The following is a 72,089-nucleotide window of genomic DNA, read 5'->3' as shown; positions in this document are numbered from 1 at the left end:
GGGAAATAGAAAATTTGAATGCCTCGTTACACTCGAAGTTCGAGGCTGATTCCTCGAGGATGAGTATTTAACTGGCTGGTGTATGCTTTGGTCATGTAACGAACTGGAAGAGCTCTGTGTGGAGAATGTTCCGAGAGGGAGTTAGACATAGAGAGTTGCCTCAAGGGTGCCATATGTGAGGCTGAGGGTGGTAATACTTATTGAGAAGGAATTAGAAACTTTTGGCAGATGAATTGGGAAGCAAGTGATTGTGAAACTCATAGTGAGAAAGTTAATCAGTTAAGGAATAACCATGGATTGTAAAGGATATCATCTGGAGAATGTTAGTGAGAATGAATGGAAACTAAGTTGACCAGTGGGAAAATTATGTGGGTATGTAAAGAAAGATTTGGGGGTACTTCAAGGTCGGACCACAGATGGGATTGGTATAAGGAATGTTGTAAAAGATGGTTTTGGCTGACAGAAAATCTATTGAAGCAATCGAAGGAATTTGACCTTGGAGTAGTCAGAGTGTTATACAGCGGGGATTGTTAGCATCGTCGGTGAAGAATATAAAGTTTGATGTTGGGTACAAGATAGGACAATGTCTCCAGGAGTTGATCTATGACCTGGAAATCAAGGAAAGAGACATTTCAGGAATTTTGTTTTGTACTGAGTATAGTGTGAGGAGTTGGTAACAAAGATTCTAGATTGGTTCAAGCTACGACAGCACAGGTAAGTTCTTTAAGTAGAGAATACAGGAATGGTTTAGGCAAGTCCCCTTCAAGTTCACGAGCAGTATATGTGAATTACTTCCAGACGGAAATGGAGAGCAAATGACTATTAAGCTGAAGACGTTAGTACCCAGGAGGCAGGGTCACAGGTAAGGTTCTACGGGATGTCAGTTTTGGTTTCGTTAGGAATACTCAAGTAGAGCTACAAGAAGAAAGGACAGGTATGAGAAGATTTGATCTGAAGCCACAAAGAAGCTAATGAAGAATATCTGAAGAATAGAAAGCATAACAGGACTGGTAAGCGCGTCATCTATTGCATAAGTATTTCCGGAGACAACTACATCAGAAACGAGGAGAACAGTAAAACTTGAGGTTAGACAGAATGAGTGGTGTCAAATCAGAAAAATTCAGAAGACAAGGTAAGAATGGATTGGTATCTGGCGATGCTGGAATATGTGTGTGATATGGTTAAGTATAGAGTGATAGCATAAAGAACCTGATCTATGGTAGGATATGGAAATGGGGGAGTGTATCATGATTTGGGCACGCCCAAGAATAAATTGACGCGAGGATGGATCGAACCTTGCGGGAGACGAAAGAATGAACACGGTTGTTATACTTGGAGCGTTAAGTTGACAGTTATGGATATCATAAGATGCTTGACTATTGGGTATTAGTAAGAAAGATAACGTTGAGACCTAGATGTGGTGAAAAGTAACAGATGGATGATCAGTGTTTGAAGTCCTCGATTGAGCGAGGGGAAATTTAGTTGGAGGCGGAACTCCTAACTGAGAGGCGTGTGTCAGTCAGGGAATAACGCCATAGATTGTAATGGGGTGGACAAGGCAACGACTGAGTTCGGCGCAACGTTAGTAATTAATGATTAGCTGGGGAGTGTCATTGAACTATGGAATCCGAAGTGGCGGCTTTGGTTGAAGCGGGGAAGAACCCTGCCAAGGTTGTACAAGTTAGGATACTAGGAATGGGTGAAGGGTCCAATTAGATTTGGTTCATGAATGAGAATTATGAATGGATATCATCCCACCTCCTAGGGTACGTTGTACCGGGAGGGTTGAGCGGGTGACAGAATCTAGTGTTTTCCTTTTGGACCCTGACGGGTTAAGTGATGTGGCAGTGTATGATGGGTATAGTCCACTTTAGACCCTAAGCAAGGTATCCAGACATGAAAAGTTTTAACTCAGTTGATGGAGTTAATGTGGTTGGGTCTAGTGAACTAGTTTCAGGGTAGAACGTTGATGATACTGAATTGAGACCCTATGGTATTTTAAATTTTGGAATGGATCTAGAGAACGAAAAGAAAAGAGAGGGAATTTGGAATTATTAGTTGATTGCGAGTGGAATAGCAGTCTGAAAGTTTATCAGATATCTTAAAGAATTGAGTGCTGAGTAGGCGAATACTTGAGGTATTAAGGGAAGTGTAATCCCTGATGAGTTAGTCGTGGTAGCAGTTGCTGGTGTCATGTTAATGTAACATGACATAGGACATGGTAAGAGGTGAAGGTTAGTGAATACTACGATTTGGCATTGGTTCAGAGAGAAAGCCAGACAGGTTGTTGGAATTCTTAAGGCAGGAGTGTCTGCCTATTTGAAAAGATAAAGAGCTTGTGAATTGTTAAATTATGGGGAAATAATGTTCCGAAGGGAAAGATTTGTAACTCTACGTAATATCAGACAAGGATTTGTATGGTGTTCCGAGAAAGAAGGGAGAATTCTTACTCCTGATTCACCATAAAATTCTGAAGTTTTACCAAGGGTTAGGCCAGCGGGGCTTACTAATTGATCCCACCTAGTAGAGGTGATGACTTTTGAGTATCTCTGGAATCAGGATTAAGACAATGAATTGGTCATTGTAATCTAGGCAGACCCTGAGGCTTCAGCAGGGTTGCGGTGTAAACGAGGGGATAACGAGAGTATGTATATTAGACAAGATCTTGTGGGGCAAGATTGTTACGCCTGAAAGAGTGTTGTTGGGAACTAAAGTAAGGCGGTGGACCTTGGAAATTATGGTCAGGATTGCGGGTTGCTGACTAATGTGTTTGGGTAAATTTCGAGGACGAAATTTTTATGAGAAGGGGATAGTTGTAACGACCCAAAATCGCTAATAAGGCTTAAGGGCCTTGATTAGTGTGCCAGGAGGTAATGTTGGGATTTATGTGCGATTTTATGAGTTAAATGCATGATTATGATTTAAAGCATGTTATATGACTAATTGAACATTCGAGATGCATGATTACGTGGTCAGTACGCATGTTAGGTGAAATAATTATGCATGTGGACCCCGTTTGCATGATAGGGGTAAATTGGTAATTTTAGCCCACTGAGGGCATATATGTGATAATTGTATTCTATGAATTGTACCACGTGAGTGTGGTGTTATTATTGTGATGCACGTGCCGAGCCGGTCCTAGAGAGCAAATTAACTTAAAAGTCACAGCGGGATTTCTATACCCGGCTCAGGAGGAGCCTAGGGGTACCTTGGGAATTCTATGGTTAAGTTGAGATTTAGCGGGTAATGGTTATTGGTGATTGAGTAACCTGGGTAACCATTAGTTACTGCTGTGAGTAACAAGTTTAGTTGGAAATTGGTAGAATTGAAATATTAGTGAAAGGACTAGAGTGCCCTTGAGGACTTAGTTGGGAAAGGATTATTTGGAGGGGTAGCATGGTCATTTGGCAAGGGGTTTAGACAATTTTCAGCTGGGATTATAGGGTACACGGTTTGGGCATTTGGGTTATGTAACGCCCTACTTCCTTAGAGCCATTACTAAGTGAGTTTTTAAAAGAAAACAGTGCGCAAAGAACTCGCTAACCGAGGTTTTGAAACAAAAGTGTGAATAATTAAAATTTAAGGCTGTAATCTTTGAAAATGCGTCGTTTCATTAAAACTTCTAGTAATAAACGTTTGGGATCCCAAAATAAAGTTTGAAAGCTATTTATATCTTGAAATAAGTTTACAGTTGATAAATCATAAAATCATAGATTATTACAGCCATTTTCGTATAAAACCCCAACCAAAGCAGTCGCGCAGGCCAAACATGTACGCGTCACTTCACGCTCTCCGTACTCATGGTTGGTTGACTCAGTCATTGCCCTTACCTGCAACACAGAGCACCCGTGAGCCGAAGCCCAGCAAGAAAACTCATGCAGAACATAACATATGCAATTTATACAATTTATCATAACAGATAATCCACATACAAACAAGTCAACCATTAGACTAAGCAAACACGGCCATGCTGCCCCCGAAGCCTTACCGAAACCTGGGGTCTCAGTCCTCACCGTAGGGATATCACATGTATCCCCTGGGTCCTACCCTCACCATAAGCATCCCATGTGCTAGGTGTTACTTCCGGCCCCGCTGCCGTACCCGGCCTACGCCGTTCTCGGCCCTTGCCGTTCAATTCATCATAATCACACATAGCATAAATCAAGCAACATTCAAACAAATGCTAATTCAATTAAATCTGCACCCTAACATGTAATGCAGTATAGGGCCACGCCCTGCAATCATCTCATCATGCAACATGCAATATGGGGCCGTGCCCCGCAATCACACTATGGGCCCACGCCCCATCCTACGGGTGTTATAGTTTTCTTACCTTTCCCTTCAATAACTTAGATCACCTGACTCCTTGAGCATGATCCCACTCGTGCCTTAGCGCACACCTAGGCACAAAAATAGGTCAAAGTCAACACCGAACCCGAAGTCTGAAAACCTAGCCTCAGGACCAATCCCGAGCCTCCCGGGAAGTCCTAGATCCACAAAACAAGGTGGCGGGGTCGAACCCCGAACCCTAGGTCAAAATTCCTCACAAATAGCCCAAAAACCCCATTCTGGGCGCAGGGTAGCGCTACAGCGCTCAAAAGAGAGCGCTATAGTGCTACAAGCAGAATCAGCACCACCCCAGAAAGAAGGCCTAGCGCTATAGCGCCCAAAGACTAGCGCTGTAGCGCTAGTTGCAGGCAGCCAAAACCAAAAATCACATTTCTACGATTTCTTCCAACCAATCTCAACCCAAACTTCCCCAAATATTTACCAAACTCATAATCAAGCTTATAAACATCTCACACTCATCCCAAGCATCCCAAGAACTCAAAACCCAAGCACATTCAACCCAAATCTCAAAATCTACCATGAACAACCCTAAACCAGAAATTCAAGCAAATCACAAAGATAAAGTCTTAGAAATCATACCATTGCTGCAAATTTCGACCTTGATTCAACCCTAGGCCTCCTTAGCTTGCTCTCCCTCAAAGCTTGCCCAGAAATCCCCTAAGATTCCCATCAATCCAGCTTAGATACACAGCCCAAACCAGTCAAAACCCAAAACTGAAAACTCTAATACTTACCTCAAACATTGATGTGTTCTTGCCAAATCTTCAAGTCTAACCCAAGATCCTCGATGCTCAGCCTATCCTTGCTCTCCACTAAGCTTTGTCCCAAGAAATGTGAAGAGAAAAGGTGCTAGAACTCCAAACCGATCCCTTCAAAAACCCATCTGTTTTTCTCTCTTTCTTTCTTTCTTTTTTTTCCTTTCTTTCTTTTCAGCCTATACTCTTTTCTAAAAAATCCACTAAGTGTATAAAGCCTCATTTAACCTATCTCAAAGCCAAATGACAAAAATTCCCTTCCCATTAATTCTAAATCCTTTTGTCCAAGTAGGGCCATTTTAGTCATTTTACCCAATTCCCGCTAATCTTCAAGCGTCTCTAATATTTTCCCGTTGCTTCCCAACACCTGATAAACCACCAATTAAATATTCCCCATCATCAAAATAAATCTCAATCTATATCTCTGAATTCCTGTTCATACCCCCAGGCTCGCCCCGAGCCGGGTATAAATTCCCGCTAAGACTTTCTGCTAGCCTGCTCACTGGGATCGCCTCGAGTCACAAATCACAGAAACATCCACATCACGGTGTGGTCTCAACAATCATCACATATCAATACAGTTATGCCCAACATGGCCAAAATTACAATTATGCCCTTCTAACACGATCCGGGCCTTCATGCATACTAATATACATAGTCATGCATCTCAGATAAACAAATAGTCATATAACATGCTTAAAATCATAATCATGCATTTAATTCATAACTATCACACATAAATCCCATCATGCCCTCTTGGCACGCTAATCAAGGCCCTTAAGCCTTATTAGCGAAATTGGGTCGTTACAGGTTATATGATGGCTTTGTTAAAAATAAAGAGAAGGAAAGTTAGGGCAATGAGAAGAAGAAGAAGAAGAAGAGAAAAATGGGCTGAAGTGGGAGTTTAGGAGGAGATCAAGGAAACTTTTAGGGTGGATTCTCCACTTGAGGTAAGGATCTTATGCATATTTAAGTTTGATTTCTGTTTTGACTTGTGAATCTAAAGCTTGAGTTAGTTTTTTTGAGTTTTGGTTTGAGTTGCTGAAATTTGAAATCAAGGAGTGGATTTTTGGGTGTGATGGTGTTTTGCTCTTGATTCTAGTATCTATAGGTTGTTAGATGGTTCATATGAGGTTTTGATTTGATTTTGGGGTTGAGGTATTTGTTTGGGGTGATTTGGAGAGGTTGAAGCTCGGGAAAAACGCATGGGAAAACCCAGAAAATCTAGGTTCGCGATGGAGCGTCGCGGCCCCGTTCTTGGGCGCCGCGGCGCGAGGATGCTTCAGGATGGGGGCCAAGCCGCTGGGTGCCGCGGCCCTAGGCCATTTTGGCAGGCAAAAATTCTGGGTTTAGGGCTTTTGCCCGGGGACTCGAGGGATGGTTCCAATGTATTGTTTTAAGGATTTAGAGGTCCCGAGAGTGCTGGATTGGTCCCGGGATGTGGTTTTGGGTTGGTTAGTATTAAAAAGTGTTTTATGTGTGTTGTGACTAGGATTTGGGAGAGGCTCGTGCTAGAGGACCGTGCTTGTGGCCTTGGTGCATCGGAAAGCTCGGGATACAGGTAAGAAAACTATAACACCCGTAGGATAGGGCATGGGCCCATAGTGTGATTGCAGGGCACGACCCTATATTGCATTATATGTTAGGGTGTAGACTTTATTGAATTGATATATATGTTCAATTGTTATTTGAGATAGACTATCTGTGATTATAGTAGAATGATACGGCGCGGAACCGAGAACGGCAATGGAGCCGAGAACGGCGAAAGGCCGAGAACGGTAGTGGGGCCGGAAGTAGCACTTAGCACCTGGGATGCTTATAGTCAAGGTCAGACCCAGTGGTTAAATGTGATCTCCTTACGGTAAGGACCGAGACCCCAGGCTTTGGTAAGGTTTCTGGGGCGACATGGCCGTGTTTGCTTAGTCTAATGGTTGACTTATTTACCTGTGGACTATCTGGTATGATTAACTGTATAATTTGCATATGTTATGTACTGCATGATTTTTCTTGCTGGGCTTCGGCTCACGGGTGCTCTGTGTTGCAGGTAAGGGCAAAGATTGAGTCAACCAGCCATGAGTACGGAGAGCGTGAAGCGACGCGTACATGTTTGGCCTGCCCGACTGCTTTGGTTAGGGGTTTATTCGAAAATGGCTGTAATAATCTATGATTTTTAGAACTGATCAACTGTAAACTTATTTCAAGATGTAAATAGTTTTCAAACCTTATTTTGGGATCCCAAATGTTTAATACTAGAAGTTTTTATTGAAACAACGCATTTTCAAAGATTACGGCCTTAACTTTTAATTAGTCACACTTTCGTTTCAAAATCTCGGTTAGCGAGTTAATTGCACAAAGTTTTCTTTTAAAACTCACTTGGTAACGGCTCTAAGGAAGTAGGGCGTTACACAAAGTACTTGCGGGAGCTGTTTGGGCCATAGTCCTTTGGCCTCGTCTAACCTCTACTTCAGGCTTGCGTTAAGGGTTTTGTTTACAGCCTCGACTTGCCCATTGGCCTGCGGATATGCTATTGAGAATAAGCTCTTAGTGATACCATATTTTTCACAGAAGTCAGTGAAGAGATTGTTGTCGAACTGTGTCTTGTTGTCTGACACGATCTTTTTAGGAAGCCCAAACCGACATATAATACGCTTCAGCATGAAGTCCAAGACTCTTTTTGAAGTGATGGTTGCCAGAGGCTCGACTTCTACCCACTTCATGAAATAGTCAATCTCCACCACCGCGTAACGAACTCCTCCCTTTCCCATAGGTAGGGAGCCTATTAGGTCGATTCCCTATACGGCAAATGGCCATGGGGATGAAATCATCGCTAGCTCGACTGGAGTAGCTCGGGCAATCATAGAGAAACGCTGGCCTTTGTCGTATTTCTAAACATATGAGATTGAGTCTTTCGTTAAAGTGGCCAAAAAATAGCCCTGCCACAATATTTTCAGTGCTAGGTTTTGCCCCCCCAACATGATCTCCACAAAAGCCTTCGTGAATTTTTCGTAAAATGGTTTTGGCTTCCTTGGGTAGAACACATCGAATGACCACGTCAATACAAGGTTCCATCTATTATTATGTACCGCGGAGCTTGGTAAAGTATTTTTCTTGCATCTTTTCTGTCGTCAGGTAACTTTCCCGTTGTGAGGTATTCCATTATGGGAGTCATCTAGGTCGGTCTTACATCGATCATTTCGACCACTATCATTCCTTCTGTCACACTCAGGTTTTCCAAGAACTCCATCGACACTACATTCAACGTTTCAGCTTCTTTTGTGGTGGCAAGTTGTACCAAAGCATCAACATTAGAATTCTGTTCGCAGGGTATCTGTTCAACTAAACTGTACTCAAATTCAGAAAATTCTCCCTTTACCTTAGCTAGGTAAACCGCCATCTAGGTACCTCGAGCTTGATATTCTCCCAATACCTGATTGACCAAGAGCTGAGAATCACTATAGCATTGGATAGCTTTTGCTTTGACCTCCCTTGCCACTCTTAGCCCTTCTAGTAAGGCGTCATATTCGGCTTCGGTATTGGATGTCTCAAATCCGAATCTCAGAGTTGTATGAAATTGATGCCCTTCTGGTGAGATTAAGATGATCCCAGCTCCTGCTCCGTTCTCGTTTGATGATTCATCCCCGAATATTTTCCATAATTCCTGCACAGGTTCCTTCTAGAGCTCCTCTTGAAATCTGGTGCATTCAACCATAAAATCAGCAAGGGCCTGACTTTTGATTGAGATCTTTGGCACGTACAATATCTCAAACTGGCTAAGTTCGATGGCCTATTTCAAAAGATGTCTCGATGTTTCAGCTTTTTACAAAACCTGTCTTAAAGGTTAGTTGGTCATGACGTTGATAGAATGGGATTGGAAAGATGGTCAGAACTTTCTAGAAGCCAATATCAGACAGAATGTCAGTTTCTCTATAAGTTGGTATCGTGACTCGGCTCCGAGAAGTCTCTTGCTTATATAATATACTTGTTTTTTAGCATGTTTTTCTTCTCAAACTAACACGGCACTGCCTACATTCTCTATCATAGACAGATAAAGGAATAGAGGTTCTGTAGACATAGGCTTAGATAACACTGGGGGCTCGGCCAGGTACATTTTTAGCTCGAGGAATGCCTGTTCGCACTCCTCAGTCCACTCAAATTTTTTGTTTCCTCTGAGCAAGTTGTAAAATGGCAGACACTTGTCAGTGGATTTTGAAATGAAATGATTCAAAGCCGCCACCCTTCCATTTAGGCTTTGAAATTCTTTACGCAACGTAGGCAAGGGCATTTCTAACAACGATCTGATTTTCTTGGGGTTCGTCTCTATCCCACTTGTGTTGACTATGAACCCCAAGAATTTTCCAGATGCCACTCCGAAGGATTCAACTTCATGTCATACCTCCTTAATATTCCAAAACATTCTTCTAGATCAGACACATGGTTATTGGTAGTCTTTGATTTGACAAGCATGTCATTGACATACACTTCCATACTTCTCCCAATCTGATTAGTGAACGTCTTGTTGGCCAAACATTGATATGTAGCCCCAGCATTCTTCAACCTGAAGGGCATAACTTTATAACAATATACGTTATGATCGGTCATCAAACTAGTATGTTCGTGATCCATAGGATTCATGGCAATCTGGTTATATCCAGAATATGCGTCCATGAAGGACATGAGCTTGTGACCTGCCGTGGCATCTACCAACTGATCAATCCTTATCAGTGGGAAACAATCCTTGGCACAAGCTTTATTCAGATCAAAGAAGTCGATATAGGTCCTCCATTTCCCATTTTTCTTCGGAACCAGCACGGGATTGGCGACCCAGATCGGGTATTTTTCCTCGCGGATAAACTCGCATTTTAATAGTCGAGCTACTTCTTCCTCAAGAGCTTCATCTCAGACCATTCCCAAGCGTCTCCATTTTTGGGATTTCGCAGGCACATTCTTGTCCAAATTTAAGGTGTGCATGATTACATTCAGACTTATTCCCACCATATCTTCATGTGACCAAGCGAAAATGTCCAGATTCTCCTGTAAGAAATTGACCAGCTCCTTCTTCCTTCTATCGCCAAGATTATTCCCAATCTTTACAACTCTTGAAGCTTCTTTGGGATCAATGTTTACTTCCTCGAACTCCTCTATGGCTTGGAGTTCTGACCTGTCTTCGCCTATCCGTGGGTCAATGTCATCGCGTTGGGATACGCACTATCCTCTTTTTTGTAAGGTTCTTCCGTCCTGCAAGTAACTTCTACTTCCTAGGACTCCTCACGCCCGTCATTTATGACCATTGCTTGTTGCTTGGGTTGTGATTTTCCCTTCATATAAATGCTATAGCATTCTCTGGCAGGGAGCTAATCACCTCTGATGGGGCATATTCTCGTGGCTGAGGGGAATTTTATTGCTAGGTGGCGGATAGACGTTATGGCTTCAAACACCATATGCGCAGGTCGGCCCAAAATTACATTGTACGCAGCTAGACAATTGATTACCACAAACTCAAGTAACTTGGAAATAGTTCGCGAGTCTTCTCCCAAGGTCACCACCAATCTGATCGTCCCGATGGCTGCTGACCCGTCACCAATAAACTCGTACAAAGTCATTGAGGTCGTCTTCAAATCAGTTACAAGTAACCCTATCTTTTCCAACCTAGACCTAAAAAGTAAATTCATAGAACTTCCGTTATCTACTAGTGTTCTCTGGACCCTCTGGTGGAATTGTTATGTTGGAATTAGACGTGGCTAGAATCCTCTTCTGTGAAAATGATTGGTTGCTTTTCCAATCATTGCTGTTTCGATAACCGTTGTTTTGGGACGAACTCCACCCCATTATGAGACTTCAGTTCGTTAATGTACCTCTTTTGGGCCCCGCTGCTCGTGCCTACCAAATGAGGTCCTCCCAAAATGGTGGTTATATCTCCCCCTACTATCAGAGGAGGGTCGACCTAATTTTTTTGAGCTCCGGTTTGACTTACTGGAGCTTCGGGAACTGATTGAGGGTTTGGTCTAGTGGGCTGATTAGGGACAACCCAATTTCGGGCGTACTGGGCCAACGGTCTACCTCAGATGAGAGTTTCGATCTCATCCTTTAGTTTGCAACAATCATCAGTGTTATGACCGATGTCGTTATGGAATCGGTAGAAATTTGAAGAATCTCTCTCTGCCCTCTGGTTTTTCAATAGTTTTGGCTTCTTCCATGGAAGGCGAGTAGCATTTTCCATAAAGATGTGTTCCCTAGTGTTCGTTAAAGCAGTATAAGTAGCGTAAACAGGTTTGAACTTCTCCACAGATTTATTGTTCTTTGTCCCGCTCTAGTCGCCCTCACCATTTCCCTTCCTTTTGTTATCCCCCCCCCCTTTGTTATTCTAGGTAACGGTTTGAGTCGTAGTTGCAACGTCCGTTATCGCTCCAATAGGTTGGACATGGGTCTGGCTAGTTCTCGCGATGGAAGCTTGCGCCTCCTGTAGGTTAATCCGTTCTTCAGCTTGGGCAACGAATTCTTGCACACTCTTAACTCTTTTTCTTTCGAGTTCCTGCAACAAGTCACCCCTGTAACGACCCAAAGTTGCTAATAAAGCTTAGGGCCTTGATTAGCATGCCTGGAGGGCAATAAGTGATTTATTATTATAATATATGAATTTTTATGAGTATGCGATTAGAGAAGCATGTTTAGGTGAATTAAATACGCATGTGGGCCCTGTTTGGTTAATAGGGGCATGTTTGTAATTTTAGCCCGTTGACGGCATAAATGTGATCATTGTAATAATTGTGATATACTTGTGATATATCTGTGTTGCACGATCCGAGACAGTCCTAGGGAGCGGTGAGCTAGAAAGTCACAACGAGGTCGAATGCCTGACTCAGGGCGAGTGGAGGGGTATTTCGGGAGTTAGGCGTTTTATGGGGTTATCAGGTTCTGGAAATAAATATTTGGAGATATATTTTAAGATAGAATGTTTAGGTGGGAATATTGGGGAAATTTACCATTTTGCCCTCGGGGACGTTTTTGGCACCCCGAGCCTTTGAGGTAACCTTGGAAACTTAAGTTAAATAAAACAAAACCAAAGAAGCTTTTAGAAATCTAGAAACCGACCCTCTTTCTTCCTCTTTCTCTCTCTTTGATTTCTCTCCCTTTGGAAGCTTGGAGCATTTTTGGTGAAAGCTAACAAAAGATTAAAGATTTTGAGCTGGGAATTTGGGAGCTAGAAGCTTGGAGCTCAGGGAACTAATCCAGGGATTCAACTCAGCTCAAGGTAAGCTCTTAACTTAGTGAATTTTTGCTGGTATGTTAGAGTTTTCATGTGAGTTAAGTTGAGAACTGGTCTTGATTATTTGGGTGAGTTTTGGGGTTAGTTTCTGTTGAGTTTTGGTGCTAGGATTACTCTGGAAATGTTTTAATGATTGAGTGGGATTGTAGGGTTGATTTTGGGGTAAGTTGGCTGGGTTTTCATGGCAAAAATGGAGGATTTTTCTGGGTTTGAAGGGTCGGGCCACGACATTGTTTTGGCTGAGCCGTGGCCCTCTAAAACAAATTGGAGGCCAAGAAGAGGGGCGAGTCACAGCATGCCCTAGCTTGGGCCATGGCGCGCTTGCCCTGTTTTGGGGTTGGAGGTCTCTAGTTGGGGGCGGGCCGTGGCATGGGCTTATGGGGCTGCGACACTTAGTTCATTTATGGGCTTTAAAGAGGTTTTAGGCTTGGAAATTCAAAAATTAAGACTCGGGATGGATTTTATCACCCGGATTTATAGAATCCAAGGTCCCGAAGACTAGAATTATGACTTGAAGATATTTAATGGATTATAACTTGATGGATGGACATTGTTGATGCGTTGTGACTAGGGTTTCAGTGAGGCTTGGGCTAGGGGACTGTGCTCGAGACATCAGTGCGTGGAAAGCTCGAGACATAGGTAAGAGAACTATTTGTACCCGTAGAGTTATGAGGTGTGTCGTACTGTGTGTGTTGCTTGTGGTTTGCCATGTCATATATGTGAATGTGACTAATGGGCATGAGCTGGGAGTGGCAGAAGCCAGGAGAGGCAAGAACCGGGATCGGCAAGAGCCGGAAGCAGCAAAAGCCGGGAGAGGCAAGAGCCGAGAATGGCAAGGGGCCGGGAGCAGCGTTAGCATGCAGAGTGCGAGTTGCCAGGGTGAGACCCTAAAGGATACCTGGGATATCCTCAAGGTATGGACCGTGAACCCAGGGCTTGGTAAAGCGCCTGGGATGGCATGGCCGCTATGTGCTTAGCTTGTTGGCTGCTTCTCTGTATGATGTTGTATTACTGAACTGCTAAGGTGTTGTGCTATGATGCTTATATGTTAATATGCTACTATGATGCTATGTTTATGTTCCTATGTGTTGTTGTTCTGCTATGGTATGGCGTTAATGTGCTATTGTTCCTTTTGTATTCTAATATTTGTTTAAATATGTGTTTATTTGCTGGGATAAATTATTGCATGTTGTGCTTTAAGGTTCTCTTTCTGGGCCTCGGCTCACGGGTGCTCTGTGGTGCAGGTAAGGGCAAGGAAAAGATTAATCAACCATGAGTTAGAGGGCATGAAGCAGTGCATACATGTTTGGCCTATCTGGCCGCCACAGGTAGGGTATTTTGAGGAACTGGTCATGAACATTGATTTTGTCGCTTAGGGCGACTGTAAAGTACCCTTTTGAGTTGTAAATATGTTTTCAGATAATATATATGGGATCCCAATGTAACCCTTTTCATGATATAAAAGAACAACCGAATTTTTATACCAAAATCTTATTTAAACAAGTTACATTTTAATTAACTACACATTCTTAACCTAAAACCTCGATTACCAAGTGATTAGCACGTTTCAAACTCACTTAGTAACGACTCTAAGGAAGTAGGGCGTTACAGCCCCCAACACGGATTCCCGTTCCCATTGCCATGAGTTTGGAGCTGTCATCAGCATCTCTAGCTCGTGCAGTGACATTGGTAAACCTACTTAGATAGGCCTTCAACGTCTCGCCAGGTTGCTCCTTTACATTGGCCAATGAATCGGTATCAATCCGAGTTGCCTGTGAAGCTCAGAATGCTTTTTTGAACTCAGAAGAAAACTTCTTCCACGAGCTTATGGCATGCCTCTTATATTGCTTAAACCATTGCCTGGCTGGCCCAACTAGAGTTGCAGGGAATAAAATAAACCTTAGATCGAGCCTGACATTTTGAGCCATCATCATGGTTTTAAATATTCCGAGGTGATCTGACAGATGTCCATCTCCATCAAATTTTGACAAGTGTGGCATTCTAAAGCTTACAGGGTATGTGGCTGCCGCAATATTTGGAGCGAAAGGCTCGAGCTCGTCTTCTGAGTCGCAATCATCTTTTTCTTTTCCAGATAAAAGCCTCTTTATTTGCTCTTTCATGAAAGCTAGTTTTTCGAGGGTTTTGTCCCTAGGTTACCTGGGGCTGTTCAATAGCTTCCATCCTATCGTAAGCGTTTGATGGGTTATTGTCCCTCCTAGCTCGAGCATGGTTTTGTGGGGCATTCCCATTATTGCATACTATGGGCGGACCTCCTTCTTGTTGAGTATAGCCAATATCTTCATTCTGAGCTGGATTTCTTCTCTTCGAATTCAGACGATCGCGCAAATCGGATTATGGATCGTACCGAGGGCTTTGTGCTGAACTCAACTGATTTCTTAGGTTGCCCTCAGACCTACCGCTGCGATGAATTTTAGTCCAATAACTCTCGTTTGTGAAACTTACAGCTCGTGGTTGTGATCGAGGTTCTGGATTTTCAACACGTGTTCTTGGGACATAGGTAATTGCAGATGGGGGAGGATTCCTCCTACTGTCTCCATAAGCTAGAATGACCCGTTGAGGACAAGGTGGTGTCGGATGTCTTACAGGCAACGGGGGATGCCTTATTGGTGAGGCTATACTCGTTCCATCAGGGCGGACTAAATTAGCTCGCCTATGTTCTTCTCCAATGTCTCTGGTTCTCTGTGCCTAGGGATCTAATTGCGACATATGAGGGTTGGTTGGAACATTTGGTCTTTGTGAGCCTATCCCAGCCCCTCCTTGTGGATTTCCATGGGCATTCTTGGTGACCTGTGAAGAAGGCAACAAACTTGGAGGTGCAGTCCTAACCGACCGAATGACATCTGACAGCCCCTATGATGGTCGTTGGGTCGAGCATTTTGGTGATCTAGCTCCACAAGTACAGAACCTAGAGTGGAAGTTCTGACTAATCGACTTGGTTTGGATCGATTATTCCCGTGGGACTTGTGAGACCAACTTTTCCTCTTTCCGACATTAACGTCGGCTGCAAGACGGGTTAATCGGGCCAAAACCTCCTCAATCTTCCTGTTTGCCGTAGCGAGATGGCTTCTCAATTGCATGTTTTCCAACTCAATGGTTGTTATGTAGTTCATATTCGAATTTTGCAGTAATGACGCCAAACTCCCAATGTCGCCATGACCTGCCGGTTGTTTTCCCGGACGTTGCTGAATCTCAGGGCCACGTTCATTCGAAACAGCAGTATCATGGGCCTCCTGCTCACTAGACTGTTCAATATCATTATCATGCGTTGGGCGAGTTAGCACCATGATGACAGTCGACTAGGATTTTGATGAAGCACTAATTTGCTCTCAATGAAAGCACCAAACTGTTGACGAAGTTTTTTGCCAATAGTGTATTCAGAATTAATAAGGCAGATTAGTGGTTAATGATAAACCGTAATGAACAATAAACAAAATTCACTCAAGAACACAAAACTTTTACGTGGTTCAGTGGTTAAAATCTACCTAGTCTACTAGTCAATATTATTGTTTTTTCTCTCTCTATTTCGCAGAGTTTTGGTATTACAGAATAATGGTCCCCCTTCCTGTCCAATATTCCCAGTATTTATAGGGGAATTCCATGGACAGGTTTGGGTAACTGCATGATTCAATCACATATTTACATATTGTCTACATTTAATACAAATAATTGCCATTTCTATTGGGATATGATTTGATTACAAGATAACAGGTTCCTGTTATCTCGAATAATAAATACGACAGCCTGGTCATAAATAAATGTATAAAGGGGATCTCAAATCTCTGGAGATCTCCGAGTATCCAACATACTAGAGTTACCACGAGCTGGATATCTCCTCCAAGCCCGTGCTTCGACAACTATTTAATATTCCGAGCTCCCACTTGACAGCCATCGTATCCTTAGTTCAGGATAAACTCAGGTCGCCTAACACCTCGAATGACTACTATGAATCTTGAGTTGTCCACATGGATAATAAGAAGATATTATTTCCCTTAGTCATTTCTTCGTGTATTTATCTTCCTGCTGTACTCGAGCTGAGTGAATGAACTCGTGCTAAAGTCGAGGTACAACAGAATCCATGCTTTCCAAACGGATTGAATATTGGTTCCCTTAAGAGTTAATTCGGGAACTGAATAGTTATTGAGCTCAAATCTATAATTAGATTATAGATTAATTATTTGCTAATGAATTAATGGTACTTAAGGATCAAGAGGTAATTAGAAGGGTAAAACGATAATTTTGACCAGCTTTAATTAACGAACCAATAATGGAGGACAGAACTACATATATTGATTATATCAATGGACTACAAGAGAAAACTTTGTAAATATAATTCTATAAATACTTATAGTGAAATTTCATATTTATAGTGGAGTAATCATGGAATTAATAAATAAGATTATTAGATTAAATAGTTCGATTAATAATCTTGTTTATTGGAGCTTCGTATTATAGGTCCATGGTCTCCAAATTACCTTTGTCCTACAATATCAAGAGTAAGGATGTCAAAAAAAAGATTTGTAGAGAGAATGACAAAATTGCAGATGAATTAATTTTCCAGGGTAAGGAAATAATTATGTGATAATTATGGCTAATTGATTAATTGTGAATTAATTAATTATTTGACCATATAGTTTTTATTTTGAAAAACTTTAGGTTAAAATTAATATTATTCTTGTTTGGATTAATATAAAGAGTGAGAATAATAAATATCTTATTTAGAATATGATATTTATTTAATTAATTTAAATATGATATTTTAAGATAAAATTAATTTTGAATTAACTAATATATATGTTGGGATAAATATATTGTCTTAAAAGCTGATTAAACAAATAAATGAGAATATTAGGGAAACCCTAATAGGGTTGGGCGACACACACTGTACAACATAGTGTGTGGCGCCTAACTCGGGGATTTTTATCCCTAGGATTTGAATTTTGAATTTCAAATAATTTTTTTTAATTAAATATAAGTATCAGATCAATTTTAAAATGGATTTTAATTTTTAATAAAATAAAATTATTTAATTAGATTAAATATTTTTATATAAGTGTTATAGTACGTGACTTTCAGAAGTAGTTTTTCATTATTTTTTTTATGAAATTAAAAATATAGACTTTATCTCTAAAGTGATAGTTTTCTCTAAACCTGAAAATTATTCTAAACATCTTCTCTCAGTCAAACATTTTTAGATTTCATGTGTTGAGTAGATCTAGAGAGTCACATAAATCAACATTTTGAATCCTACGTGCCCACACACATCCTTTTATGTTTGATGATTGGATAGGAAGATCATTGATTTTATACAAAAAGATTCAAGGAGACTTGATAGGCTATAAGAGGTAATCTCTGATCTGTTTTGTATGTGATTTAATGTTTATATATGTATATGATAATGGCTTGTATTAATATTGATTAAAATGGGTCCATATATTCCGTTGCGCACATTTGATTTGATCATATAATACCAACAATTGGTATAAGAGTCGTCTATACATATATATATTAAATATTGTGCGGGTTTCTCGCATTTGTTATATGTATGTTGATATGTGTTATCCCTTGTTTCCCCTCAGGACACGTGGCATGACGCAATGGGTCCAGGGGCTCCCTTATAGAGATTTGGGCCCAACCTGAGTCTGATGAACAGGGAAAAAGAAAGTCCTAATGGCCCAATCATCGACGAGCCCAACAACATTCAGTGGGCGTGACCATAACAAGGGAATCGGCACCAAGATGCAGGCCCAAATCCTCTTGTAACGCCCTAGTTACCCCAGAACAGTTACGGTGAACCGGAAATTTGACCCGCTACCCGAGTCCTTTGGTTAAAAACGTGCTCTAAATGTGAATAACAGGTTAAGGTGGAAAAAACAATAAAAAGGAAAGGATATTTTTCATTACAAACTGCTCTGCAGAGCTAATCAAAACATTTAAAAGTTGTTCTCAGTACAAAATGGTCATTATACAATCCCGCCGACCTAAGCGACAAAATAGGGTAAGCCCCCTAGTTCCTCTGAGAACTCCTTGGCCGTGATGGTCAAGCGGCCGCATATGTACACATCACCACCTAAACTCTCCACTCAAGGCTGGGTGAGCTTTTCTTTCCCTTTACCTGCACCACATAGCACCCATGAGCCAAGGCCTAGCAAGAAAACTCAATATAGCATGATATAATATCAACAATGATCATAATAATCATTCAGGACTATCAGTCCAAAACAGATAGGTGACAGTCGCAAAAGTCACGAAAGTGGGTACAACCCCCTCTAGCCATGTGACGATGGGGTCACCAGGGCTTAACAGATAAGTGATCCTTGTATAAGTTTGCACAAGATAGGTGTATGGTGACTAGTCACCAACATAACCTTCCTCATGACCATAGAGTCATAACCCTGGAACATCGTTCCCTAGCCATGTGACAACACTCACCGGGGCCTTATGCCCTGGCTCTGAGTAACTAGTCTTAGACTAGCCAAGCACTTATAAGTTCATCAACCTTAGGGTTGGTCCAGCATTAATGCCATAGAGTCATTCAATGCTGATATCGATTAGATCTAATCTTCATTTGGCCTTGCGTTCATGACGCTATGCCATTTCTGACTCTTAGGTCAGTATCCCTGACTAGTCAGTACATATTCAAGTATAAAACAATCACTAGCATATAATATGCAATCCATGTCCACATTTATCAACCAACATGCCTCAATAACAATCACGCATGTCATATACATATACACAGGGTGCAGTTTTCTTACCTCAGATTCGAGCTAGAATGATAAAAAGAATGACCCTTGAGAATGATCAACCTTTAGTCTTTTCGCAGTCACCTAATCATAACCAAACACGGGATCATTAATAATAATGATCAACATATGTTTCCAAACCAAAATCTAGCCTCTAAGAGATCAATCCAAACTAATCCAAGTAGTAGGAACACTCCCGAGGCCTATAACTAAGTTCCCGGGGTCAAAACATGCAAACGGGGTGAAAACTGGGCAAGGGCTGCGGCCCTAGCACCTTGGGCCACGGCCCCCAGAACTTCCTGAAGCAAGGGCCGCGGCGCCCAGCAGGTACAACACTCCCACCTGCTTCTTCGAAGCAGGGCCGCGGCACCCCAAGAACAGGGCCGCGACCCCCAACTCTGGGCCATTCCAAAACGTGTTTTCAATGCTCCAAAGCCTCCAAAATCATACCTAAACATTCCCCAATCATCAAAACAAAGTTCCCAAGCTTCCCAAAGCTCCAAAACCCTCAAAACCCAAGGTTCAAACCAACGAAAAACTCAACAATTTACAAAATCTAATTCAAAGCTTAGAAACTCAAAAAACTAAAAACTTAAACTTCGATTACCTTCAATTGGGTTGTTTTTCATAAAATCCTTTGGTTAAGAAGCTTCTAATCTTTCCTAGGATCACTATGCCTCGATCCTCGCTTGATTCTGACTCCTACAACTCGAGATATCTTCGAAAAGGCTCAAACGGTAAAATGAACTGACGAAAGGGAGAACGAGAGGTTTTCTAACATACGTTCTATCTGATAAGCTACTTCAAGCTTAAGTAACCTCAAATAAAACCTAGTGCTCGGGGTCCCGAAAACACCCCAATAATACCTCAATTTGCTAATAAGGTTTAGGACCTTGATTAGTGTGCCTGGAGGGCAATAAGTGAATTAATATGTTAATTTATGAATTTGAATGAATATGTGATTAGAATGCATGTTTAGGTGGTATAAATATGCATGTGGACCCCGTTTGTATGTTAGGGATAAATTGGTAATTTTAGCTCGTTGAGGGCATAAATGTGATAATTGTATTCTGTGATTTGTACCACGTGAGTGTGGTGATATTAATGTGATGCACGTGCCGAGACGATCCTAGAGAGCTAGTTAACTTAAAAGTCACAACGGGATTTTATACCGGCTCAAGAGGAGCCTAGGGGTACTTTGGGGAATTTCGTAAGTTGAGTTGAGAATTAGTGGTTATTGGTTAATGGTAATTGGGTAACCTGAGTAATCATTAGTAACTACTGAGAGTAATAAGTTATGATGGGAAAGTGGTAGAATAGTAATAGAAACAAAATGACAAAAAGGGCCTTGAGGTTTAGTTAGGAAAGGGTTTCTATGATGGGTAAAATGGGCTTTTGGAAAAGGTTTAGATTACTTCAACTCAGGGAAAGATCATTCATGTTATTCTCACTTGGGCAATTAAGTTTTTGCTAAAAATTGGAAGGAAACCAAAAGGAAAGGGGAAAAGAAGAAGGGGGCTGAAGTTGGGAGACCTAGGAGGAAATTCAAGAGGGATTGTAGACAACCAAGGAAAAATTTAAGCTAGGACTACTCAGAAGTAAGGATTATGTTCTGTTATTGCTTGAGTTCAAGGTTGATTTTCAAAGATTAAGTGTGGAATTTAAAGATAGGATGGCTGGTTTTTATTGAAAATTCAGTTTGGATAATCAAAGGAAGGTGATTTGAAGCTAGGATTGAGGAGAATTCAAGCTGAGTTCTTGACTGAGGTAAGAGTTTTTTATCATTTTTGAATTGTGTATCTGGTGTGGTTTAATATTTTAGAGGCATGGTGTATGATTTTTCAAGCTCTGGTTTAGGTCTTAGAAGCCATGGTTTGAGTTTTGGAAATCTGAAACTCAAGTGTGGATTTTGGGTGTGATTGTATAATTAAGCTTGTTTTTTATGTTTATAGGTTGTTAAAGGGTTCATTTGGGGTTTTAAATTGATTTTGGGGCTTAGGTACTTGTTTGGGATGAATTGGAGTTGTTTTGGCTCGAGAAAGAGGCAGGGGAAAACCCAAAAATCTGGGTTCACGTAGGGGCGTCGCGGCCCTGTTCTTTGGTGCCGCGGCGCAAGCTTGCATCAGGATTAGGGAGAAGCTTCTGGGAACCGCGGCCCTTGATGGGAGTGCCGCGGCCCTAGGCTATTTTTGGCAGCCCAATATTGCATTTTTAGGGCTTTTGCCCGGGGGCTCGGGGGATGGTTCCGATACATTGTTTTAGGGAATTAGAGGTCCCGAGAGTACGGGATTGGCTCTGGGAAGTGGTTTTGGGATTGGTTAGTATTAAAAGTGTTTTATATTTGTTGTGACTAGGATTTCGGAGAGGCTCGTGATAGAGGACCGTGCTTGTGACCTTGGTCCATCAGAAAGCTCGGGATACAGGTAAGAAAACTGTAATACCCGTAAAGCAGGGCATGGGCCCATAGTGTTGTTGCAGGGCACGACCCTAAATTGTATTATTGCTAGGTTGTAGCTTTAAATGAATTATTATATGTTTGATTGTTGTTTGCAAATGCTATATGTGGTTATAGCAGAATGAACGGCGAAGGGCTGAGAACGGCAGCGGGGCCGGGAAAATCACTTAGCACATGGAATGCTTGTGGTTAGGGCAAGACCCCAATGGATACATGGGATATCCTTACGGTATGGACCGAGAACCCAGGCTTTGGTAATGCTTCTGGGACTGCATGGCCGTATATTTGTTAAAATCTTAAGGGCTGTCTGTTTATTCTATGGATTGCATAACATGTTGATTATATAATATGCTTGTGTTATGCACTGTATGAGTTTTCTTGCTGGGCTTCGGCTCACGGGTGCTCTGTGTTGCAGGTAAAGGCAAAGAGAAAGTCAACCAACCATGAGTGCGGAGAGCGTGGGGGCGGCGCGTACATTTTTGGCCTGCCCGACTGCTTTGGTTGGGGGCATTTTGAGAAATGACTGTATTAAACTATGTTTTTGATAATTAGTTATCTGTAAATCTATTTTGAATTGTAAATATTTTACAAACCTCATTTTGGGATCCCAAATGTTAAATTCTTGGAACTTTTAATGGAATGGAGTACTTTTAAAGATTACAGCCTTGTCTTTTTATTTAATCACACTTTTGTTCTAAAAACCTCCCTGAGCGAGCTAAATGCACATTTTGAACTCACTTAGTAACGGCTCTAAGGTAGTAGGGCGTTACAACCCCCGAGGACATTATAGTCAAAACCTCCGAAATTCCCTCCTGATCTCAAATATTCCCAATTTATCATCAAATAACACATTCCTATTACCCCAAAATTGACTCCGTTATGACAAAACCGCTAATCCATTATATATGACCGTCTCATACCGAATAGCTCGAATATATCTCCATAATAATGGAATCTCATTCACAGATCACATTACGCACCCAAATATACAAATATACCCTTAACGGGCCAAATCATCAAAACAGCATAATATTCAAATGTGGACCCACATGCACGCATAAAACATCATATCATAATATAATTCACATATACATGCATATTATCATTTAATGGCTTAATTAAACAAGTATGACCCTCCCAGCCTACTAATGCTGCCATTAAACCATACCGGAGAATTCAGGGCATTACAACTATCCCCTCCTTACAGAAATTTCATCCTCAAAATTTACCTGAACAGCTCGGGATACTAATTCTGCATGTCTGACTCCAGCTCCCAGGTCGCTTCCTCAACCTTGCTGTTCCTCGACAATACCTTAACCAAAGGTATTGTCTTATTTCTGAGGACCTTATCCTTTCTGTCAAGTATCTGGACAGGTTGTTCCTCATAGGAAAGATCTGCCTCAAGTTCCAGATCTTCATAACTCAAAATATTATTAACATCAGGCACATACCTCTGAAGAGCTGAAACATGAAATAAATTATGCACGACCGATAACGCCGGAGGCAAAGCCAACCTGTAAGCCACCTGACCAATCCTCTCCAGGATCTCAAATGGACCTACATATCTGGGGCTCAGCTTGCCCTTCTTCCCAAACCTTCTCACCCCTTTCCATGGCGAGACTCGAAGGAAGACATAGTCTCCCACTTGGAACTCCACGTTCCTGCGTTTGGGATTTGCATAGCTCTTTTGTCTACTCTGAGAAGTAAGCATTCTACACTACTACAATTTGGACATCAGCCATCAGACATGAGAGGTCGGTTCTCCTTAAACTGACTTAACACATGTTAATAAGTTGATTTACACAGAACCGACCTATCATTTTATATTATTGAAATTATAAAATATATTAATTTATTTTAACAATACATATATATAATTTATTTGGGTATGAAATAGGTATAAAAAATATATACTATTAATATTACATATATTATAATTTTTTAAAGATAAATAAATTAATAAATTATCCATAACTAAAAAAAATTATTTCATTTTTATAAACAAGAAAATATTTTAAGTTAATAGTATTTATAATTTAAATTACAAAAGCTTTATAAAATAATTTAGAGTGTCTCTTTGATAATTTTTTAGATGACATGGTAGGTCGGTTGTGTAACGACCCAAATTCACTAATGAGGCTTAAGGGCCTTGATTAGTGTGCCAGGAGGGCATGATGGGAATTATGTGTGATTATTATGACTTAAGCATGTTATATGATTACTTGAGTACTTGAGATGCATGACTATGTGTGTTAGTGTGCATATAGGCCCAGATTAGGTTAGAAGGGTATAATCGTAATTTTAGCCATTATGGGCATAACTGCTTTGATATATGTGATAATTGTTGAGACCACATTATTATGTGGATATATCTGTAATCTATGAATCGAGACGATCCTAGTGAGCAAAGTAGCGTGAAAGTCATAGCGGGGATTTATACCCGGCTCGGGGTGAGCTCAGGGGTGTAAATGGGAATTTAGTGCATAAGCTGGAGATTATTGTAACATTGAGGAAGGCTATTGGTGATTAGTAAGGTATTGGGACCTAAGCGGGAAATAATAGAGACATTCGAGGAAGTAGCGGAAATTAGGCAAAATGACTAAAATACCCTTAAGAGGACTAAAGGATTAGAGTTAGCTGTGAGGGCATAAAGGTCATTTGACTTTTAAGGAAGGGTATTACTGAGGTTTTAAGATAGTGGGATTTATAGAATATCAAGAGGGTCTGAAAAAGAAGGGAAAAGAAGGAGGGAAAACAGAGAGAGTTTCTTGAGTCGGTTTACACTTTCCTTCACCTATTTCTGGAGAATTTCTGGAGTAAAGCCTAGAGGAGAGCTGGGATAACCAAACATCAAGAACCTTGATCTAAGACTAAGGAGTTGACAGAGGTTTAACAGGGTTTCACCAATACTTGAGGTAAGAATCTAGAGTTCATCCATTCTCTGTTTCTGGTTTGTTTAAAGGTGTGGTACTTGAGTTGAATTGAATGAAACTTTAGGGAATTCAAGCTTAGGGCTGAGGAGCAGCAAGCCAAAGGAGCCTAGGGTTAGCTTGTGGGCGAAATTCTATCAAAGGTATGAATTCTAGACTCTAGTTCTGATGTTCAGCTGGTTTATGTTAGGTTCTGAAGTTTGGAGGTGGCTATGGTGAATTTTGAGTTTGTGATTGCATGTGCTTGGAGTTTGGAGGTTTAGGGTGCTTGGGATGAGTGGAGTGTGGTTATGAGGTTGTTTTTAGGTTTGGGTAAGAGTTGGAAGAGGTTTGGTTGAGGTTGGCTCGAGAGAAATCGCACAAAGGAAATTCTAGTGTTGGGCTGCCTGTGACTAGCGCTACAGCGCTAGCCTTTGGGCGCTGTAGCGCTAGGCCCATATGCTGGAAGGGTTTTGGTTCTGTCTGTAGCGCTATAGCGCCCTCCCAAGAGCGCTGTAGCGCTACCCTGCCTTCTGAAGGGGATTTTGGGGTGTTTTGCAAGGGTTTTTGACCTAAGGTTTGGGGTTTGGTTCCACCACCTTGTTTGGTGGAACTAGGACATCCCGGGGGCTCGGGATTAGCCCCGGGGCTAGGTTTTGAACTTGAGGATTGATGTTGACTTTGACCATGATTGTGTTTAGGTAAGCGCTAGGGCTCGAGAGGGATCGTGCTCAAGGTGTCGTGACATCGAAAACTAGTGAATTGAAAGGTAAGAACACTGCACCCGAATGTATGATTGTGATGGGACTAAGTGCTCCCGAGAATTGTTTTGTGTCATCGTTGGTATTATGCCAAGGGACACGTATAAACGGTCTAAGAGTACCGTTCATGAATTTAGCGCATGGGACGCGATTTGGCCACTGGGAGCCAGAAATGAAAGGATAACAGAGGGAGCAGCTTGTGAGCGCTAGCCCTGGTTATCATCTGTGCATTGTGTTATATGAGCTGATATGCTTTGTAAATGAAATACTTGATTATTGATTATATGAGATACTTGACTATTGATATGCTTGAGTTTATAAGATGCTATATGAGAAATGGATTTGACAGCGAGATGTGCGTGCTCTATTATTAATGTGTGTTCTTGCTGGGCCTTGGCTCACGGGTGCTTCGTGGTGCAGGTAAGGGCAAGGGCAAGCTGGACCAGGCCTGAGGTGGAGAGCTCCGAAGTGTAATGTACATAGCCAGCCGTTCGATCACCACGGTCGAGGAATGTGTCAGGACAGGGAATACCTAACAGCTCACTTTTGCCTTAGTATGGCCAGTCGATGTATCTAAACGTTGTAACTTTTGTAAATGGCTTTCAAACTGTCAATTTTGGGATCCCATGTTCGTAAACAATGTTTGGTAATGAAAACGTACTTTTGAGACCAAAATACTTTTAACCCTAGTACCTCTACTATCTGAGTAACACGTTTTTACTTTAATGACTTGATTAGCGAGTCTGGCACTTTATAAACACACAGTGTAGCGGTCTTGGCTATCCAGGGCGTTACAGGTTGTGTGGGAAATGACTTCTCATGTGACATGGTAGGTCGGTTGTGTAGAACCGACCTACCATGTAATTATAAAAATACATTATTAAAGATACTCTAATTTGTTTTATATTATTGAAATTTTAAAATATATTAATTTATTTAAACAATACATATAAATAATTTATCTGGGTATAAAATCAGTATTAAAAAATATACTTATTAATATTATATATATTATAATTTTTGAAATATAAATAAATAAATTATTAATAATTATAAATTTTAATTTAATTTTTTTAAATAAGAAAATATTTTTATTTAATAGTATTTGTAATTTAAAATAAAAAACTTATAAAACAATTGAGAGTATCTTTTTAATAATTTTTTTAAATAACATGGTAAGTCGGTTGTGAGAGAAATGACTTCTCATGTGAGATGGTAGGTCAATTGTGTGAGAACAGACCTACCATGTAATTATAAATATGTATTATTAAAGATGCTCTATTTTTTTTTTTAGATGTTTGGAATTTTAAAATATATTAATTTATTTAAACAATACATATATATAATTTATTTGGGTGTGAAATAAGTATTAAAAAATATATATACTTATTAATATTACATATATGTTTAATTTTTACATCATAGATCGGTTCTAGAACAGACTTATCATGTTGCATCATACGTTAGTTGCTAATGGACCGACTTACCATGTTAAAATTAGGGCATTGAAAATAAAAGCCCAATTAAATTTGAAGTATCCCGCGTACTATTCTTCTTCTTCACCGTCCACCCTGTGTTTTTCTTTCTTCTTCATTCTGCCAGCAACCCAACCCTCTCCTTCCTCAACTCCGGTCACAACAGGGACCTTCACCTCAGCTCTGTTCGACAACCTCCTTCATTATTCACCACAATCTTCAGTCAGGTTAGCCTCTTCCTCAATCACCCCATATTTATTCATATATATATATATTTCAAGGGAACTGCTTGATTTCATGATTCACTATGCTTGCCTATTTAGCACTCTATATCTACACAGATTATTTTCCTATTCCTGAATATTTATCTTCCGATTTCATGTTATCATAAAGAATAATATTGTTTGTCAGTATATTTCTTTTTACAACTTGAAACAATCTGTTACTAAAAGAAGTTTGTTTAGACCTTCCCTTTCATTCTTCGATTTTATGTTGAGTGAAACTAATTATATATATATATATGCATGTATATTATAGTGTGATATATATATATAGTAGTGGTCACACTGATGATTGCAAAGAAAGAAAGAAATAAATATGGCTAACTCAACTCCATGGTTCCTCACCTAGGCAGCCATGGTTTAACTTCTAACCACCATAACCACCATTCGGCCACCATAACCACCACCCTCACCACCATCGGCCTCCATCCGTGACCACTCAAAGTGGCACCTCCATACACGGCCAGCCACCATTCTCAATCTTTAATCACCACCAAACCATCTCAAATCTTAAGACCACATATATTAAACTATCCCAACCCCTTAATGTATGTTTTTAGTCCCCCAACACTAATTAAATTCATACAAAACAGCCCACAAATTCACTCCCATGCTTAAGAACATAAATGAAAAATAATCGGTATCATAAACTACGAAGGAATTTCACGAATTTGTACCGACCTATTGTGGCTGGTTTCTTGTGGTTCCATCTTCTCTCCACTTTAGTCCACAATGCTATGGACGCAACCAAACCATTCCACATGAATTTCGTACTCAGAATCTAAGAGAAAAATCACCGCAAAATAGGTTCGGAATTACGTTTTTCCTTCAAGAATACTCTACAATTTATACACATGATACATGAGAATAATATATAATATTTTTATTATGTTTATTATTTTAAAAATGGCCTACAATATATTGGTAGTAGAAATATTTGGTCATATATACATATATTTATATATATATATATGCATGTATATTATAGTGTGATATAGATATAGTAGTGGTCACAATGTTGATTGCAAAGAAAGAAAGAAATAAATATGGCTAACTCAACTCCATGGTTCCTCACCTAGGCAGCCATGGTTTCACTTTTAACCACCATTCAGCCACCACAACCACCACCCTCACCACCATCGGCCTCCATCCGTGACCACTCAAAGTGGCACCTCCATACACGGCCAACCACCATTCTCAATCTCTGACCACCACCAAACCATCTCAAATCTTAAGACCACATATATTAAACTATCCCAACCCCTTAATGTATGTTTTTACTCCCCCAACACTAATTAAATCCATACAAAACAGCCAACAAATTCACTCCCATGCTTAAGAACATAAATGAAAAATAATCAATACCGTAAACTACGAAGGAAGTTCACGAATTTGTACCGACATATTGTGGCTGGTTTCTTGTGGTTCCTTCTTCTCTCCACTTTAGTCCACAATGCTATGGACACAACCAACCCATTCCACATGAATTTTGTACTCAGAATCTAAGAGAAAAATCATCGCAAAATAGGTTCGGAATTACGTTTTTCCTTCAAGAATACTCTACAATTTATACACATGATACGTGAGAATAATATATAATATTTTTATTATGTTTATTATTATTAAAATGGCCTACAATATATTGTTAGTAGAAATATTTGGTCATATTTTTTTTTTATTTATCAACTAAATTATTTTGCTATTATAATTTGGTAGGAAAATATGATTAATTGCTACCAATTATATTTGGTAGCTAAAAGCTTAGTAGCTAAAACTCTATTTTCTTATAGACACTAATACAAAACATGTTCATGCTTGAGTTTCTTTTTCTATATAATAGATTATATATATATATAATTTGACGATGCTTAACTAATGTATAATTAATTTTAATGTTCATGCAGGCTCCAGTTAATTATTTTTCTTGGTTATTGTTAATTGCCAGAGGTAAGTATGTTATCTTATTAGAGGAGTTTGAATATCTTAAATATTCATCCATAGTGAAGTAGGTTCTGAGATTAAATTTGTGTGTTGCGGTGACAATGGAATGTTGAGAATTTGTGTGTTTTAGTGAAGTAGGATCTGGGAAATTTAGTTGTGTGCTGTGGAGATATAAGGAAGAAACTTATTGTGTGTTGTTTGAATTGTTTAATTCTTTGTAGAAATATGGTTAGGTCACTATTATAAGGGGAATGTTGCCCGAATTCATCTAGAATTATGTTTTATTTTCTCATATTTAAATTATATTGTGCTTGCATATTTCTTCTTTGATTGGTATAGGGAAGCTCTGTCAAAATTTATGTTAAAAAGATAGTATATTAATAGGAATATGACAACGCTAAAAATTTGTTATGGGAATTTTCTACATGCAGGAGGATTTTAGTCCAATTTTAGGGAAACCTCTGTCAAAATTTTTCTAGGAAATGGACAAGAGTTGGATAACAAAGGACAGACTTTCAAAAGAGTATGAAGAGGGATTTGACAACTTTATTAAGTTTTCCTTAGAAAATACAACGGATCCTTCAAGAGTTCATTGTCCATGTAGAAAATGTTCAAATTTGAAAAAATTAGACATAATGAAGATAAAGAGTCATCTATACTTTAACGGAATGGACCAAACATATGTCAAGTGGATTTGGCATGGAGAAGAAGATGACTCTAACAATAATGTTCCCAATGAAAGAAAGAAATTTGATCAAGTATTTTATGACCCTATAGAGATGGTGAGAGATGCAGATGAATGTTTTGTTGATAAGCCTGAAGAATTTTTGAAATTCTTAGAAGATGCAGAGAAACCAATATTCTCCGGGGCACCTTTGTCAAAATTAGTTGTTTTAGTAAAACTATACAACTTGAAAGCTGGTAGTAATTGGAGTGACACAAGTTTCACAAAGTTATTAACTTTATTAAAAGAAATTTTACCAAAAGACAATGAGTTGCCTTCCTCGATTTATGAAGCGAAAAAAACATTGTGCACATTAGGAATGGAGTATAGCAAGATTCACGCTTGTCCAAATGATTGTGTTCTATATCAAAATCAATATGAGAGTGCAACTGAGTGCCCCGTATGTAAATCATCTAGATGGAAAAAAAATAAGAACAACAAAGAATGTAAGAAAGGGATTCCGGCAAAAGTATTGTGGTATTTGCCACCAATACCTAGGTTTATATGTTTGTTTCGAAATCCTGAACATGCCGAAAGTCTGTGATGGCATGAGGATGGAAGGATCAAAGATGAAAAATTGCGCCATCCAACTGATTCCCCAGCTTGGAAAGAAGTGGTTGAACCATGGCCTCAAATAAGAAAGGATCCTAGAAATCTTCGACTTGTTCTTTTTGCTGATGGCATCAATCCATTCAGCAATATGAGCTCATCTTACAGTTGTTGGCTAGTGATTCTATGTATTTACAATCTTCCTCCTTGGTTGTGTATGAAAAGAAGATTCACAATGTTAACTTTATTGATATCAAGTCCCAAGCAACCTGGAAATGATATAGATATCTATTTAGCACCTTTGATAGATGACTTGAAGGTGTTGTGGAACGGAATTGATTGTTATGATTCTTTTAAAAAAGAAAATTTTATACTTAGAGGTGTACTCTTATGGACAATCAATGATTTTCCTGCTTATGGTAATTTATCAGGATGTTTTGTGAAAGGATATAAAGGATGTCTGATATGCGGTGAAAAGACAAGCGCCACATGATTAGAACATTGTAGGAAGATGTGTTATATGGGTCATAGAAGGTTGAAATAGAAATTGCGAAGACCTTGTGCTTATTTGAGCAATACTTTCCTCCATATTTTTTTGATATCATGGTTCATTTGGCAGTGCATCTTGTTAGAGAAGTAAAACTATGTGGGCCTGTGTGTTTTCGTTGGATGTATCCATTTGAAAGATTGACGAAAGTATACAAAGGTTATGTTAGAAATCGAAATCATCCAGAGGGTTGTATAGTTGAGGCTTACAAAGCAGAAGAAGCGGTTGAATTTTGTACTAAGTATATTACTGATGCAGAAGCGATTGGTATTCCCAGAAAGATAATGAGTGAAGATGTTATTGGAAGAGGCATCAACAATGGAAGGCTCACCTTAATAAAAAAAGAAGACTGGGATGTTGCTCATCGAAATGTTCTAGAGAATACAATTGAAGTTCAAGCTTACATAAAGTATTAATATTATGTGAAATGATATCTAAGCAATGATTTATTGTCATAATAACGATATTCTTAATTTTAGAGAACACTTGGAATATCTTCATCGTGAGAATCGAAATAAATCAAGAAAGTGGATTCAAGATTACCACCATCAGACTTTTCATCAATGGTTTTGTGATAGGGTAGCCTATTCTAATTCCTTCATTATAAGTATACTTAGTTTTTAAAAATAACTATATCAAAATCTATAATTTATTTTACATTATGCAGATTCAATCTGAATTGAGTATGGAGTTTCGCAAAGTATCTGAAAACTTAAGATGGATTTCATTAGGTCTGACTACAATGGCAATTAAACATGATGGATTTGTTGTGAATGGATATGGATTTAATACAAAAGCTCGTGATGATGTTAGAGTGACACAAAATAGTGGTGTATGTATTGTTGCAAAAACTCTTCAATTTGCTTCAGCTCGCGATAAGAAACCATTTTATGGAGATATGAAATTTAATGGAGTCATTGAAGAAATATGGGAGCTTGATTATCGTGATTTTAGGATGGAAATGTTCAAATGCAATTGGGTAGAAGACAAGTATGTTATATCAGATGAGTTAGGATGTACTTTAGTGGATCTCAATAAAATAGGCCATAAAGAATAATCATTTATATTAGCAAGTCAAGCAAAACAAGTATTCTATATTCAAGATCCATCAGATTCAAGATGGTCAATTGTACTTGCATCACAACCAAAATTCATAGGTGATGATGATGATGATTATGAGATTGGCGAACTTCAAACTTTTGAGAAAGAAATTGGAGATATCAATGAATATGAGGGAATCGAATCAATAGTTGGACCATATGTTCGAAGAGATTGTGATGGAATTTGGATCGTAAGTTTGTATTTAAAATATATTTTCTTTTATCGTTGGCACACTTGGTGCCTAATTGAGACTAAAACCCTCAATGAGATCCTAGGTTCGAACCTTCGAACCTGGGTCTCACCCCAATTCCCAACCCCCATAACCACTAGACCAAACATAGTGGCTTTGTATTTAAAATATTCTTATCATTTGTTTATTTTGTTTACTGATCTTTATACTTGTTTATTCTTAATAGGATCATGGACCATCCTGAAGAGCATCCCGAAGAGGTACTTGAAGACAATGCAAACGAAGGTATCGATGTAGAAGAGGCTGGTAATTTAGACCCTACAACAAAGAAGAAGAAAAGTAGGCAGACTAAGGGGATAGTGCGATTGGCAAAAATAATTGCTGACAAAATCAAAGGAATAAAGATAAATTTAAGGTTTAACAAGAGAGGGCAATCAATTGGAACTTCGGAGAGAGCGTTACAATGCTATTTGGGGATGCAAGCAAAGTCAATGGTGTCCATTACATATGATAATTGGCATGATGTTCCTGCTGCAACTTTGGAGAATGTTTGGAAAGATGTAAATATAAGGTTCATAGACTGAAGGTAATCTTTTAAACTTGTATATTATTATTTACACTAACTTGTATTGTTAAACTTTGTAGCTATTTTTTCATCTTAACGAGGGAATGAGAAAGGAAGTGTTAAGTTCAGTAGGCATCAAGTGGAGGGCGTTCAAAACATTTTTGACCAGAAAATTTGTAGCTCCTTACCTTAACAACCTAGATTTATTGGAAGCAAATCCCACTGCATTAGATGTGCCTCCAAACAGATATAGCATTCCTGAGGAGGAATGGAAAAACTTCGTCACCAAAAGAAAAAGTAATGAATTTCAAGTAAGTGTACAATACCAAGTTTCAATTTTTTTTATTCATATATTAATTTATTGAAAAGTTAAATTGTTCCAATTGAATTAGGAATTTAGTCAAACACAAAAAGAGAGGCGTGCTGCTTTGGAGTATCCTCATCGTTCATCACGATACAGTTGTAAAGAAATAGAAATTGACCTTGTAAGTGAGCTTTTAATATTGATTTTAATTTTTGTAATGGTTTAATAAATAACTAATTGAGTATTATTTTGTTGTAGCAAAATAAATTAGGCACAGATTAGCCAATAGATCGATCTATACTTTGGAAGGAGGCAAGGAAAGATGCATCAGGAAATTATGTAAATGAGTGTGACAAGCTTATAGGAGATGCCATTGTATGTTGTAAACTTACTTGGATTTTTTTTTTATCCTTCATTATATTTCATTACTAAATTTATGAAATTAAATATTGCAGGATGACCTTCTAGATAAGAGAAATGAGGGAACACTTGTAGAAGTTGGGACAAACGATATATTAACACAAGTGTTAGGAAAAAAGGAGCATCCTGGTAGAGTAAGAGGCCAAAGTCGTGGCATTACACAAAGAGACTACTTTTTGAAACCAGTAGGAGGTTTTAGTGGACTTCAACAATATCAATTTCAATTTCAACAACACCAAACTCAAAAATACTTAGATGACTTTAAAAAGTTAGAGCAATCCTTTGAGCAAAGACTACGTAGTCAAGCTGAACAATTTGAAGTAGAACGAAGACGAGAAAGAGAAGAACGAGAACAAGAAAGAGAGTTGTTTTTGACAAAGTTTACAGAATTAGCAAACCAAATTTCATCATTAAAAGGAAGTGAAATGAGTTTTCCTACGATAGTTTCACCAACAAGTGTGACCCCTACGCCAATGAAGGTGGTAAATGAGTCTTTAGTTTCTTCAAAGGTATTTTATTCTTCACCTATTCATATTATTATTGAAGAAAATATTTATTATAACATAAATATTATTTTGTCCTCATCTTGAACTTGTAGGATAATCAGAAGTCTAGATTGTTGGCAGAAAATGGTGATACTGTTTCTATTGGACGAATAATGGCAACGAGCAGAAAAATTCATTGTGTTGACTTAAGAAAGGGTAACTATCGTGTGCAAGTGGATGAGTGTTGCACTGAAGATGCTAAACTTATGTTTCCTATTGGGGATGAGTTTTGTTTAGTACGTCAAGCTCTTGGCCACTATGTTGAGTGGCCCTCTCCTATGATCATTCCTTACGATTCAGATTTGGTAAGATATTAAGAAACAACTATATTTAGTGATTAAATTATTTTTCATGACTAACATGTGTTACTTTCATGTTGAAGCTACCTAAGAAGTCAAAGAAGCAAAAAAGGAATAGTTCACCAATACCTAATGCCCCAATGACACAAGAGAAGTCTCATCCTTCCCAAAGACTTCCTAGTCAAAATGAAGTAGTGTCAAGTAAAGCTAGTGCCCCGATACTCTTCAAGATTCCTAGTGGGGTTCCTCGATTTATCAAGTGTCTATTAACTACCGTGAAGTATGTGGAGCCAAGTTTTATGGTCAAAGTTCCGATGGATTTTGAGATATTAGGCCATGAAAATAATTTATACATCTCACAAGAAGATATAGTCCACGTTGGCTTAATGGAAGAGATTGGAGCATCATGTGTATCGTTATATATCAGGTATCAAATATTTTTAAAATAATCATAAGTTTGTAGATGATGCATTTTATAAATTTAACAAAGATATATATATTTTTTATGTAGAATTTTATACTTCCAATTAGTGAAAAGAGAGATCAGTCACTTTTTTCGTTATGTTGAGCCAATTTGGTTATCAAATGTTGGATCCACTGAAGAAGAACGAGTTGAATGGGTATCAAAGCATATGATTGATTCAAATCCGGATCAGATGTGGTTGTTGCCATATCATAAGGGGTAAGTCTTTTACTTTTAGTATTTTTGTTAGTGAATATATATAATAATAATAATGATTTGTTTTTGTGTTTTTGTTAGAAAGCATTGGATGCTTATAATAATTGATTTTGATCACCAATTGTGCTATTTCCTGGATTCTCTTCACAATTTTCCACCAGATGAAATCAAATCTCTCATTTCTCGGTAAAAATCTAACTAATTAACTACATACTCTTAAATTCATTTAAAAATTAACAACATCTAAATGTTTATGTTTTTATTGCTTAGTGTCTTTCAACATTTACGCACAAATAATGCGAAAACTAAGGATGTCGCGTGGAGAACTGTTAAGTGTCCTCGTCAACCATTACAATCAGTACAATGTGGATTCTATGTTATGAGGATGATGAAAGATTTTGTGACAAATGAGTTTTCAATGCGATGGCTAACTAGTAACGTAAGTGAAAATATTCATTATTAAAGTTCTAGCTTTACCTTAATATTAAGTATATTAATTCAACTCATGCAATGAATGTTGTTTTAGTGTGGCGGGAAGAACTCTTACACAAAGGATGAGATCAATGAAGTACGTGAAGAATAGGCACAATGCGTCATGGATTTGATGAGTACTACATAGGTCCACTCACTTTTGTTAACTTAGACTTTTAATGAGATATACTTACAATGTTGACCTAGACTTTCTTGAATGTAAAGAACGCCCTAGACTAATACTTACAAAACATTCGCATAACATAGTTTATAAAAGAATACCATTCATTATCAAAGTCTCAGTGGGATTTGTTTAAAACCATGCAAGTTAGCGCCATAAGTTTTAAAATAAAACATAGATTTTTATGCAAAGTTCAAAGAAACCAAAAATTAAATAACTGAGTCCCACTAATAATTTAGGAAAGTCTCTTAAAAACAAAACATGATTTAAATGGCGTTCTACGTTGATCGTTTTTCCGTCCATAGGATTACCCCACGCCATACACCCCATGATGAAAGAACTCCTCACGTCACCACGCGTGTCATAAAGAAATCCTATTTGATACCTGGAAGGAAAGTAAGGGGGTGAGCTAAAAGCCTAGTAAGGAAATACAAACAAATAAGCAAGTAAGAATACAACAAAAACAAACACTAACGTTCATCTAAAACATCATGGTATATCATAACATAATCGTAACATATCATCATATCATAACATAATCGTAACATATCATCATATCATAACATAATCGTGACATATCATCATATGACAAACATACAGCATACATGATGAGCATGGATCGCTAGTTGTCCATGTCACCCTATGAGGTAAACAGGAGATCATTGGTCCTTGAATAACCTCGACGCGTCCGCCCTAGGAATTACGTCTCAATGTCCTTAGTAACTCGTTCGATGTATCTGACACCGTAATCTGTTTGATGTATCTAACATCGTAATCTGTTTGATGTATCTGACATCGTAACTGGTTTGATGTATCTAACATCCATACACATATCACATTCAACATATCATCACGTTATGGCATTTATAATTCATAACAATTCACTCATACAAGAGTCTTACCATTCATAGCATAAAATCATAGAATCTATCTAACTTCCTTACCTCAAGTCCAAGCTAAGAATTTACACAATCTTTCAACGAGCCTATATCATAATCAAAATAACATTTCTTAGGTTCATAAAATTACTATTTTGCCCTTCCACACAACTCATGTGTGCATGGGCCATGCACACATAATATCAGTTACACAAAACATGCAATTATCGCCATAAAAGAATAATGCTCGTTTTACCCATTTTACATGCATGATCGTTTTATAAAAACCACATAGTTGAATATTAAACATAATTTTGGACGTAAAAGTGGAGTTGCATGTAACATGCATACGTGGGAACATTGCGTAATAGAGACGTTTTCAAAAACAATAATTCTACATTTCTTACTTTTACTATTTTAAAATCAATAGACATATTACATGCTTTATTTTTCTTAAAATTTCTAAGTTGATTAAATTTCTCAAAACATTATTTCATTTTATAAAATTATTTTATTTTAGCTCAAAAATAAAATATGTGACATTTTCATTTATTAATCTCAAATTACAAAGAATTAACCAAAAACCTTGGATTTAATTAAAATACCTATTTTAATATGTTTCTTTAGAAAAATAAATTTTATCATTGTGTTACATGAATGATGTGAAAAATATATTTTTAAGTGTGGAAAAATATATTTTTATTTAAATTATTTAAGACTTAGTTTTATGTAACAAAATCCATATGTGACAATTAAATAACAATTTTTAACCTTTTTAAAACAAACTTTCAGCCACCATTTATTTTCTTCAAAAATCACAAATAAATAGAATCTAAATATTTTTCTCAATCAAAACAAATGAAAAATCATAACTTATCAAAATATGCATTCATACCATTAAAAATACCATTTTTCAATATTACCATAACTTAGGAAAAATAATTTATTCCAAAAACTCATCAAATTCATTTTAGTGAAACTCACTTCATATTTTCTTACAAAAAAATTCCAGCACCTATTTTTATCATTAAAAATCACCATATTCAATTTAAAAGCTCATATTTTCTCAAAAATTAATAAAAATTCTGTAGGTAATTATTTGAGTAAAATATCATTTTAATGAGACTTAAAGTCCCCTTTTTAATTTCATATAATTAACATAACATCAAGAACATTACTTATGCATGCAAATCATCTTTTTATCAAACTTTTACCCAATTATTTACAAAAATCAGCAAGTTTAATTTCTCATGAGATTCATCTTTTATCCCAAAATTTCACATAAAATCATACATGTCCAAAATCTCATCATACTCTTATTATATACATGATTCTAAGAATATTACTAACAAATTCACATGAGATCTTATAAAACCAATTTTCTATTCCATTGAATCTACACATGAAATCCAACAACAACAACGATGGCAATAGCATACATAAATTCATAACACCATATTTCATGAGCATGCCTTTACAAAAACCCTAACATAATTCTTATCATATTTCTAAAATCATCATTTACCATTTTACATAAATCAAAGATTACAAAGATAACCATAGCAATAAAAACACAACATATATCCTCATTATAAACCCTATCAAATCCATTCCCTCAATCATACCCATGAACCCTTTTTAAACAAATCATATTCTCAAAATATACAAATCATAATCATCAATCCTACAATAATCAACCATTAGCATCACCATCAAAACCTCAAAGACAAACCCATCAAAACCAATATATAGGCTAAGAAAGACCATTACCTTTCTTGATTGTAAAATCAAGAACACAATAGCACGAAAACCTCTTGTCACCTATAGATGATTTCCAAACACCATATACCCAAAGAAAGAAACCACAAAATTAACCTTAGATTAGAGAAGAGGAGAAGATCCAAATGCACATATGTGAAACACTGGTTGATAGATTCTTACCTAGGGTTCGAAACCCTCTTCTTCTTCTCCTTCTCTTTCTTTTCTTCTTCTTCTTCTCTAGAAAAATATGGCAGCCCTTGCTTTCCCTCTCTCTAGCTCGCCTCCCTCTCTCTCTATCTCCTCTCTAGGTCACGGCCAAATTGCCTAATCTCTTTTTAATCCCCTTTTTAAATTCTCATTCCCATAAAGCCACTATCAAGAGGAAATGGTAAGTTTCCTTTCTTCCCCATTTCCTTTAATTCCCTTTCATTTTTCTTTTCTTATAATAGATATAAAATAATAAAGGGTGATCACATTCCTATCCCAACATAACTAGTGTCTTCAAATTTTGATTTTATTACTTAAAAAGAAATAATCCTTTTCCCACTACACACCACACACTACACGTCCACACTAGCCATTTCCTTTATTTATTTTTTTTTTTTATTAACTAAAATAAATCCCATAAAGGAAAGAGTGTGTAGAAAATCTACACATGTGCACCTCATTACCATGTACTAGCACACACTAAAACACTAGAGTGCATTACTATCTACCATGCACCTTAGTGCATTCAACCATAACTCACAAAATCACATCAATTGTCACACTTATTTAAAATGTAACACTAATAGTAAAATAACACATGTTACACACTATTCACTTATTAAATTAATTAACCAAACAAACAATTAACAAATTTAAATTTCAAAGATTATACCAAACAATTCTAACAATTAAATAAAATAATAAACAACCAAATAAAACAAATAATCAACTAAATTAAATAACAACACTTAAATAAAACAATTCATCACACTTAACATTTAAATAAAAATAAATCACAAAAATTTAAATAATCTAAAAAAAAATTTTTGGTGACTACATTGAAGATACACACACTTTTGTTGTCTAAGTTTACAATGCTTATATGAGTCATTTTGTAATTAACTTAAGACTCGTTATTTTGGATACTTAGTTCAAATTCTAGTATTTTATATCACTGTGATATCTGTTTTGTTTTGTTCAGTTTGTTTGAATAAAAAGCATGATTTTTTTTTGGCATAATACACTTTTTAATAAAAAAAACACCGTAAGTTGGTTCTAGTAAAACTAACAATAGATGTCTACACCATAAGTCAGTTGTGACCCGACTTATCATGTTTTACACCAGAGGTCAGTATACAAACCGACCTACCATGTCTTACACCAGAGGTCGGTGTGCAACCGACCTACCATGTCTTACACCAGAGGTCAGTTTGCAACCGACCTACCATGTCTTACACCAGAGGTCGGTGTGCAACTGACCTACCATGTCTTACACCAGAGGTCGGTTTGGCGCCAACCGACCTACCATATTTTTACATCATAAATCACTGCATGAGAAGTTAGTTCCCAACCGACTTATGAACATTCAGAAGTCGGTTTTTAACCGTCTTATCGTGTAATTTTTGTAGTAGTGCTAGCTCTAATCTTCTCAGTGGCCTCATTGGTCCTCTGAACTGCCTCAGGACCTAAGTATCTCCTTTCACCTGTCTCATCCCAATGAATGAGAGATCTACACTTCCTACCATACAGCATCTCATAAGGTGCAACTCCAATGGTAGACTGATAACTGTTATTGTAGGAAAACTCTATCAAAGGCAGATACTTACTCAAAGATCCACCAAAGTCCAGCACACATGCTCTGAGCATGTCTACCAATATCTGGATCATCCTCTAAGATTGCCCATCTGTCTAAGGATGATAAGCAGTACTAAACTTCAACTGTGTTCCCATGGCCTCTGCAAACTCCCCCAGAACTTGGAAGTAAAAGTAGGGTCCCGATCTGACACGATCGACCTAGGCGCACCATGGAGCCGATTGATCTCTCTCACATAGAGATCTGCATACTGGTAAACTGTATAAGTAGTCTTCACTGACAGAAAGTGAGTTGACTTGGTGTAGCGATCCACTATCACCCAAATGGAATCATGCTGACCAACAGTCCTTGGTAAGCCCACCACAAAATCCATTGTGATGTCTTCCCACTTCCACTCTGGGATATCTAGAGGTTGCAATAAACCTGCTGGCCTCTGATGCTCAACCTTGACCTGTTGACATGTGAAGCACTTAGCCATATACTCTACTACATCTCTCTTCATCCCTGGCCACCAATACAACGATCTCACATCGTGATACATCTTCGTGGTGCCTGGATGCAAAAAAAGTGAGGTGTAGTATGAGATTCATCCAGAATCTCTCGTCTGAAAGCAGTGTCTAACGGAACACATATCCACCCCTTGTATCTCAACAAGCCCATCTCAAACACTGAATAATCTCTGGATACTTTAACCAGAACATCCTCTCTGATCTTGATCAGCAGTGGATCACTCAGCTGACCCTCCTGGATTCTCTCTAATAGCGTAGACTGTAGAATAATATTAGCCAACTGGCCCACCAGCAACTCTATACCAGCTCTGGTCATATCATCAGCTAACTCCCTGGCTATCAGCCTCATACCATAAATCTGTCCCCGACCCTTCCGGCTTAAAGAATCAGCTACCACGTTGGCCTTTCCTGGATGATACAGAATCTCACAATCATAATCTTTTACTAACTCCAGCCAACGCCTTTACCTCATATTAAGATCTTTCTGGGTGAAGAAGTATTTCAGGTTCTTGTGGTTTGTATAAATCTCACACTTCTCTCCATAGAGATAGTGCCTCCATATCTTCAAAGCGAAAACCACAGCTGCCAACTCTAAATCATGAGTGGGATATCTCTTTTCATACTCCTTCAATTGATGAGAAGCATAAGCAATTACCTTCTCTGACTGCATCAGAACACAACCCAAATCTTGATGAGAAGCATCACAATAAATCACAAACTTCTTCTGATCTGTCGGAAGACTCAGAATCGGAGCTGTAATCAACCTCTGCTTCAGTTCCTGGAAGTTGTTCTCACATTTATCTGACCACACACAAATTTCTGGCTCTTGCGTGTCAGTTCAGTCAATGCAGTAGCAATCTTTGAGAACCCTTCCACGAAACGCCTAGAGTAACCTACCAATCCAAGGAAACTTCTAACCTCAGAAGCATTCTTTGGCCTTGGCCAATATCTAACCGCTTCGATCTTTGCTAGATCTACCTTAATCCCCTCCTTACTGACAATATGCCCAAGAAAGGATACCTGAGATAACCAGAACTCACATTTCTTGAACATAGCAAATAGTTTGTGTTCCCTCAGTCTCTGTAGAACCAATCTCAAGTGATACTCATGTTCTGACTCTGACAGAGAATATACCAGAATGTCATCAATAAAGACAATCACAAACTGGTCCAAATAATCTTTGAACACCCTGTTCATCAGATCCATAAAAGCAGCAGGGGCATTAGTCAATCCAAATGACATAACTAGGAACTCATAATGCCCATACCTGGTACAAAAAGCAGTCTTCGGTATGTCTCCTTCCTTGACCCTCAACTGATGATAACCAGAACGAAGGTCGATCTTTGAGAATACCTTCTTACCCTGCAACTGATCAAACAGATCATCTATCCTTGGCAAAGGATACTTATTCTTAATTGTTAGCTTATTCAGTTCCCTGTAATCAATACACATTCTCAGAGAACCATCCTTCTTCTTTACAAATAGAACTGGCGCACCCCAAGGTGAGAAGCTAGGTCTGATAAAACCCAAATCCAACAGTTCTTGCAACTGCACTTTTAATTCTTTCAACTCAGTTGGGGCCATTCTGTAAGGCGCTCTAGACACTGGCTCCGTCCCTGGTGCCAGTTCTATAACGAACTCAATTTCTCTATGCGGTGGCAACCCTGGCAAATCCTCTAGAAACACATCCAGAAATTCACAAACCAATCTAGTATCTTCTGGTCTCACTGGCACGACCTGAGTGGTATCAACCACACTGGCTAAGAATCCAATGCAACCTCCTTGCAATAAATCCCTAGCCCTCAATGCAGAAATCATAAGAATGCGAGGTCCATGCACAGCACCAACAAACACAAAAGGATCCTCACCTTCAGGCTCAAAGGTGACCATCTTCCTTCTGCAATCAATGGTTGCCCCATACTTTGCCAACCAATCCATACCCAATATCATATCAAAGTCAGTCATAACCAACTTTATTAAATCCACTGATAACTCTCTGCCCTCCACTGTCACTGGCAAAGATCTGACCCACCTCCTGGATACCACTAACACTCCAGTGGGTAATAAAGTAGAAAACCCCACAGCATAAAAATCACAAGGTCTACACAGTCTATCAATAACACTACTAGCAACAAAAGAATGTGTAGCACCAGAATCAATCAACACATTGTAAGGGGTTCCAGCACTAAGAAGCTGACCTGTAACAACTGAGGGAGAAGCCTCAACTTTTGCTTGAGTCAATGTGAACACTCGAGCTGGGGCCGAGCAGTCCGCTTTTCTGGGTTCTTCTTCTCTTGCCTTAGGGCAATCCTTTTTAAGATGACCCACTGCTCCACATTAGAAGTAGGCATTTGCCCTACACTCTCCCATGTGATGCCTCTTGCATCTAGGGCACTCTGGATAAGACTTCCAGGCTTCACCACCACCTGGACGACCCATTGTAATACCACGGGGTCGCCTATCAGGACCTGGAACTGGGAAGGTGTCAGGAACCTTCCTCTTCTGATCACTAGGGCCAACGCCCGTACCTGAACCCACAAATGGAGGACCTGACCGCCTAAATCCCTTTCTGGCTGCACTGTCACGCCAGATTCTGTTCTCTGAACTCTCAGCTGTGAGTGCCTTCTCAACCACCTGTGCATAGGTAGTAACCCCAGCCACAGTGGTTATATGTACATCTCGGGCTAATCTGGGCTGAAGCCCCTGCAAAAATCTCTCTCTCCTGGTCCCATCAGTGGGCACCAGCTCCATGGAAAACTTTGCCAAACGATCAAACTTCAAGGCGTACTTAGTGACTGATAAGTTCCCCTGTAGTAGAATAATGAACTCCTCGGCCTTCACCGCTCTAATAGCATCATTATAATATTTTTCATTGAATAGAGTCTGAAACTCTTCCCAAGTCAAAGCATTAACATTCTTGGTCTGGGTAATTACTTCACACCAAATTCGGGCATCCTCCTGAAACATATAAGTGGCATAGGCCACCCTCTCATTACCAGTTACCCTCATAAAATCAAGGATAGTGGTAATTATGCTCATCCACTGTTCAGCCTTGTTAGGATCTGCACTGCCCTCAAATACTGGAGGTTGCTACTTCCTAAACCTTTCATAGAGAGGCTGCCATTTATTTCCAACCTCAGGCAGCTGCCCAGCTGCTGGCACCGACATAGGAGGTTCCTCTGATACACTAGCCACTGCAGGCCCTTGGTGTTGCTTCATAAGATGAAGCTCTTTCCCCTGTTTTAAAATCGTAGCCTGGAGATCACTGACTATCTGCTGCCAATTTACAGGAGCTGGCTGTGGAATATGTGACTGGTCATTTTCCTGACCCTGGCTATTATTATTGTTCTGGCCCTGATCACTCTGGGCAGCTGAAGTGTCTGTCTGCCCTGGATTCATAATTCTATCACTAATACCTTGCTAAAATAATGATCAACACAACCAGTCAGGTAGTAATAACTAAACCTCTTGCCGCCTTAAGGTCCAAGAACAAGCAAACAATTATCACATTCCACAGTCATACAAATATACAGGCAGATACATGTCTATAGCATTTAGCACTCAGCATGTATCACATAATAGTTCATAAGCAACAATACTAATAAGTATGTTCCAGCAATACCAGTACTAATAAGCACACAGTTGCTAAGGATATAATATTTCAGGGCACCGGTTTAACATGGTGTCTCATGCATACAGGTAAAGCATATATACCACATTTAAGCAGTTATGCATATAACTACACAAATAGTTACCAAACCATGAGTCGAGCTTGACTTCAGTGATGTGTGTACATGCCCAGCCAATCTACAGGAACCCTAACCTTGGCATTGCTCTAATACCAAGTTGTAATGCCCTGGTTACCCCAGAACAGTTATGGTGAACGATGAACCGGAAATTTGACCCGCTACCCGAGTCCTTTAGTTAAAGATGGGCTCTAAATGTGATTAACAGGTTAAGATGGAAAAACCAATAAAAAGGAAAGGATATTTTTCATTACAAACTGCTCTGCAGAGCTAATCAAAACATTTACAAGTTGTTCTCAGTACAAAATTGTCAGTACTGTTTCAAATATACAATCCCGCCAACCTAAGCGGCAAAATAGGGTAAGCCCCCTAGTTCCTCTGAGAACTCCTTGGCCGTGGTGGTCAAGCGGCCGCATATGTACACATCACCACCTAAGCTCTCCACTCAAGGCTGGGTTAGCTTTTCTTTCCCTTTACCTGCACCACATAGCACCCATGAGCCAAGGCCCAGCAAGAAAACTCAATATAGCATGATATAATATCAACAATGATCATAATAATCATTCAGGACTATCAGTCCAAAACAGATAGGTGACAGTCGCAAAAGTCACGAAGTGGGTACAACCCCCTCTAGCCATGTGACGATAGGGTCACCAGGGCTTAACAGATAAGTGATCCTTTCATAAGTTTGAACAGGATAGGTGTATGGTAACTAGTCACCAACATAACCTTCCTCATTACCATAGAGTCATAACCTTGGAACATCGTTCCCTAGCCATGTGACAACAGTCACCGAGGCCTTATGCCCTGGCTCTGAGTAACTAGTCTTAGACTAGCCAAGAGCTTATAAGTTCATCGACCTTAGGGTCGGTCCAGCATTAATGCCATAGAGCCATTCAATGCTGTTATCGATTTGATATAATCTTCATTTGGCCTTGCGTTCATGACGCTATGCCATTTCTGACTCTTAGGTCAGTATCCCTGACTAGTTAGTACATATTCAAGTATTCAACATTCACTAGCATATAATATGCAATCCATGTCCACATTTATCAACCAACATGCCTCAACAACAATCACGCATGTCATATACATATACACAGGGTGCAGTTTTCTTACCTCAGATTCGAGCTAGAATGATAAAAAGAACGACCCTTGAGAACGATCAACCTTTAGTCTTTTAGCGGTCACCTAATCATAACCAAACACTGGACATCATTAATAATAATGATCAACATAGGTTTCCAAACCAAAATATAGCCTCTGAGAGATCAATCCAAACTAATCCAAGTAGCAGGAACACTCCCGAGGCCTATAACTAAGATCCCAGGGTCAAAACATGCAAACGGGGTGAAAACTGGGCAAGGGCTGCGGCCCTAGCACCTTGGGCCGCGGCCCCCAGAACTTCCTGAAGCAAGGGCCGCGGTGCCCAGCAGGTACAACACTCCCACCTGCTTCTTCAAAGCAGAGCCACGGCACCCCAAGAACAGGGCCGCGACCCCCAACTCTGGGCCATTCCCAAACGTGTTTTCAACGCTCCAAAGCCTCCAAAATCATACCTAAACATTCCCCAATCATTAAAACAAAGTTCCCAAGCTTCCCAAAGCTCCAAAACCCTCAAAACCCAAGGTTCAAACCAACCAAAAACTCAACAATTTACAAAATCTAATTCAAAGCTTAGAAACTCGAAAAACTCAAAACTTAAACTTCGATTACCTTTGATTGGGTTGTTTTCCGTAAAATACTTTGGTTAAGAAGCTTCTAATCTTTCCTAGGATCACTGTGCCTTGATCCTCGCTTGATTGTGACTCCTAGAACTCGAGATATCTTCGAAAAGGCTCAAACGGTAAAAGGAACTGACGAAAAGGAGAACAAGAGGTTTTCTAACGTACGTTCTATCTAATAAGCTACTTCAATCTTAAGTAACCTCAAATAAAACCTAGTTCTCGGGGTCTCGAAAACTCCCCCGAGGACATTATAGTCAAAACCTCCAAAATTCCCCCTTGATCTCAAATATTCCCAATTTATCATCAAATAAACATTCCTATTACCCCAAAATTTACCCCGTTATGACAAAACCGCTAATCCATTATATATGACCGTCTCATGCCGAATAGCTTTAATATATCTCCATAATAATGGAATCTCATTCACAGATCACATTACGCACCCAAATATACAAATATACCCTTAACGGGCCAAATCATCAAAACAACATAATCTTCAAATGTGGACCCACATGCACGCATATAACATCATATCATAATATAATTCACATATACATGCATATTATCATTTAATGGCTTAATTAAACAAGTATGGCTCTCCCGGCCTACTAATCCCGCCATTAAACCATACCGAAGAATTCGGGGCATTACACCTCTTCCCGGTCCCAACCTGCCCGTATCCTTCGGGATGCCAATATAGGTGGCAGGCTCACTAGTCTGGCAATAAAACCTTGTCAAGAATGAACTCGAGTCCTAGTGAACGAACCAGGACCTCGGTAAGTGACTGGGACATTAGTAAAGGACCCCGGACAAGACGTCTAGATAGGGTACGTTTGATCTTCCCTGATCCTGTCATGTCCCTAAGAAACACGGAAATTGCTCTCCTCAACTAACCTACAGAAAAGGTTACGCACGAAACGTACGTTGTTCCTAACTACCACTACTCTGACAAATCATGTCCTCGGGATCCCCATTGAAGCCCACATAGACCAGTTTGAGGTTACATACTATTCACAACTGTAAGGCTTGGCTCTGCCCAAGCTGGCCCAATGGGCCCTGATTATTATGTTTTATTAAGCAATATTCTTTGTATTAGCAAGTAAACCATGATTAAATCCGACCCAATCCCATTGCACATGACTACATATAAATAAGACTACTTGTGCACTATAGCGGGGATCCCAGATTTTCTCTCGTAAGCAATTACTCTACTCAAGCTTCCAGAAAACTCCATTGTCAAAAACTCTCTAAAATCTAATACAAGAGACTCGTGGACTAAGGCTCATTAACGCCCCAACCACTTAAAAATCTTGTTTGTTTATCTTTGATCTTTTCTTTCTAGCTCTTATTTTTCATTATATTTCTAGTTTCTGCAAAACTCGGTAAATATTTTGGTGCTTTCATTGAGAGCTGAAGGAAGCTTGAATAAACCTTAACCATCTCCAAAAATGGTAAACACTAGACATACTGTATTTGATCCTGCTCACCAGCAACAACAGGACAATGGAGAACCATTTCCCGATCAAACTTTTCCTCAAGACTAACTTGAGAATATGCCTTATCAAGGGCCTCTGCCCAACTACTCCCAAAACATCAGGGAAGGGGGTGACTATGATGAAGGCTACTATGAGGAAAATGAAGGGGAGTACGAAGGTCACGAGGCTGAAAACCCCGTCGATCCTGAAGAAAAGAACATGGAGCCTGAATATGAGGATCTAGAGGTGGTCTGCCTGAGAAAATAGGTCCTAGATCAAGAAGCCAGGATAAATGAACAAAAAGAAGCCACCAACCAGATGCAATAGTCCCTCCTGGCTCTTCAGGCCTTCATTGCTGCCCAAGGACTAGTAGCCAATCTATCAACCGTTCTGCCTCCAAGAACACAGTCGACTGTCCCACCGATCAGGACTGGCGTACCTAACAACACTAGCCCTATCCCTCCTCTGGGATCACTTCCCAGAGCTGACCAGTCGAATCCCATTCAAGAGAAAGGAAAAGCCAAAGTGGTCAATCTTGTGGGAAAAACAAACCCCCAGAAGAAAGCTCATCCCATTCCAAAAACCAAGGCTAACCCAGGGCAATTCCCTAGGAAAGAATGGATGAATCCTGTCCCAGGACAGGATCATCCAAACGATCCGCAAGGGAAGGACCTGTACGGTGTCAAGCCCCAAAATGTCCCTAGAAAGGAAAAATGGGAACGACGCTTCTATCCCAGCACCTTTGTGAACAAAGATCACGAAGGGCACAAACGTGAAGAAGAGCCAGAGGCCATCAGTTTGGGAGACAATAATTCTCAGGTGGATATGCGTGATGGCCTTAATTCCCGAACAGAGCGAGCCTGCAAAGAAAAGATTCTCCCCCGAGGAGGCAACTTGAGGAATAATCTCAATGAAAGGAATGGTCAAACAGTTCATGGAACAATTGGCCTCTCTTAAGAAGGTCACGGACTACTTGGTCCGAAAATAAGAAGGTAGAGGTTCTGATTCAGAAGAAGAGAAAAAGGAGCCATGCGCCAAACGCATCCTGGATTTGATACTACCAAAGGGGTTCAAGATGCCGAACCTACCCTCCTATACTGGGAACGCAGACCCCACGGATCACTTGTCCCGCTACAACCGCTTGATGAGCGTGGCTCACGTTTGTGACAACGGTAAATGCTTATGTTTCTCGATTACTCTGGCTGGACCCGCAGAAGAGTGGTGGAAAAGACTCAAGCTGGGATCAATCCAATCTTGGTTCGGATTGCAGTCAGCATTCCGTAAGCAATTTGTGGCCCCCATGAAAATGGACATGCAAATTAGCGCGCTGACCAATGTCAAACAACATCCCACTGAAACACTCAGGGCTTACATCCAACACTTCATAGAGGAAGCATTGAAAACTAAAGTGGATGACGGACAGCGCCTGGTGGCACTCCAGTTCGGGATCAGAGATGGATCCCCTCACTGGTACAACATGCAGCTCAGCAAGGCAGCCACCCTGGAGGAATTCATCAGGAAGGCACAAGGTTTAATAAACTAGGAGGAGGCCCAAATCCAAGCCTTTGGGTGGCAGACGGTAGTAAAGTCGACTGCCCAAACCTTCCCCAGATACGGAATGCAGCATCCCATAAATATCTATTCGGCACCCCTGGCGGCTTCTGGATCAGAACGTACCCATGGGATGCCATTCATGACCCCGATGAACTATGGGCCCATGACAACAGGTATGCTCCTTCTCCATCAACCCCATTCTCCGGGTATAGAGCGACTGTAACGACCCGGATTTTCAAGACTCGATAATGCGGAAATATAAATGTTTTCATTTAACAAAATGTCTCAAAAACCCATAGAAAAAAAAAACTTTTTAAAAAGTCGTATGGCCATACTTAACATTTAGTAACAAACATGTTTTATAAAGATTAGAGTGAGCCTAGTTTAGGAAAATTACACAATATTTCCAAAAATAAAAAGGCTTCCCAAAAGGTCGGTCCACATGTACATTTGCAAGGAAGACTCCAGCGCTCACTGCTCTGCCCTGCCCTTGCCCTTACCTACAACATGAAACAACTAGGTAAGCGAAAACGCTTAGTAAGATCAACTTTCAAACAAAGCAGATAGAGAAATAGGGATCCGGACCCATCCGGACCCTACACAATCAATTTCAAGAACGCTAAAGCGTCCTGGCAAACTTATGGTCATGCCTGATAACCAAGGATAAATTAATTCATATCTAGATAAAAATCCTGCACTCAGAAAAATCCCAGAACAAGCAGATATATTATATCACAACTATATCTTATCAACAATTATATCCCTGCACTCAGAAAATCCCAGAGCAAGCAGATATATTATATCACAACATAATTCGAGACCAACGCTCGACAATTTCTAACAATTCATGCGTAACGCGCCCTCCAACATAATTGCTAATCTGTAAAAGAGAACCGAGTCTCCACACTAAGATCTAGCCAATAAATATTCTCATCAAGGGTAACTATCATGTTACCTAGGGCATCGCTACTTATCCAAGAGCGTAATCCAATTTACACGGTTTTACGGAGACTTCTATGTTAATCAGTGGTGCTGGTGAGCAGCTGCCCCTAGGGTGTTCAACCTCACTCTATCTTGGCAACCCCTAGTATCTCTAGGCACTCTCACGGAATGGCCAATATTCACGGCTGCTATCCGGGAATAACTTATCAGAGCACTTGCTCGGATTCTAACCGTCCAATGATTAAGTAAGCATGAGGGCCCCTAGGTCCCATTTATCTTGGCGCCCCTAGGTTTAACCAGCTTATCCTCATCTCATGGCCACTCGTCGCGGTAATGAACCGGACATAAATAAAATCAAGCAGTGTGACGGGGATCAACCGTCTAGGATATGACGGACTTCTACAGTTCATATTTTCTAAATCAGCACTCACTAGACTAACGTCTCTAAGCAACTTTCTATGACAGCCTATATATGTGCATGTATCCCTATACTAACATACAAGGCAATAATCATTTCATGTTGCAGCCATACAATATAAGTTGACTTACTTGGAGTCCTTAGCGCTCAGCAAGTTTTCACCCTCCAACGTTCAGTCCAGTTACGCTTAGCCAATACTGTAGTTATCCATACAGTATACTCGGATTAATTATGGCACTAATAATTCGTTATTATTATTTTGGGCAGTTTGGTCATTTTAATAAAAGTCATTTGTAAGGATTTATAATCCTTATTTGGGTTTTAAACCTATTAAGGAAAGTTATACAAAATATTCGAGACTAAACCCTAAGTCTCGGGGAGACCTATCCTAAGGTCTCGATACCTAGGCTCGGGTATCACAATGGTATTTCCCCACAACCCGCTAAAAATCTTACTCTTTCAAGGTATCGCTATTAACCCGCACTTTCGACTAGTCGGTTAAAATATGTAAGATTTTAGCCGGTATTATATCCAGAAAATACAAATAAATTCCTTAATTATTTTTAAAGAAAATAAACTCTTTAAATTTTCCTTTTATTTTTCTTAAGGTTTTAATATCTAAAAACCGTTTTAAGAAAATTGCCTAATTTGTCTTAATTAGGAAAACCGTTATAAATTTCTCATATTGACTAATTAATTTTCTAAAAGAAATTAATCAATTTTACTTACTAGAAAAATCATTCATTTAATTATTTTCTCAAAATATAGGGTTTTAAACCCTCTTTTAATTTATTAACTATTAATAAATTAAATCTCTTATTTTTAGAAAGAATAAAAACTCTTTAATAAAAATAATTCATTTAAACTCAAAGGGTAAATTTTAGTGAAAATATGATTTCAAGACTTACCATTTTATATCTTGAAATAAACAAAATTTTACTTTTTTACCTTATGTTCCAAAATATCATTTTTACACTAAGTGTGAAAAACCTATTTTTCACATTTTTAACTACATACTTCGTTAGTTCATATCTTGAAATTTACTTACCCAATTGTTACCAAAATTTCCCAATTCCATTTTTGTTATGCCATTTAGGTCTTTGTAAAATCTTAGGTCAAAATGAGCATTTTTGATTGGTGAAATCATTTTCCAACAATGAGATAAAAATTACCTTATTTTCAAGTCCTTATTTTTTCCAAACTTTGACAGCTAATAACTTTCAAACCGTTTAATATTTTCTTACCAAATTTTACAGTGGACTAATAGGTTATTCCCGAAATGTGTCCACAAAATTTTAGAAAAAACTGGGTTCATTTGCCCTATACAGTGGCTGTCCAAACTTGGTTCCGAAAATGAGAATACGAAAAAACAGTTTTTTACCTAAACTTTGAAATAGCATAACTTACTCATTTCTAAACATTTTTTAGTGTTTCAAAAGCTCAATTTTATGTACTCAATCTCAACAACATAACAGTACAATTTAATTTTACAAAAACAATATACAGTGGCTGCTTGACCCCTTGGAAGTCACAGCTTAAAACATGTTTTGTTTTAGGGTATCCTACAAAACCCTTGGGGGTTTTGGTTCCCATTTTCAAAAATCAATACACATGCATCATAAAAATTATTAAACAACTACCATAACCTTATTACATCATCAACAAGAAACTCTAAGCATTAGATATACAAAAAAAATGCTTAAAACTAAAAACCCTACAACAAACTCATCAAAAGTAAACTTTTTACCTCTTTGGTGTTCTTGCTTAAGGTTTGGACCTTCCTATAAGCTTTGACTCCTTCAAAACCTTTCAAAAACCCTAACAAACTTCCCCCAACAACATAGTCAATTAGCTATTTGAAAGTCTATGCTTAAAACTTTACAAAAACCTAGATTAGTGAAAGTTTACCTTAGGGAAAATACTTCCTAGACCAAGACTTAGCCTCAAAGTTTCCTTGGTGTTCTTGGGCTTGAAAAATGGAGAGAACACTTTGAGAGGTCTTCAAAAATCAGATGATTGAATGTGAGAGAGTGGTGTGGTCGGTTGGGGAGGGATGGAAGAGATATATACTATCTAATTTACCCTAAAAACACTCAAGTGTTTTGCCCACTTGCTTTTATCCCTAACCTTTAATTAAATGGGATTTAAATCTTATAAAAGTGGGTTCACACAACTCTAAAAGACCACATGGCCGGCCACCCTTTGCCATATATGATCATTTCATTTTTTTTTTTTTTTTTTTTTAAGGGTTAATAAATGTTTCATAAGAAGAAAAGTCCAAATTGACTTTTGACACCTTTTTCACTCTTATTAAGTTTTAATTACCAAACTTAACATTAATTAATTAAATTAAATGTCTCTCACATTTAATTTAATTAATCACATAATAAAATTTAACCTAAGGTCCATTCATGGAATAAAATTCCCCATTTCGGCAAAATTAGGCATTTAGCACAAAATGCCTTAAAATTTCCATTTTCTTTTAGGTTTATTATTTTTGACCAAACTTTAACTTTTATGAATGTATTTTATGCCCAAAATATAATTGCCATGATTTTTCGTTTTATTTTCCGAGATTTTTACCCGATCAGGGTTTTTGTGTCGGTCCCGGACCGAAAGTCTTATCTTGACTTTTAAAATCACAAAATTCATATTTTGGCTAGCAATAACTCATGGAATACTTACAAACAAAATATAATATTATTTAAAATAATATTCTTAACCCGGGGGAAAAATCCCGACCCGAGTCGTTTAAAGGTACCCAAAAACATAGGACGTTACAGCGACGCCCACCGGATACAATGTCGCGCCCGGTGGTGCCCAACCACTCCAAAACAGGGGAGCTGAGGCCAGCAAAAACCCTTCTCGGGGAAAGAGATCGGACAAAGGTCAGAACTGGTCCAAACCCTCAAAAAAGTGAAAAGGGGTTACAAACCCCAATACACAGAGTACACCAACTTGGTTGACACTCGGGAAAACATCTATCTGGCAAAGGGCAATGTAGTCCACTACCGGAAGCCAGCCCTTATGTTCAAAGGGGGAAAGAATTCTAGGGACACCAACAAAAGGTGCGCCTACCACAAGGACTTGGGTCATACGACTAAAGAGTGTCGTCAGCTGAAGGATGAGATCGAGAACCTGATTAAGCTAGGGAAACTCTACCAATGGGTCAGAATGCCATTATGGGTTTGGGGACTACCAGCAGTTCCCGAACAACCTGCTGCCCCAGGTGCACCTAGATCGTACCGACCTCCCCATGGAGGGTACACTACATGTTCGGGAGCACAGGCCCCTCAAGGGGCCCCCATAATGCAGGCACCTAGACTTGGAATGCCATATACTTCCGGAACCGCACCTCTACGAGTAGATGGTCACGTGGCCACCATATCAGGGGGCCCGCATCTGGGAGGACCATCCTGGAATGATAAAAAATGATACCTTAGCGAACTCAATCACGACCACGAGATATGCGCTTTGGTCCAGGCTCTAGCCCAACAACCAAAATTAATGAACCTGCCCATCAAGTTCATGGAAGAAGATGACCGAAACGTTCATTTCCCACATCATGACTCCTTGGTCATTGATGCCCAAATCGCCAACAAAATGGCATCCCAAGTGTTGGTGGACGACGGGAGCTCCATCAATGTATTATTCAAACTGTCTTTCACAACAATTGGTTTGACCGAGGCAGATCTTGCTTCATGCCCAACATGGATCTACGGCTTCAATGGGGATTCATTGCTCCTGATGGGTAAGATTCAACTATCTGTGACGTTGGGAAACGCGTTTCATGGCTCGTTCAAATATAGTACGTTCGTAGTGGTGAACTGCCCCACCGCTTACATGCGATAATGGGGAAATGGGAACCATGCGGGGAGATCAAAAAAGCGCCCGAAAGTTATATCACATCTTTGCTTGACCAATCTACATGGTCCGCGAAGAGCCTCTTGAAGAGGAAAACACTGATCCAATTCCAACACCACAATCAGCATGGAGGGTGGTCCGGGAGGAGGATGAATTGGATTCGCGAATAGAGCATTAGAACCTATGGAGGAAGTGGAAGAGGTGTGCATTAGTGATAGCGACGTGACCAGAGTAATTCGAGTCGGGAGGCACCTGAACTTGAAGGTCAGGGCTACCATAATTGCTCGGCTAAAAGAGAACCATGATGTCTTGGTCTGGACTCACTTGGATATGACCGAGATTGACCGCAACATCATATGTCATGCCCTGAACATTGAGATAAATGCAACTCCGGTTTGGCAGAAGCGTAGACGTCTAGGGGTGGAGAGGGCAGAAGCCCTCAAATTTGAAGTTGAGTAGTTTTCCTCGATCAACTACATTCGAGAGTCCTTGTATCCCATTTTGCTGGCCAATCCAGCATGGGTAACAAAGCCGAACGGGACGTGGAGAACTTGCATCGACTTCACCGACCTAAACAAAGCCTACCCAAAAAATTGCTTCCCTCTACCCCGAATCGACCAGATGGTGGATTCTACATCTAGGTATGAGGTATTGAGTTTCATGGATGCCTACTCTGGCTATAACAAGATCTCAATGCATATAGCAGATCAGGCACACACCAGCTTCTAGACAAACAAAGGTGTGTACTGCTACATTGTCATGCTCTTCGGGCTCAAAAAACTCAGGGCCACCTATTATAGGTTGGTCAATAGGATGTTTCGGAACCAATTGGGAAGGAACATGGAGGTATACATAGACAACATGTTGGTCAAATCCAAGACCTCAGATGAACATGCGGATGACCTGGCAGATGCATTTGACATCATTCAGAAGTATGGGATGAAGCTAAACCCCAAAAAATACACCTTTGGTGTGGCATCCAAAAAGTTCCTGGGCTTCATAGTAATCTCGAGGGGAACAGAAGCCAACCCGGACAAGATTAGAGCGCTGATTGAGATGCCTTCGCCTAGGAAGTACAACGACATTCAAAGCTTGACGAGAAGAATGGCAGCTTTAAGCCGCTTCGTCTCGAAATCCACGGACAAGTGCATCCCGTTCTTCAATACACTTCACGGAAGCCAGAGGTTTGAATGGATGGCTGAGTGTGAAGAGGCCTTCCAGAAATTAAAGGAGCAAATGGCCCAAGCGCCAATCTTGTCGAAACCAGTGGATGGGGAGTCGTTATACCTATATTTGGCAGTGTCAAAACAGGCCATCAGCGCTGCTTTAGTGCGCGAACAGTTAAAGGTTCAACTCTTGGTGTATTATGTGAGCAAAAGGTTGTTGGGTGCAGAGTCCATATACCCTTTAATTGAAAAGCTAAAATTTTGCTTAGTGATCGCATCTAGGAAGTTGAGACCATATTTTCAGGCCCACGCCATTAAGGTATTGACAAACCATCCCCTACGACAAGTATTCAAGAAACCCGAATCATCGAGAAGACTCTTGAAGTAGGCCATGGAGCTTACCCAGTTTGACAAAGCGTATGTCCCCAGGATTTCTGTCAAGGGACAAGCCCTGGCCAATTTCGTCTCACCGGGATAACCGAAGATGAAGAACCCGTCGACCCCATAATGCCTCTATGGAAAGTCTTCGTACATTGAGCCTTGAATGAAAATGAGGTCAGGGTCAGGATCAGGATCATCTTAATATCTCCTTAATTCCATTAGTTGCAAAGTGCCCAATGCTTCCAGTTCGAAGCGTCAAACAACGAAGCCGAACACGAGGCCATGTTAGCCGGACAACGCCTGGCCCGGGAGGTAGGAGCAGCAAATATAGAAGTCCACAGAGACTCCCAACTAGTGGTCAGGAAGATTTCAGGGGAATACCAAACGAATGGGGAAAAGATGGTCGCCTACAAGTCACGAACCCGGGAGTTACTCCAATCCCTCAAGATATACTTCATCTACCAAATCCCAAGGAACAAAATGTGTTTGTAGACACATTGGAAAAATTAGCAGCGGATGTTGAAGCAAAACACTCTAGGGTTGTCCCGATCGACCATCTTCCTGCACCCAGTATTAAAACCCCCGCAATCATCAATGCCATAGATTACTCCATGTCCTGGATGGGCCCTCTCATCCAGTACCTAACCACGGGGGGATTGCCCGCGGATAAAGCTGCCGCCAGGAAACATCAGTACCAGGTTCTCAGATATGTCATGATGGATGGAAAACTCTATTGTATGGGTTTGTCCATGCCATATCTTCAATGCGTATCTAGGACAGAAATGAGTGCAATCATGCACGAAGTGCACGAAGGTTTTGTGGAGATCACACGGGCAGACTCAGCTTGTCCAAGAAAATCCTAAGGCAAGGATATTTTTGGCAAACAATGAAGAAGGGTTGTTTTGATTACGTCCGCAAATGTGAATAGTGCCAAAGGTATGCGAAGATCCCTCGAGCTCCTCCTACAAAAATAACCCTGATGACCAGTCCCTGGCCTTTTGTAGTATGGGGAATCGATCAAGTAGGATCACTCTCGACTCGGAAGGGTGGAGTAAAATACGCCATTGTGGCCATCGACTATTACACCAAGTGGGTCAAAGAGGAATCAATGAGCACCATCACCTCCAAAAAAAGCCCTGGACTTCGTCATCAACAGCATTGTGTGTCGATACGGCCTCCGTCACAAAATCGTGTTCGACAACAGGAAGAAATTTGATAGTTTCCACTTCACTGATTTCTATGAAATACATGGCATCATCAAAAGCATCTCCGCAGTCGCAAGGCCTCAAGAAAACAGGCAAATAGAGGCCGTGAACAAGATTTTGAAGGAGACATTAAAGAAAAAGCTACAAGCCTACAAGAGCAAATGGTCGAAAGTGTTACCCTGCGTCCTATGGGCCTACTGGACCACAAAAGGAACATAGACCGGACATACTCCCTATTCGATGGCATACAGATATGAAGAGGTCATCCCAGTAGAAACGACGGTCCCGTCTCACAGACGGGACACATATGATCCTGTCCATAACCATGCCTTACTCCAAGAATCTTTAGATCTCATTGAAGAGATCTGGGAAGAATCACAGGTGCAGCTATGTACCAGGGAAAGATCTCCAGGAACTTTAACTCTAAAGTTAAAAGCCAGAAATTCGAAACCGGCGATCTAGTCCTTAGAAGAGTCTTCCGTGCAACCCAAGATCTAGGAGTGGGGGTTCTAGGACTAAACTGGGAAGGACCCTATGAAATCCAAAACGAAGTATGTCTATGAACGTATCATTTAAGACAACTAGACGAAACGGAGGTCCCAAGGGCCTGGAACACAGAACACCTCCGCCAGTACTATCAGTAGCCGGGAGGATCTGATTTTGTTTTTCCTTCCTAATTTTTCTTCTTTCTACAAATGTATGCCCCAGGGCAATTTCTTATTTAATAAAAATGGTGTGTACAAAACATCATAAGAAATGTTGTAAGGAGAGAAAATTTTCACATCAGTCTCAATTTTTTACACAAACAAGTGACCTAAGACTACACTCTTCGATTACTTCGGGGGTATGACCATCTATACAAGTATGTCTAGGAATAAAGACAAAACAGGATGGAAAGCTCAAATTTTAGTCCTGATTTGAGCTGGTATAGATTGAGGGTTCAAAACCCAATAGGATGCAAGGCTCAAAGCCCAGTCCTAACCTGGACGTACTTGGTCCAGGGGGTTCAAAACCCAATAAGACGGGGGTTCAAAACACAACTCCTAAAAATTGGTTGACCTAAAGTGGTCTCAAATAACCAAATCCCTATTCATGCTTCCTTTATAATGGCCCAGAACCATCGAAACGTGAGTCTTAGACTTAAGTAGTTTAAAATTAATCTTATAAACGGCCCAGGTCGTTGGAACCTGAACCTTAGTTTCGAAATAAGCTAATCAACTAATCTCCGATGGTACAAATCGTTGGAACCTGAACACCAGAGTTAGGACAAATAAATCAAATGACATTTATTAACTCCTTAACGGTCCAGGCTTTTGGAACCTGAACATCAGGTTTAGAACGAGTTAACTAATTAAGTCATATCTAAAAGAAATCTCTAATGGTCCAGGTCGTTGGAGCTTGAACTATAAAGTCAAGGTAAATCGGTAAAGTTATATTGATAAGTCCAAAATGGTCTAGGCCCTTAAGACCCAAACATGGGTCTCAGGACAAGCTAAATACTTTCAACAACATTTCCCTAGTGGTCCCAGCCGTTGGAACCAGAACACAACATTTGACCCAGATTCATGCAGAGTGATAAAACACTTAGTGAATTTTGACGAAAGACAGACGAATGTAAAATGGAAATCGTAGTATAGAAAGTAAAATCAATATATAATAATACAATTACAAAAAATAGGAAGGAAGCTGTACATCCTAAAATTCAGCACGAGTCTTTTGTTTAGTTCGTGTACAGCTGGTGAGTAAAGAACTGTAATAGATGATCCATAAGTCCGTATTTTCTCCTCAAAGGCAGCATGATTCCCCAGGTCAATAGCACGAACTGAGGAATGCAAAGCGATAAGCACGAGCTTGTAATGTTTATAAGGCATAACATTCGTGACACGAGCTCACGATGTATTCAGCTTGGGTATGCTAGAGACCTAACATATCCTTGGATCTTTAGAAACCTGGATATGTTATATAGACGTGCATGGTCAGACATAGCATGTCCGCGGATCCCTAAAATCCCGAACACGTAATATAATCGTGCATGGTCAAGCATGACATGTCTGATTATCTCTGAGGATTCATGATCAGTTTTACCTAATGTTTAGACCATACCTTAGGATAAATTGTAATATTTATAATTAGTGTGATACAAATAACATTGAGGTTTAAGTCACGTGATGATCCCTAGGCCTATCCAGGGATTTTCTCTATAGATACTAAGATCTTGGATAGGGAAGAGAAGGTGTTTTCTGTAATACAAAAACTCTATCAAAATTTAGAGAGAGAAACAGTAATAATATAGACTTGGGGACTAGGTGGATTTTAACCCCTAAACAACGTAAAAAAGACGATTGTTCTTGAGAGTCCTTGTCTGGTGCTCTTAAGTATCATTTTCTTATTGAGGTTTATCATCAAGTAGTAATTCATTCCAGCTACTTTCATAATTAACTATTGGCGAAAAACCACGTCAACAGTTTGGTGCTTTCATTGAGAGCTGCAGATTAGCGCTTTCATCAAGATCTCAATTAAAGTTCATCATGGTGGGAACTTGATCGAGGTACGACAATGAAATGGAACAGCCTGGTGGGCAGGAAGTTCACCATACTGCTGTTTTCGATGAGCATAGCCCTGAAATCCAACAGCGGTCGGGAAAACAACCGATGGGCAACGGTGACACTGGGAGTTCGGCATCATTGCCGCTGAATCCAAACCCAGAATATTTGACTGTAGTAGAACTGGAAAACATGCAGTTAAGAAGCCATTTGGCCAAAGCAAACAAGTAAATTGAAGAGGTTTTCACTCGGCTACCCCCTCTAGCAACCGATGCTAACGTCGGAAAGAGGCAAGGTGGATCTCATAAGTCCCGCTGGGATGGCCGATCCAAACCAAGTTGATCGATTAGGACCTCGACCCCAAGCTCTGCGCCCATGGCATAAGATCACCAAGAGGTTCAGCCTGATGGCCCTCCTAGGGATCATCAGCAAGTCAGCCGGTCGGTTAGGAACTCAACCCCGAGTTTAGTACCACTGTCATATGCACCTGGAAATGCTCGTGGCAACCCACAGGGAAGGTCTGGGGTAAACTCACAGAGACAGAATGTTCCAGCCAACCCCCCTGAGTCACGATCAGATCGGCAGGTGCAAAGAGTTAGAAATGGTGGAGCAGAACGACCGCCGACTGATTTGGTCCGTCTTGACGGGACGAGAATTGCCTCGCCAGTTACGCATCCCCCATCACCCATAAGACATCCAACACTGCCTTGTTCTGCGCGAAATGTTCCTGCTTATGGGGAGAGCAGGAGAAATCCTCCTCCAACTGCCCCTACTCGTGCCCCGCGGACACGCGGCAGCATCCCAGATCCTCATCCTCAACCGCGAGCACTAAGCTTCGCTAATGGGAGTTATTTGACTGAGAGCCGTCAAAGTGGCAGGTCTGATACAGATTTGAGAAATCACTTAAGTTCAGCTCAGAGCCCTTAAGTCGATCCTCAGAACGATCTTCGAGATCGCCTAAACTCACAGAGGAGAAATTCAGTCCAAAATGGAGTCAGTTACACTCACCAAGAGGGAGGTCCTTCCAAAGTACGTGATAACGAGAATGTCCCACCAAACAATGGGTGCTATTTGGTGCAGGCGAACCATAAATGTCTGTTTTTCCCTTAGAGTGGCTAGTGGTTGTTCGTACACTGGAAATTTTATAAACTGACTTTTAAATGCTGTTCTTTTGGGATCCCATGTGTAAAATGTTTAATTATATGAAATCTGTCTTTTGAGACCATAACCTTTTAACCCTAGCTCATTAATGGTTTTAGTGACACGTTTTTAACTAAATGACCTAATTAGCAAGTTCTGCACCTTTATAAATACACAGTGTAGCGGTCTTGGCTATCCAAGGCGTTACACTTAGGCAATGGTATCCCCATTTGCGGGAGTAGGTAGGGGCGGAGGCCCAGTAACTAGGAAAGAAAAACCCCTGAAAGTTCTAATATTGCTGGTCTTGACTGGAGGGGTCACAGTATTCAGGGCAACCACTAGGACAACAATGAGGTTTGGAGGAGTTATTTAGTGTGTGCTAGGTGTAGAAGACGTCATGTGGGAGAATGTCAAGCGAAGGCATGTTTTTGATGCAAAATGGTAAAGCACATCAAGAGGAATTTCCCAAAGACAAAGACAGAAGAACCAAAGGGTACAGATAACCCTACCCCAATTCGAGTGATCGTCTCAATATGGTTAGGGCCTGAACACTAGCCCCTCGGAGGTGACCAATTGACTTTCTAGTTCTTGTTCCTATTTATAAATTGAGTTGATTGAATTTGGTGCTACGTACCTCTTAGGAGAGACATCAACATATGGCACATGCTATATGGTTGTCATGCCATGGGACTTGAGATTTTAGCATTTATCTGGGAAAATTGGTAGTAATTGATTGATCTAGTTCTATGAGGTACGCAAGGTGATCTTGAGTGTAGATTTGCCTGTCAAATAAGGGACAACCATGGACTGTAAAATAAGATGATGACTTCTGAGATTAAAAAGAAAGGACCCGGTTGCAGTTACAGGGTGCCTAGTTATTGAGGAAGATACCACTAAGGTTATATTAGTTAGACCAGATGAACATTGGATCGGCTGGTAAGGTTTCAGATGGGTTCATGAGGATTCATTGGGATAATTTTCGCATTTAGGGAATTGAGCGTGCAACGAGACTAAGGCAGAAATATAATCGGTACCAGGAACATTATGAAGAATGACACTAGCTCAGCAGAAATAATTAAAGGTTCAATTGAAGAAGTATTTGACTTGAGGGTTGATCGAACGAAATATCTTATCATGGGACACGTCAACACTGTTTGCTAAGAATGAAGGATTCATTGCCCGGTAGCGAGGGTAGGAAAATTCTCTCACGAATTAACCAGTTGAGGATCAAGGCAAAAGATGTTTCAAGAATTGTCTCTTACACTAAGTAGGATGTGATGGATTATCAGTAAAGGATTTTAAACTGACCAATGCTTCAGTGGCCCAGGTATGTTCAACAAGCAAAGAGTACAGGGATGGTATGGATAAGTCATATTCAAATTGATCCAGGATGTTTCAGACTATTCCCAGTTAGAAGCGGAACGTGAATAGTATCTTCATTGATAGTACCAAGTCTAAGGAAGCAGAGTTACAAGGTAAGGTTCCAAGAGGGACAAGTTTTGATTTCTCTTGAGGACATTTAAGATCATGCTATTGGAGGTAATGGGATCATGTATGACGTAATTAAGATGGAAATTGTAAGGAAATTGCTAAAGGAACGCCTTAGGGGCGAGAAGCACAGTGAAACCAGTTGGACACCTTGGCTACTACTTGAAGCATCTTCGAGGACAACCATACCTTGACTGAAGTAATGTAAAAACCTAAAGCTGGTTTGAATGGGTAGTTCCGTACTGGATTTTTAGAAGTTAGAATAAAGATTAATTCACACATCATGGTATTAGAGTTTGTACGTACGGATCGGTACAGGAGAACGATGCGAAAGACATCGTCTCAGATTGTAGACTTACATTGCAGTATGTTATGAGTTAGGGTGCACCCATGTGTAACTGAAAGAGTGATCGTTTTCACCTCATAGTGGATGAAGGGATAAGGACTTGGATGTTCTACCCAGGATGTCGAGTTGACAGTATTGTCGGTTAGTAACGGTTAGACTGAAATAATGACCGAGATTGAGTTGGAACTTGCAGTTGATAATTGGCAAATATATTCCTACGAATACATGGTGAAACACAAAAAGAAGATTTTGTACGAATGGTTAAGGATCCTACCACTTTGGAATAGAAGGGTTAAGGTATGTAGGTCAGATGAGTGATTCGAATGATGCTGGCATTGATGGGGAGATACGGGACGAACCTTAAATTGCCCCTTACGATTATTCTATCCAGAAAGTTTGAATGGAAGTTGAGACTATAATATGTATATTGAGAGGCGCAAGACCTAATTGTTTAGTAAACAGGAGATGATAATCGAAGGCCAGAAGGGCTCTTATGACTCTAGTGTATCCTGGGGTTAGTATAGAGCGATATGATCATGGACACTAGGGGTGGACCACCTTGGATTAAAGATGAGATGGGTGGATGCAAAAGTTGTGATTTCACCTGTTTGGTTGACAAGCTATGGTTGGTGTGAGTGAGATATCAAAAGAGGGAGTGGGTATGAAAGGAGACCGTACGTCTCCATTGGACATCGGGTCGATAGTGTCAGATTGAGACCCATGGACTTCTAGGTTCTGGAAAAAGGGTCATAAAGTGACTCTGGGTAGGATATTGTGAGATAAGGAATGAGATGTGGTTTCTCTAAAAAATAAACCTAGGGACAGGAAGTACCCTGATTCAAAAATGGCTTAGAGGATAAGTGAAATTATTAAGGAACATTGAGGGAAGGAATGTATGTGTTATTACAAGAACATGAGAGTTTCTAGCTCTAGATATGGGAATGTGGAGTTCCAGGATTGAGGACTTTGTGTTCTTTGTGTATTTTGAACTAACAATGAGATGATGGTTCGGAAAGGAAAGAGGAGTTTGACTCTAGAGTTGATATATGTTTGTGAGATCCTAATAGGGATTAGGCCAGGGGCCTACAGATTGGCCTTACCCAAGCATGAGTAGAGGCTCACAAGGTGTTACTGGAGCCAATGTTGAAGAAATGGGTGACGAGTACAACCCCTGATTCCATGAGGAGACCCTGGAAATTCAGTGAAACTTATTGTGTAAAGAAAGGCCAATGGAAATTCAGGATAAAAGAGATAAAGACTAGTCTTCTTGTGAAGGTGTTGCAAGTAGTGACAAAGTAAAGGACCAAATTCTGGAGTTATAGTCATGTTTGCGGAATTGGCATTCTAAGATATTTGAATAAATTTCGAGGACGAATTTTGTTAAGGAGGGGATAGTTGTAACGTCCCAAATTTGTTATCAAGACTAAGTGACTTGATTACTATGCTTGGAGGGCCTAATTGGAATTATATGTGTGATATAAATGACTTGTGTGGTAATATGATTAGACATGCATGTTTAAGTGTATTAAATTTGCATGTGGGCCCATTTCTGTGAATAGGGGCATGTTTGTAATTTTGGCTCGTTGAGGGCATAAATGTAATTATGTTTGTATTGTGAGTGAGACCCCAATGTTATGGGGATATAATTAAGATGTGTGGTTCGAGACGATCCTAGGGAGCGCATTAGCGGAATAGTCAAAACGAGGTCGAGTACCCGACTTGGGGTGAGCCTAGGGGTATTTTGGGAATGTAGTGTGTATCCGAGGTTGATCAGGTAATGGGTAATTAATTAGTGGTTATTTGGGTACATCGGGATTAATTGGGCATTTATAGGACTACTTGAGGATTAACGGGAAATGTGGAAAATGACAGGATTGCCCTTGGTGGCATTAGAGGACTAAATATCGACTTAGGGGCATTTTGAGTGTTCCACAACTGATGATAGACTTATGATAACAAAAAAGGTTCCAGAACTAGCTAGAAGGAGAGATACAACTCTGAACCTTATCTCTCTCTCTCCCTACCCGATTCTCTCCCTCTCTCTTTGGTGTGCTTTGAGCCGTGGGGAACTCTTTGAGGAATTAACTGAAAACTAAGGCTGGAGATGTAGAGTCCAAGAACTTTACTTAGCTAGTTAGATAGTAGTAGCAATAGTAATAGGTTTAGTATTTTTATGACTGTGGATTTTGTTTTAGACCGAGATTTAGTTGGACAATCGTAGTAATACTTGTAGATTTTATAAGTTTAACCTATAGTTTAAGAATATTAATTATAACCTAAGGTTTAATTAATATGACTGATTATGAAGGTGATATTTATTATAATATAAGGTTTAGATAAACCCAATAAGGAAATGACACTTGTCATGTGTATGTTTAATGAATAATTAAGTATTTTGAGGAATAAATTTAATAAGAGTAATATTTGAATATCCTAGGGTCTGCCTGCAGCTTTGAAATCGTTAGAGGACTTAGTCAAGGCTGTTTACTCAATTCAAATTAGGCTGAAAAAGTGCAATTATGTGTATAATATTTCAGCGTATGCCGATATATCGCAGCACTAGGGGGCGATATATCACCATACGGGGATACGAAAAACACGTAACTTCGCACGGCCACCTCGACGAGCCTCGGGCATATTAGCCCAGGCGATATATCGGCTATAGTGCCAGATTTTTTAACGTTTTTGAAACCGAGCTTAATTTATTCTTTAACCTCTTGATAAGTCCAGAATCTTTTTGACCGAGTCTTCAACCTCTGCTGAATGATTATTGAAAGATTTCTCTATTAAAAAGCCATTATTTTATTCAAGCTAAATATAGATCTTTTCATTCTTGAACTCTATAAATAGGACCTAGTACCCAGTCATTTATTCATTCATCAAGATAAGTTCAGAGTCTGCAAGCTGCTAGGTTATTTTAGAGTGATAAACACTTGGGTTGGGGTTATAAGCTTTATCCTTATAAGCTTAATAAACACTAGGGAAGTAAGGTTCGTAGTATATTTCGGTTCGAGGTGTAGTTCGGTTATAGGATCATTCGAGGTATTCCTTCTTCTAGTTCCTTTCTGTGTTATTCTTATAGTTTTTTCTACTCAATATCCTAACTCGTATTCTTTATTCTTGGTTAGGAGTCTAAGATATTGAACGTAAGATTGTTGTTGTTAAGTATCCTTTCGATGGTGTAGTTCATTCTTTTCATCCTTTTTCTTTAGTATACTCACCTTTCTATTATGGTTTTTAGAAGTGTTCCAAAGTCCCGATACTGTTCTCATATCCCGGTATATTGGTATGGAAAATAGGATAGGATTTTATATGTTATATGTTATCTTATGATATGTTGTGTTATGAAATGTTATATTATGTATGTTGGTAGACTTGGGCATATGACTTGTATAACTAACAAGCCCCAATAAATTTATGGGCATATGACTTGCTTAGCTAGCAAGCCCCACAAATCTAATGGGCATATGACTTGATTAGTTAACAAGCCCCAAGTAGTATGATGGCCATTGTAGCATGGTAGTAGTATATGAAATATGTTTATGATACGCTTATAGTAAATGTTTATGATATGTTTTTAGCATATGATATGATATAAATTTTATGTATATGATTTATGCTGTTAGTTTTTCCTTGCTGGGCATTAGGCTCTTTCCTTTATGTTTATATGTGCAGGAAATTAGCTATGGCGGCGGGAAAGGTTCTTGGCAGCTTGGGGATGTGTATTGAGGCTGGATGGAATCGATGTTCTGAGCGTTCGATTAGAGGATGAAGTCCTTAAGTCTTTAAATTATGATTTCTATGTATTTTTTTCTGCACTTGATTTTGTAACCCATTTATTTAAGTTATGTTTTGCTTTATTTTCAAAACAATGGGATCCCATATCCTAAGTAAAATATTTATGTATTCAAACCTTTTCTTTATATAATAAAGTTATGATGTTTTTGCATGTACGTTTTCTTATGAATAATATAGTAGTTATTAATGGTCCAAGGTCTAGAATAGTTGGGTCATTACAGGAGACTTGGGAAAACAAGCTAGAAGTGCTGAGGAGCAGCTCAAGGGTCGTGATCCTTGTGGAGGCAAGTTTTAATTCTTTCTTGATTAAGCTTTGACCTGTTTGTGTTGGGTGTTCTCGAGTTTTGAATTGAAGAATGGGATTCTAAATTGTGTGGAGGTTTTTGCTTAATTTTAATGGTTATATGCTGGTCAAATTGTACTGTTATAAGTTTGGGATGTGAATCTTAGTTTGAGGGTAGTTTAGGTATGAATTTGGTGATGTTAGGTTGAGAAAATGCAGGGGATTTCTGGGTTCGTAGGCTCGAATTGTAGCCCTATTCATCAAGCACCGCGGCCCGTATGAACAAAAAGGCTTGGGAGCCTCTGATTTTTCCCAGGAGCCGCGGTGCATGCTGAGGCACGCCGCGACCCTTGTCCTTCAGCAGAGAGAGTCATGCTCTCTGACTTGAGCGCACCGCGACCCTTAATGGCTGGGCTGCGACTCAAATGGGTAATTTTGGCCAAATAAGGGTTTTAAGCTCGGAAACCCAAATGTTAAGGCTCAGGATGGATTCTACTACCCGGTTTAGTAGGATTCGAGGTCCCGAAGGCTAGTATTTGTATCTGAAGTTCTAAACAGATTAGAGATTGATGGATATCTATTTGTTATGGCGTTGTGACTAGGTTTTACCGCTCAGGCTCGAGATTAGGAGTCGTGCTTGGGATCGCTTTGGGTTTTCAGCTCGGGACACCAGGTAAGAGAACTGTTTGTACCCGTAGAGATGTGTGGTGTATAGTGATTTATGTATTGGTTATAGCTGTTATGTCATACATGTGTCTGTAATTAATTGGTAAGAGTCGAAAGTGGTAAGAGCTGGGAGCGGCAGCAGCTGAGAGTGACAAGAGCCGGAAGTAGCAAGGGGCCAGGATCGGTGTTAAGCATGTTGAATGTAGGACGCCAGGGCGTGACCCTCTAAGGGTACTGTATACACCCGTTCAGTTATGGCCGCGGACTTGGTGCCTATTAGTGCTCCTCAATCGGCGAAGGCAACAACTATGCTATTGTGCTCCTATTTTACAGTGCAGCTATGATATTGTGATGTTATTGTATTACTATGTTATTGTGTTACTCTATTGTTGTGCTACTGTACTATAAGGTTGTTAAGCTATTGTGCTAGTGTGTTGTTATACTGCTATGTTGTTGTGCATTCCCATAGGAACTGGTTGCTGTTTGTAGTTTCGATTAAGTATGTATTTGTTGAAATATATTATTGTATGTTGTGCTTGAAGTTCTTTTGTTGGGCCTCGACTCACAGGTGCTCTGCGGTGCAGGTAAGGGCAAGGAAAAGGTCTAACAACCATGAGTTGGAGGGCATCAAGCAGTGTGTACATGTTTGACCTACTTGGCCGCCACGACTGGGGTTGTTTTGAGGAACACGTGGTAAACATTTGATTTTGTTTCTTATTTCGACTGTACCATATCTTGGAATTGTAAATGTATTTCAAAATAGTATTTTGGGATCGCGATGTAAAATTTTTATGAATTTCAATGAATGACCAAATCTTTATACTTGATGTTAATTCAATGAGTCTTTATATTGATTGAATCACACTTTTTAACCAAAAACCTCGATTAGCGAGTTAATGGCACATTTGTAAATCACTTGGGCGTTACACAGTCCATCACCAAGATCATATCAAAACCATCCATTACTAATTCAATTAGATCCATAGACAACTCCCTACTGTCTATCTCCACTGGTAACACTCTAACCCATCTCCTAGAGACTAACAGTTCCCCAATTGGCAACAACGTTATAAATCCCCTAGCATACAGACCACATGGTCTACACAGATGGTGTATCACTCTAGCAGATACAAATGAATGAGTAGAACCTGAATCAATCAATCAAGTAAACGAAGAACCAGCACTAGAAATCTGACCTGTCATGACTGAGGGACTAGCCTTAGCCTCGGTCTGGGTGAAGGTGTACACTCTGGCTAGAGTGAGGCTATCCTTTGGTTCCTGTTTCTTGACTTGAGGACAGTCTTTCCTCGAATGGCTGACACTCCCACAGACAAAACAGGCTCTGAATCTGTACTCTCTCAGATGGCGTTGCCTGCACCGTGCACATTCTGGGTAGCTTTCCAGTTTTCTCCCTCGCACTGACGACCACCAAAAGCACCCCGTACCCTCCTATCTAGACCCAGAGGAATAAAAGAATCCGGGGCCTTTCTCTTCTGCTCAAATGGGGCCACTACCTCAGTGAGAACCATTGATGGTAGGCATCATCCTCCAAGCATCATGCCTTGCAGGACCTTTCTTCCATATCTGATCTTCAACACCCTCAGCAGTAAGGGCTTTTTTCACTACCTGAGCATAAGTGGCAGCCTCGTATCCAATGTTATCTTAACATCCCAGGCTATCACTACATTCAATCATCGTAGAAATCTATCTCTCCTTACCATGTCAGTACACACCAAATCTGGTACAATTTTTCCAACCGGTCGAACTTCAAAGCATACTTTGTTACAGTCATTCTGTTCTAAGTTAGATTGGTGAATTCATCCGCCTTTGTAGCCCGAACTGTAATACTATAGTACTTCTCATTAAAAACATCCCTGAATTTACCCCAAATCATAGTAGTCACATTTCTCCTCTAAGAAACAACTTCCCACCAGATGCGGGCATCATCCCTTAACATAGAGCTGGCACAAGCCACCCTCTTGTTTCCTTCCACCCTCATAAAATATAACATATAAAAAATCATGTTCATGCACTGCTCTGCCCGCAGTGGGTCTGGACCACCTTCAAAGGTGGGAGGGTGATGCTTTCTGAACCTCTCATACAGAGGCTCCCACCTATTCTCCATCACAGGCTGGGCTGGCACTGGTGCCACAACCTATGGGGCCTGTAATCCAACATCCCAAGGAGGAGCCTACTGTCTCAGCTCTCGGAGTTCATCTTTAGTTCTCTGAAGTTTAGCTTGCATTTCTACAAACATCTATTAACAATTCGGTGGGGGTGGTTGAGGGTCCTGACCCTGGTTATTATCTTCGACCGTATTGTCACATAATCTAGTTGATCACAGAGGCATAACTTCAATATGCCTACAATCAATGACGCCACACATCAGGCACGATAACAACATCCAAAGAAACCACCTCCCAGTTCAACCAATCAAACCCAAATATCAAACCAACTCAATGCACACATAACATAATCATATAATAGTCAAAGGGGCCATGACCTAGCATTATATATACTCATCATGCTCTATATATATAACTCAAACAAACAGGGCAATTCAGATAAGGAATTAAACATATATTCCACTTAATACCGAACAAACCTATAATGCCCCAAAATTCCTAATAAGGTTTATGACCTTGATTAGGAGGCCGGGAGGGCCATAATTGATTTATTATGCTATTTAATGATTATATGCATGTTTATGTGAATTATATTATTATATGATGGTAAATGCATGCATATGGGTTCATTTTTAATTATAAGGGTATTTTGGTAATTTGGCCCGTTGAGGGTGTGATTGTGTATTTTCATGCATGTGAGTGAATTATAAATAATACCACAATATATGTGGATTGGTTCGAGCCATTCGGCATGAGACGATCATGGAATGCAAGTTTTCGGTTTAGTCATAACGGGATTAAGTTCGGGGCTCGGAGTGAGTCTCGGGGTAATTTGGTGATTAGAATGTTGCCGGGAATTAGAGGGTAATGGGATATGAATTATTGGTATTTGATAATATCGAGAATAGCGGGAATTGGAGGGTGTTAATTATAATTAACGAGATAGGCGGGAAAGGACGGTTTTGTCCTTGAGGGCTGTTTAGGAAAGAATATAAGCCTAGGGGCATTTAGGTCTTTTCACCCTAAGGATATATATCAATCCTTAATGCTGTAGAAAATGTAAAAAAAACAGAGCATCATCATCCTCATCTCTCTCTCCCTCACCCGTACATCATTTCTCCTCTTTCATCCTTTGGAACTTTTGAAGCCAACTTGAAGAACCATGCTAGGGGATCAAAGGTGGGAGCTTATAAACTTAGTTCATCCATTGAAATTGGTCTAAATCAAGCTTGAGGTAAGGATTTCAACCATGAAAATCTTTGGTTTATACCCTGTTTTTCTAATAAGTTTTCAGTTGAGGATTTTGATGTGTTAGTGAGAATTAATGGAAGTTCTTGAGTTTGGTTGCTTGGGTTTTGATGAGGGTGTGATGTAGATGAGGTTTGGGGGTTGAATTTGATGTTTTGATGATGTTTGGGATTTTTTTGGAGGTTTGTTTATTAAGGGAAATTGCAGGGGAGAAGACCAGAATTTTCTCTGGTTTGCTGACGGCGCCCCAGAGCCATTCCTGGCGCCCCAGCGCCACTAGGCAGCGCCCAAGCGCTAGTGCATTTTCCAGCAAGCTTATTTTAGGGCACGGGATGACTTTTAAGGCTCGGGGGTTGGTTCCTTTACCCCATTTGGGTAGATTAAGAGTCCCGAGAGTGTGGGAAGGATCTGAGGAGTGAGGTTTTAGATTATAAACCTTTTTATGATTTATTTTATTGATGGGATTCCATATTTGGTTATGACTAGGTGACCGCTAAAGGATCAAAGGATTGATTGTTCTCAAGGGTTGTTCTTTTACTAATTCTTACTCAAACCCGAGGTAAGAAAACTGCACCCTGTGTATATGTGACATGCATGGTTATTCTTGATGCATGTAATGCACGAGAAACATGTGATTAGGGCATGCTATGAATATTGAGTACGTGATTGTTCAGAGCTTGAACCTCTATGTTTATGCATGATCCTAATTGTGCTAGTAATTATTGAGTAAGCATGCTGAATGCCCTTTATTTGGATATTTGACATATGATATATGTTTGGTGGCATTGCTTACTTGTATATGGTACTGACTAGTGAGGGATATTGACCTAAGAATCAGAAACGGCATAAGCGTCCTGAACGTAGGGCCGAATGAAGATTAGATCTAATCGATATCAGCATTGAATGACTCTAAGGCAATAATGCTGGACCGACCCTAAGGTCGATGAATCTTATAAGCGCTTGCGAAGTCTAAGACTAGTTACTAGAGCCAGGGCCTAAGGCCTAGGTGACTGCTTATGACATGGCTAAGGAACAGAGTTCCATGGTTATGACTCTATGGTCATGAGGAAGGTTATGTTGGTGACTAGTCATCATGCACCTATCTTGTTTAAGCTAGTGAAAGGCTCACTTATCTATAAAGCCCTGGTGACCCTATCATCACATGGCTATTGGGAATAAACCCACCTTAGTGACTATTACAACTGTCACTCTCCTATTTGGGGCTAAAAGCCCTGTATGATTATTATGATCATTGGTTAATGTGTTATACTCGACATTGCGTGGACTCATTTTCCTGCTTGAATAGGGCTATATCTGCTAGGTGTGTGCCTTATGATTTGATGACATGTTATTACTGTTCATGAGCATATTAAGTTTTCTTGCTGGGCTTCAGCTCACGGGTGCTATGTGGTGCAGGTAAAGGCAAAAGAAAGCTGGACCATCCTTAAGTTGGAGAGCTGAGGTGATGATGTGTACATATGTAGGTGCTCGACC

The 72,089-nt window shown here is 39.7% G+C and overlaps 1 long non-coding RNA gene across 1 annotated transcript; it reads left to right on the top strand.

Annotated features, from left to right (window-relative positions):
- The first annotated feature begins 34,847 nt into the window (after positions 1-34,847).
- LOC133803121 (uncharacterized) lies at positions 34,848-35,184 on the top strand. Its single transcript, XR_009877807.1, has 3 exons — positions 34,848-34,881; positions 34,960-35,064; positions 35,149-35,184. It is a non-coding gene; the product is annotated as an uncharacterized LOC133803121 (long non-coding RNA).
- Positions 35,185-72,089: the final 36,905 nt, after the last annotated feature.

Source organism: Humulus lupulus, chromosome X, assembly GCF_963169125.1.
Source record: "Humulus lupulus chromosome X, drHumLupu1.1, whole genome shotgun sequence".
In the NCBI taxonomy this organism is placed as follows: domain Eukaryota; kingdom Viridiplantae; phylum Streptophyta; class Magnoliopsida; order Rosales; family Cannabaceae; genus Humulus; species Humulus lupulus.
This window is presented reverse-complemented; position numbering and strand designations above follow the sequence as displayed.